The sequence below is a fragment of the Culex pipiens genome, chromosome 2, assembly GCF_016801865.2.
Source record: "Culex pipiens pallens isolate TS chromosome 2, TS_CPP_V2, whole genome shotgun sequence".
Lineage (NCBI taxonomy): Eukaryota > Metazoa > Arthropoda > Insecta > Diptera > Culicidae > Culex > Culex pipiens.
In genome coordinates, this window is record NC_068938.1 from 137,203,611 (window position 1) to 137,275,699 (window position 72,089).

Genomic DNA, 72,089 nt, shown 5'->3' on the forward strand with positions numbered 1-72,089 from the left:
CCTAAACATGCTATGGGGAGGGTGACTTCGGCATTGGAAAAAAAAATGAGGAAAAACGTATGAAAAATGACTGAGGCTTGCAAGGAAGCGAAAAAAAGACATCAGTTCGCCGGCAGCATGCACGTGAATAACAATAAAATTTTCTTAGCATACGCCTACTTTGGTAGCGAGTCAATCAATTCATCTAATAGAGTGATGAAACCTTTCCTTATTAAATAAAAGTCGCACTACATCAAATAGCTGATTAAATTTAAAGATTCCTCATGTTTTGGCAAATTTCTTTTTTTAAGCTGATAACTCTTTTGAACCATACATAAAACAACACTTAAAATATAGAGGCATATATTATTGATCGATTTTTGGATTGTGGTAGTTTAATTTTGTTTTAAAAATAAAATTTATGTGAATTCCGACTGATATTGTTAAATTGAATTAAAAAGAGCAGAAAATGTCACCAAAGTGTCAAGGTTCTACATTGAAAATTATTCCAATATTTTCGAAAATATCGTGAATTTAAAAGAGGACAAATATATTTATATCCACAATTGAAACATTAAGGGGAAAAATTAAAAAAATACATGCTATGGTTTAAAATTTGATTGAAAAAAGTTGTTCGCGCGTGTGGTCGGTTCGGGGATTTTGGACCCAGAAAAACACCGTTTTTGCACAATTAAAAACACTTTATTACGCGAACAGAAATTACAGAATTTATTCTAACGTGCAACGGTCGGGTGTAGTCAACGGTTTATTTAAGACTATAATCTAAAGGGGACAGTACATGAGAAGCGAGCCGGGGAGAGATCAAAAAGAGCGAGGATCTCCTCTGCTCACTCTGCTCACTTCAGGGACAGACAGGGACGGAATAACATTTATTTGTGGATCACATTTAGGCTGGTAGAATTGGGAAATTGATCTCTCGCGCGATCAAAAGTTTTGTTTAATGCATTAAAAACAGCAGTCCAGAAGAGTGACAAGAAAAGTTGAAAATTTTGTAAACCTTAAGAGATACCTCCTTGCTCAATTCTGTACGTACACAGAAAAAAATCAATTCCCGTAATCGTGAATTAAGTTCACGAATGTGAGATCCACGAAGGAATTTATTCATGAGTATGGTGCATTTGCACCATAAACGTGAATATATTCCTTCGTGGTTCTCATAATCGTGAACTGACTTCACGGTTTCGAGAATTGATTTTTTTCTGTGTAATAATAAGTAACTGTGCCAATTTTGAACCAAATCGGTTAATTGTTAAGGATCGCTATTGATCGTTGAAGATTGTCTGGAAAAAAACTATGTATGAGGAAAATTAAAAATTTCAAAATTCCAAAAAAAAACGCTTCGTTAAATGTGTCGGATCATTGTCAAACGTGAAATTGTTTTGAAAATTTGATTACAAAAAACTTTGTCCAAGACTGCAAAACGATCCGAGTTAACTCTGACAAGTTGTAAGCGATTTAAAGAAGTTGTTTTAGTATGAAAACATTTTGATTTTATTTATTTTAACGATCATTAGTGGCCCATGATGTTGATTTTTTATTGTTTCAGTAAAGTACACTTCTTTTACAATCCTTAGTTTTCATTAAAAAGTAGGTACCGACCAAAAAAACTTTTTTTTTGCGGAAAAATATCTAATTTTGGTAATTATTTTGGACGATAATTGAATTTGATATCGTTTTTTTAAGATAGTGCATGTCGAAATCCATTGAATTTTTAAAGATTATTGCATTCAAAAACTGTGCCACCTGATTTTTTGAGCCAATCATCGACTTAAAACAAAAAAAAATTGAAACGGCCTGACTTAAAACGGCGAAATTAAAAAAAAGATAAGTCATTTTTGGTTTCAAATTCAGTTCTGCATCTAAAAATTGTTTTGCCTTCCTCACTGAGGTAAGGCTATAATCCTGCTCTGAAAATGAACTTCGTATAAAAACGTCGTAGACCCACCTTCATGTATACATATCGACTCAGAATCGAAAACTGAACAAATGTCTGTATGTGTGTGTGTGTGTGTGTGTGTGTGTGTGTGTGTTTTTTTTTTTTTTTTTTTTTTACAAGGTCGGAATCTGCTATCAGACACCTGAGAATTCATTTCTCAGGTAGTGTGGGGTTGGGAAAACAAAAGAGTTTTCCCGACCCACTAAACCAGTCCTTGAACGCCGTGCCCTTTTCCCCCCGGGACCACCTTTCGGTATAACTTCGGGGGGAGGCGTTGCATTTTCTGCACTAGTCTACTTACAGGATCCATGCCGGGTGCTAGAACCATTTCCTGTTCTACATACATATGAGTCCATGCGAGGGTTTAACCGCGCCCAAGAATCGCGTTGCTTTTGATCGGTTAGTCATATGCAGCCCTCTCCTTGGACCATCGAGACGTGTACCGATTTGGTAGAGCCAACCGTCATAACGTGCTCTCCTTCACAGCCACACTCGTGGGTTCTCAACTCCTGTGACCATCGAGACGTGTACCGATTTGGTAGAGCCGACCATCATAACGTGCTCTCCTTCACAGCCACACTCGTGGGTTTTCGACTAGGCTCCTAGTCGTTCCTCCTCTGGTCGTCTCTCCATTTCCGCTGGAGAGCCGAAGTGATCTGCGTCACCGCTCCGACGACCGCATTCCACTTGGCGATGTCACTGCACATTCTTCGCACCACATTATCCGGCCTGGTGTCTGCTCCGATAATGGCCAGCATTTCGCTTCGCGCTGCCTCGAAGCGAGGGCAGCTGAACACCACGTGCTCCGGTGTTTCCTCGCAATCGACGCAGTCCGGACAGAGAGGGGACTCTGCATGTCCGAACCTGTGCAGGTACTTCCTGAAGCAGCCATGGCCCGACAGGAACTGTGTGAGGTGGAAGGTGACCTCTCCATGCCTTCTGCTCACCCACGTGGATACGGACGGGATAAGCCGATGCGTCCATCTGCCTTTCTCCGTGGTGTCCCACTCACGTTGCCACCTTGCCAGCGATTCGGCTTTCGCAGCTTCCCGGATACCTCTCGTGCCTCTCCGGGTGTAGCGCACGGTGTCCTCCTCCAGTGTGATGCCGATGGGGATCATTCCGGCTATGACGCCAACTGCTTCCGACGAAATGGTCCTGTACGCGCTTGCAACCCGCATGGCCATCAGTCTCTGCGTTCTGTCGAGCAGCGCTCGATTTCGCTTCGTCCCCAGCGCCGTCCACCATACCGGTCCGCCGTACCTAAGTATGGACGTCGCGACACTTGCCAAGAGTCGGCGCCTACTGCTCCTGGGTCCAGCGTTGTTCGGCATAATCCTCGACAGTGCCATGATCGCCTTAGCCGCCTTCTCGCAGGCGTAATCGACGTGGCTGTTGAAGTTCAGCCGGTCATCCACCATCACCCCGAGGTACTTGAGCGCTCTCTTCGAGTGCACGACGTGTTCTCCAACGTGTATCTGGGCCTGCTGCACCTTTTTGTGGTTACTAACCAGTATCATCTCGGTCTTGTGGTGGGCGATCCGCAGCTTCACCTCGAGCATCCAGTTCTCGATCATTGCGATTGCCTCCATAGCCAGCACTTCGACCTCCTCGACATTTTCGCCGGTTACCGTCAGCACTATGTCGTCTGCAAAGCCAACAATCTCTACGCCGTTGGGTAGCCCCAGTGTCAACACTCCGTCATACATTCCGTTCCACAGTGCTGAACCCAGAATGGATCCCTGCGGAACTCCCGCGGTAACAACAACGGTTTTTTGTCCATCGGCAGTGTCGTAAACCAGCACGCGGTTCTCGAAGTAGCTCTTCAAGATCATGCACAAATAGTCAGGCACCTTCATTTTGTGCAGCGCTGCTGCTATGGCCGCCCAGCTCGCACTGTTGAACGCGTTCTTGACGTCAATCGTGACTATTGCGCAGCAGCGGTTCCCCCTGCGTTTTTTCCTCCGCGCTTCGTCGGCTTTCTCGACCACTTTCCGGATGGCGTCCACCGTGGATCTCCTTTTACGGAAGCCGAACTGCCTCGCTGCTAAGCCATGCTCGCTCTCCGTGTACTTGGTCAGCCGGTTAAGGATGATCCGTTCCAGAAGCTTTCCGAGGGTGTCCAGCAAACATATAGGCCTATACGATGATGGGTCCCCCGGTGGTTTGCCTGGCTTCGGCAGCAACACGAGCTTTTGAACCTTCCACGGGTCGGGGAAGTGTCCTTCGTCCAGGCATTTCTGCAGGACTGTTCGAAACCTGTCCGGGAATGCTTGAACCGCCGATTTCAGGGCGAAATTCGGGATTCCATCCGGGCCGGGAGCTTTCTTCACCTTCAATCTCTTCGCTACTGCCACAAGTTCTTCGTTGGTGATCAGATGACCTTCGGCGTTGCTACCCCCTTCGTCGTTGTACGGTGTAGGAGGCCATGTCGTTGGGTCATGTCTTGGGAAGAGCCCTTCCACAATGACCTTCAGCTTGTCGGGACACGTTTCAGCCACCATCGATGGGCCTCTGATCTTCGCCATCGCGACACGATATGCGCTCCCCCAAGGGTTTACATCAGCGTCTTGGCATAACTCCTTGAAGCAGTTTGTCTTGCTGCATTTGATCGCTTTCTTGAGCGCGGCCTTTGCAGACCGGTACTCCTCTCTGCGCTCCTCTCTAGTTGCTTCGGATCTTGCTCTCTGGACTCGTCTTCTGGCGCTGAGGCAACTTGCCCGAAGGGTACCGAGTTCTTCATTCCACCAGTAAGCTGGACGACGACAGTTCCTTGGCTCCAGTCTCCGCGGCATGGTTGTGTCGCATGCTGTCACCAGTTGTGCTGTTAGCACGTCGGCACTCAAGTCTTGGGGACCATCACACCAATGGAGCGCTTCCACGAAGAGACCCTCGTCGAAGTACTGCAGCTTCCATTTCCTTCCGTAGGACCGACTGCTCCTATCTGGTACAGGGGCTCGTCTCCCGATGCTGTACCGGATCGCTTGGTGATCGCTATGGGTATAGTCCTCACTCACCCTCCAGTTCATGTCGGCCGCCAGTCGCGGGCTACAGAACGTAACGTCGATAATGGACTCACGACCGTCTTTGCGGAAGGTACTGCTGGTTCCGCGATTCGCCAGCCTAACGTCTAGCTTTGCCAGAGCTTCCATTAGGCTATGCCCCCTAGCATTGGTGCATCTGCTACCCCACTCGACCGCCCACGCGTTGAAGTCACCTCCGATAACGATCGGGCTTCGTCCGATCAGTTCGTCGGTCAGACAATCCAGCATCTGCTGAAACTGCTCCAAGGTCCATCTTGGGGGAGCATAGCAGCTACAGAAGAAGGTTCCGTTTACTTTGGCGATCACGAATCCTTCAAACGCCCTCGAGACCACCTCCTGTATGGGGTACCGCCCCATCACGTGTATCGCCGCCATTCTTGCTGTATCCGCGGCCCAGTTTCCGTTGTCGTGTGGAACTCGGTACGGTTCTGCAATAATTGCTACGTCACACCCCGTCTCCGCGGTTGACTGCCACAGCAGTTGCTGTGCAGTGTCGCAGTGATTGAGGTTCACCTGGGACACCTCCATTACTTTTTGCCCGAGGCCAGCTTCCTGTACACCGGGCAATTAAAGCCACCCGTCGCATGGCTATTGCCATCGCCTTCTTTACAGAGCACGCACTTCGGCTTATTTTTGCAGTCTCTTGCCATGTGGCCTTCTCTACCACATCTTCTGCAACTTTTGGTTCGATCGGGACCGTCGCAATTTCTCGCCTGGTGGCCGAAGCCCATACAGCGGAAACACCTCGTCATCTGCTGGGTCACTCGAGGAACAGGCGTCAGTGGGCACACCGACCACCCTACTTTGACCTTGCCGACTTCCAGCAGCTTAGACGCCGAAGGCGTCGATAGTCGCATCGACGCAATTTGCGTGCCGCCGTAGGCTTTCCTCAACCGGATTGCCATCGGTGTCGTACGGTCATCCAGAAGAACGATCAGCGCATCTTCCAGCTCTTCCTCCGTCGTGATCTCGTCCAGGTTCCTGCACTCAATCGTTGTCTCCGGCGATAGCGCCCTTACCTTCGACTCGTAGCCTACGGCTTTCTCGACGAGGGACTTAAAAGCTGAACTCTTGACCGCGGGATCATTCTTCAGCTCAAAAAGCATCGCTCCGGTCTGTGTGCGCCTGGTTTTAACCACGTTCTCGCCAAGCTCCTTGAGTTCCGGATCGGTTCGTACTTTCCGGAGGAGGTCTGCGTACGAAACACCTTCCTTCACCTCGACCACCAAAGCCTCGCCTTTGTTACGCTCCCTGCGAAACTTGGGTTTTTGGGTGTCCTCGTTCTGCTTCCCTTTTTTCTTCCGCTTCTTTTTCTTGACCTTCTCCCATTCCTCCTCCTTCCCTGGGTCTGGTTCTGGCTCCTTCGCTGGGTCCGGACTGTCTCCATTCCCCTGCTTCTGCTTCTTTGCGTCCTCCTCCTCTCCAGGCGTTTCCCTGTCCCTTTTTGTGCTTGGGCCGGGCGGCGTTTTCGGTTCTTTCTCCCGTAGCGCTTCCTCCTCCAGTTTTGCGTTCAGCGTTTCTTCTGCTCTTTCAGCTCTGAGCTTCAGTGAATTCCGCGTCACCACCAGCGAGCTATTTTCGCGCTCTGCGGCATTCATGGCTGCCTTGACTCCATTCACCATCTGCTTGATTCTGGTGTGGACGTTGTTTTTGTCCTTGATGAAATCAAAGAGTTCGTTGACCCTCCTTCTGACCTCCTGCAACGCGGTCCTTCCGAGCAGGACTCCGTCCTGAGGGGTACTGCCGGTGAAGTTCAACAAGGATGACTTGGGAGTCTCCTCTCCAATTACTCCTATCTGCTGACTCGAAGCAGCCGCCTGGTTCAACACTGGGGATCTCAACACCTTCCCGCTTCCACGGAACGCGCTCGCCACTCCGCCTGCTGTGTCGCCGCCGTTTGACTCGCCTCCTGCCATTTCGACGTTTGCGTCCTCTTCTACCTCCGTGTTTTCCGATGCTTGGGGCGCATCGGGACCCTTTTGTTGGTTTGTTTCACTTGTCTTCATTTTGAATCCCACGAGTCGCTAGGGAAATACGGTCCGCTGCGCCAGTGCCCTGCCGTGCCGCAGTAAGGGCAAATTACGTGTGGGGTGCGCCCCTGTGCCCCACAGGCTCCGTTATCGACTGGGAATTTGTTGAACCCCCCCAGCCATGCATCCCTCGACACGGGTCGCGTCACATCTTGGATTCGGGGTTTGGTGAGGTTTTGGGCTAAAACACTTATAGCGGCGTTCGATCGCTTGACAGAGGTGTTTACGGACCCATGTGGTTTTTTTCGAAGAAATTAAACAGAGCCCTTGTTCAATTCCGCCACGTCCTAGACATCCTCCCGCTGCTGGTCCGGGGGCGATGCAATGAATGTATGCAATCGCCGACAGCTATCCGCCAACTGCAACCCGCCCGGTAGCTGGCAGCTAAGCTCCGCAGGGACCCTCACCTGTCCCCACGGTTCACGGGCGTGTGTATGTGTGTGTGTATGTGTGTGTGTATGTGTGTGTGTATGTATGTATGTGACCAACAAACTAGCTCATGTTTCTCGGCACTGGCTGAACCGATTTGACCCGAACTTGTTGCATTCGACTTGGTTTAGGGTCCCATAGATCGAGTTTTATACAGATTGAAGTTTCGATAAGTAGTTCAAAAGTTATGTATAAAAATGTGTTTTCACATATATTTGGATCTCACTTAACTGTATGTAAACTATGTCCGGGTCCATCATTCGACCCATCGTTGGTTAGGTTATCAAAAGACCTTTCCAACGAATCCAAAACATTGAAGATCTGGCAACCCTGTCTCGAGATATGGCCACTTAAATGATATTGATATACTTTTTTGAAGCCGGATATCACTTAAATATATGTAAACTATGTCCGGGTCCATCATCCGAGCCATTGTTGGTTAGGTTATCAAAAGACCTTTCCAACGAGTCCAAAACATTGAAGATCTGGCAACCCTGTCTCGAGATATGGCCACTTAAGTGATATTGATATACTTTTTTGAAGCCGGATCTCACTTAAATGTATGTAAACTATGTCCGGGTCCATCATCCGACCCATCGTTGGTTAGGTTATCAAAAGACCTTTCCAACGAGTCTAAAACATTGAAGATCTGGCAACCCTGTCTCATGTTATGACCACTTAAGTGATTTTTATGTACTTTTTTGAAGCCGGATCTCACTTAAATGTATGTTAACTATATCCGGATCCATCATCCGACTCATCGTTGGTTAGGTTATCAAAAGACCTTTCCAATGAGTCCAAAACATTGAAGATTTGGCAACCCTGTCTCGAGATATGACCACTTAAGTTATATTATGTACTTTTTTAAAGCCGGATCTCACTTAAATGTATGTAAACTATGTCCGGATCCATCATCCGACTCATCGTTGGTTAGGTTATCAAAAGACCTTTCCAATGAGTCCAAAACATTGAAGATCTGGCAACCCTGTCTCAAGTTATGACCACTTAAGTGATATTTATGTACTTTTTTGAAGCCGGATCTCACTTAAATGTATGTAAACTATATCCGGATCCATCATCCGACGCATCGTTGGTTAGTTTATCAAAAGACCTTTCCAATGAGTGCAAAACATTGAGGATCTGGCAACCCTGTCTCGAGATATGACCACTTAAGTTATATTTATGTACTTTTTTGAAGCCGGATCTCACTTAAATGTATGTAAACTATGTCCGGATCCATCATCCGATCCATCGTTGGTTAGGTTTGAAGATCTGGCAACGCTCAGTCTCAAGTTATGACCGCTTAAGTGACATTTGTGTATTTCTTTATTGAGAAATAGATGGAATTGGTGTCCAAACCCATCGTATCACCAAATGTTGGTAAAAAGTGAGGAAGGCGCCAACCACATAGGTGGATTAAGTTAGTTTTTTTTTTAAATAATGTTAGACAACTTAACTTCTGTACCAGATATTTTATCCCCTGTACCTTACATAAGGATTGAATGACAAAGTTTTATTCAAATAAAAAAATAATTCTGAAAAATACAGAAACAAGTGAGAGAAAAAAAATGATTACTGCATCTGAATATTTGCCGATTCTATCGGCAAGTTTAAACGGTTGAAAATATATTCAAAATTTGTGGAATCACTCAACTAACTGCGTTTGCAGATATTTTATAATTTAAAAATAATCAAATTGTATTCAAATCGTAACAAAATTTCGATAAAATTCATTTTCACCATTAACGATATGTCCACGAATCATCAAAATATGAAAACTAATAGCTAATTTTGAATACTTATTAAAACCATATTTTGCTACAATGTTATTTTGCAAGGCTGTATTCGATTTCTCAGGAAATTATTTAAGTTTTCCAAAAAATACATTTCTGAGTTGTTTGTTAATGTTGTAAACAAAAAAACAATTCATATCTTTATTGAAATTGGCTATAACCAAAATCTGTGCTTTTATAAGAGATTATTAAAAACATTTTGATTTTTAAATTTTAATGTGATTCCAAATTAATTAAGTATGAAAAATTGCGTGAGAGCAATTCCATGCCAAATAGGGAATCGGTTGTACCCGACCCTCTCCGATTTCAATGAAACTTTGTAGACATGTTATCCTTCGCTAATATAAGCCATTTTTGTGTATATGGAGCCAGTTCCACTCGATAATGACATTTGAGAAGGGCGTAAGTGTTTTAAATATTTTTGTAATTCGGAATTTAAATATTTCTGTATTTCGAAGCCGTTGCATCGTATCAAAAAGTGGTCAAAGACAAACTTGTAGGAAATTTGACGGGCTTTTCGATAAAAATACACTGAAAGAAAAAAACACCCAACTTTTATGAGATTTTTTTATTTTTAAGTTTAAAAGTCAAATTTGAGGGGGAGCCAACGATTTTTTTTCGTTCAAAATTTTTGTGAAGATAGTCTAAGATGTTACAAAAAGACTCACAAAAAATGCAGGATGAAGCAACTCACCTAAAAAAATACAAAAATCATTTACTGAAACTGGTTTTTTGAAAAGTGCTCTAAACGTCAAAATTTTCAAAAACCGAATACGGGAATCGATTCTCCAGACAATTTTACATAAAAGTCTCCATATTGACCATTGTCCTAAGTCCAATCCTTGTGAAGTTACAGCGGTTTCAAAAATAAAAATGTAGAAAAAATAGGTTTTTTGATGGTTTTTGGCAATTTCTATAAGACAGACTTGATTTTTCAGTCTCGTAAATATTTTTACCGGAAAGCTCGTCCAATTCCCCATAAGTTTGTCTTTGACCACATTTCAATTGGATGTATGGGCTTACAGATATAAGCTAATTTACTATCCAGGTTACTATACTACACTGAAAAAATATGATGTTTTCAATTATGAGCAATGTAATTAGCTTATATCTGCAAGCTCCTACATCCAATTTAAATGTTGTCAAAGACAAAATTATGGGAAATTGGACGAGCTTTCCGGTAAAAATATTTACGAGACTGAAAAATCAAGTCTGTCGTATAGAAATTGCCAAAAACCATCAAAAAACCTATTTTTTCAACATTTTTATTTTTAAAACCGCTGTAACTTTACAAGGATCGGACTTAGGACAATGGTCAATATGGAGACTTTATGTAAAATTGTCTGGAGAATCGATTCCCGTATTCGGTTTTTGAAAATTTTGACGTTTAGAGCACTTTTCAAAAAAACCGTTTCAGTAAATGATTTTTGTATTTTTTTAGGTGAGTTGCTTCATCCTGCATTTTTCGTGAGTTTTTTTTAACATCTTAGGCTATCATCACAAAAATTTTGAGCGAAAAAAAATCGTGGGCTCCCCCTCAAATTTGACTTTTAAACTTAAAAATCAAAAAATCTCATAAAAGTTGGGTGTTTTTTTCTTTCAGTGTATTTTTATCGAAAAGCCCGTCAAATTTCCTACAAGTTTGTCTTTGACCACTTTTTGATACGATGCAACGGCTTTGAGATACAGAAATATTTAAGTTCCGAATTACAAAAATATTTAAAACACTTACGCCCTTCTCAAATGTCATTATCGTGTGGAACTGGCTCCATATACACATAAATGGCTTATATAAGCGTAGGATAACATGTCTACAAAGTTTCATTGAAATTGGAGAGGGTCGAGAAAAAAGTACCTGAAAAATTCCTGTTTTGGGCTGGAATTGCTCTGAACAAATAATGTTGTATTTGTTTAAACAGATTGTACTTCTAACATTAAATTATGAAGCTTTAACACAAACTTTAAAAAATATTTCCAGCGGCTTTTTGAAGTTTTGACCCTTTACATTCAAAGATAGTCTTTTTTGGAATCTTTGTGTGACACACTGTACAGAACCGGATGGGGGCCGGATCACTCTGGCTAGTTCCGGAGAGAATTGAAACCGCGGAGCGTAGAGTTAAAAAACACAAACTTTATTCCTCTACTCGTACACAGACCGAACTCCTTCAACGGACACTTTATTGGGATCTGACTATAACAAAAAAAACTACATGTAACATACATGGATCAGATCGGTGCATCTTCGCGCCACCGATCGCAGTAAGCTGGGAGGGTTAATTTTATGAGAGTGGGACCACAGAGAAAATTTAAATTAGAGAGAAAGAGCGACTTCAGAACTGCCACCTAAACAGGCGAGAATTAGTACAGCGCGGGGTAGCACCAGCCGCGCGTACCACAGTACATCATTAGTCTACTCATCTTCCTACCTCTACCAATTCTTTACACACACTAATAATAAAATTAAATAAAATTTAATAAATTTTTTTTTTGAAAAGCTGAAAAATTCTCTATATTTTGCTTTTTTGAACTTTGTTCATACGACCCTTAGGTGCTGAGATATTGCCATGCAAAAGTTTAAAAACAGGAAAATTGATGTTTTCTAAGGCTCACCCTAACAACCCACCATTTTTTAGCGTCGATATCTCAGCAACTAATGGTCCAATTTACATATTTTAACATTTTCACAATTTCTGGATTAGAAACGCAGCACGCCTCTAGTCGAAATCCATCCCCTACCGGTCAGTATTCCCAGTGAGCCGATTTACTCTTTTAAGGGTTTTGACTTTGCCGAGGAATCAAACTCTTCACCTTCCGCTTACATGGCGAAACCTTACGGCCACGGTAGCTCGACTAAATTAAGCAACTAGTTTACATTTACACAACACACACTAAACTGACTAAACACTTTTTTTTTTTTTGAAAATATACTGCGTCAATCGTTTTGACGACCAATTTTCTTCAAAATTAATCCTGGAAAAACTTCTACCACTTGAATTGCCGAGAAATACGAATTTTGGGTTGGTGTCAAAAGGCGGAAGGTTTTTATGAATGAAAACCGGAATTCTTGCATGTTTTGATAGTATAAACCATAACCAAATATTAGCTTGATCAGATAATGTTGATTTCCATTTGCAATAATTTGTGTACGATTTAGGTGCATTGCATTTTATGTGAAATGTCCATTAAAAATTCATATAATACAATACTATTCTCAACAAATCCAGAACAATCGCAATTCCTCCAAACTAACAGCCAGAGCACTGTGAGCATTCTTACGAGCCTCCTTCAGCCAACAACAGCAGCCGCAAAAAAATGTAGTCATCTTCTCCAAAAAATTGTAATGCGTCTCGGCTAGCCGGGACAGCAAAGAAAAATTTCCCGGGCACGTCTTTAGCCAATTTTATTACACGTCTCCACACTGGGGTGGAGAGCGAACCCACACGTGGAACACGCACTCTGGAGCGAATAAAATTGAATAAAAATTCGCACGGAATTTAGTTGCTGTGAATAAATAAAGTTAGCCAATTTGCGCAAATGTTACCCCGACTTTTTTTTTTTGGGTGGCGCAAGTTTTCGCGCGTAAATAACGCTATTATGGTAACCGAATAAAAAGTCCTCTACTTTTGGGAGCGGGGTGTGCCCGCTAACTGTCACTCTGGAATTGAGGGAACAAGATGCGAAAATTTCGCACGTGATGGCTTTCCGGAATTTCCCGGGCAACGTGGGAGGTGGGAGATGATGTGCCAAAGAGAGTGTATTATTTCGGCGCTCTGCAAAGTTATCACTTGTCTTTTTTTGTCTTAACTAGGGCTTCGTGAACCTGAGTCCTGTTTTATTAAAAAAAAAATCAAAGACTCCAGGACATTCTCTCCCATGACAAGGCTCCGACGCAAATTCCGAGAGATTTAATTTCTTTTTATGTGTCGGAAAGCTAATTCCAATAAATAGCCAAACTTTTCTGCCTAGACATCAATGTCTCCGTTCTCCCTAGCTTGCAGCTTGTCACTCTCATGTTCATTGGTGCAGTTGAACCCCTCTTTCTCTCTTTACCACGTGGTGTACCAGATCGGAGGGTGAGCACTGAACACGTCAATCGGACGACTTTGGTGGGCTAGCTTAATTGGTTAATCACGGAAGATGCTTCTCTCTCTCGGGTTATCAAAGTTGATGAGACAAAGTTCTTATTAGAAAAGTTCGGTAAATTCGGATCCTGCCCCTGTCCAAGCTGGCTGGGGCTGGTTGTTCTGTCGTGTTTTTCATCGATATGGACGTCGTCGTGTACACCACGTCCACTAAACTGACGGAATGACATTCCATTAGCTGCAGATGTTTCTCGGGCCAGAAGATCGGGCGAAGACGTCCGGCAGAGCGATTAGCCGATTATCAACGTGTTGAGGAGGGAATTTTAAAAAGTTCGAACTGGCAGGGCAATTTCCTCGTAAAATCTAACGACTTCAACGCGGGCAGTTGTCAAGTGGATGGTTCCGACGAGGTTTTCGAGCTGTAAAAGAACTTTTACAATCTTTGACCTGTCGTAAAGCCCTAGTGAGCGGTTAAAATGTTATTTTTAGAATGATCCAAGGGGTTTCCAGCATCGAGTCAGACTGGTCACTAATTAGGAAATACCTGGAACTTTATCAAGTAATTCTGTAATTCCAGATTTACTGAGTAATTTCAGAGTAATCCTGGTAATTCTTAATAATCCTAGTAATCCTGGTAATTCCATGATTCTTTTTTGTGAAAACATACTTCGGAAAATAATAAAATAATAGAAAATAACTGTTAAAAAGACAATTTCGACCCTATTTTGATTCTATTTAATGCCTATTAATTTTTATGTAAGAAACCATAGTTATATATCGACGTCGTCGTGCTATCTTGTCGCACCCGCCATTTTGACGTTCCGAGAAAAACGCGTTTTAATGTTTGACCTTGAATATTCAAAAACGAGAGCACGCAATGTAAACAAGAACAAACACGTTTTGTTTGGCTCACCATTCTGTGCATTGTCCCAAAGTTTGGTTGAAGTTGGTTGCTGGAGTCCCGAGTTATAATTACAAATGTTTACGGTAGTCTAGCTTGTACGTGCGACAAACGCATCCTGACTTTCCTGGCCTGAAATCCCTTTGGCCTTTTGTCGCACTTACATCAGTTTTCATGGAGTGACAAGATAGCACGACAAGATTGAAACTACTATCATATGTAAAGTGACAAAAATGCACGGAGTTTTTTCGGTTTTTGTTGAATATCTCAGGATTGAAATCGAATTTTGGGGATCTGTGAAGGTCAAAAGGTGAGGCATTGTGAGCTGCACAAAATGGCGCTCATAACTCAATTTGGCCCAAAATGCACGTACGACAAGTTAGCACGATGGCGACGATATATATAGCTTGTACGGGATCACTCGGATTATGAGTAAGTAATTCAGTAATTCCAGAATTACTTAGCAAATTTGCAGTAATTCCTGTAATTCTGGAATTACCTAGTAATTCCGTAGTAATTCGTGTAATTCCATAGTTACTCAGTAATTCGTGTATTTTTCATCAATTCAACACAGAAAAAAGTTGATTTATAGAATGTTGAAAATTTGGTAGGTTGAATATTACCTCTTTTTTGAGTAATATTACATTAAAAATGTGTAAAAATGTGAATGTTCATTAAACACTGATGAAAATTCATCATTTTCTAAGGTAAATTAATCTTTTTTTTTGACACAAGATCTGTCACCATTTCCTGATGAATATCACCATATTTTTTTCTGTGAAGTGACTACTAGTAATTCTTCAAAGGTAAATCGGCAAAATGCATTTTGCTTTTCCTTGATTCCCTGATTTCCTTTTCGGAACGTCCGTAAGTTCGGATATTCTCTTATTCAAATGTATTCGGATGAAAAAGCACTCAAACGTCAAAATCAGTTGTCAAACTGATTTTGATATTTACCCCATTATTCGATGATTTCCAAGTAGGGTGTCCAATTTTCCCGGGTTTTGAGTTTCCCGGAAAATATTTTTTCTTCCAGGGAATTTTTGGAAAACGTCATAAAATCTATGTTTTCTTTATATTTGTTATGTTTTTCATGCTTAAAAATCATACTATTTGCTCAAAACTATTAATATCAATCTTAACAAAGATAGCACTTTTAGATAGTTTTAAAGATTTTTTTTGTTCTTTGTTGTGCTTTGAATTTTAAATGCACTCAAACGCCAAAATCAGTTGTCAAACTGTTGTTGATGTTTACCCAATTGTTCGATGATTTCCAAGCAGGACGTCAATTTTTTTTCCAGATTTTGAGTCTCCGGGAAAACGGGAAAAATATTTATATATTCCCGGGAAGTTTTTGAAAATGTCATAACATCTATGTTTTCTTTATATTTGCTATGTTTTTCAAGCTTTAAATTTATAGAATTAGCTCAATACTATTAATATCAATGTAAACAAAGACAGCAGTTTTTAGATAACTTAAACATTTTTTTTTTGCTCTCTGTTGTGCTTTGAATTTTATATGCACCAAATTTCTAATTCAAATTAAATGTCTATTTTAATTTTTTTTATTTATTTCTGTATGACATGACTAAAACAGCTTCAAAAATTGGTATAAGATGGCTAAAAAACAAAAATGACAACAAATCAAATGGTACCAATTAATGTTAAATTTTAGAAAAGTTTAAACTTATAATTTGCAATACTAATGTAATTTCCAGGCCGAATAAAAATATTTGTTTGATTCCGGGAATTTCTCGTACAACATACAAAAATCCCGGGAATTTTGTGCCAGGAATTCCCGGGTTGGAGGCACTATTGCCAAGCACGTGGTTTTGTGCGTTTGACAGCTGTCATTCGATCTAATTCCAAAGACTTTTCTCTATATGCTGGAAGCTAGGCAGTAATTCCAAGTTATTTTTATAAATTTGAGCAATTCTGCGTGGTAATTCTGGGAAATCATAGTAATTCGTGACATATTGCCAGTAATCCTGGTAATTCCATTTAGACTGGTCAGTAATCCTTGATGCTGGAAACCCCTTGGGCTGATCTTCAAAAAATCAATTATGAATAATATTGTTTGAAAGACCTTACAAAGGTGAACGGCATGTACTTCCATCGCGCAATCTAATATCCGCATATCAGCGTTAAAACCCATATCAAACCATAAATAGCTCAATGGGTAGTGAACAAGCGAGCTTCTATCAAAACCATTCAAAAAATACGGGAATGGTAAGAATCTGTTTGGAATATTTTTTTGTTTGGTTATTATTTTTAATAATCTTCAAGTTGAAACTTTTAAATGTGTCTGAACTATTTCTTATACAATTTAAGAGTTTATTTTTGCAAAAAAAAACTAGATTATAAAAAACAATACTATTTTCCGTTGATCGAATTTTTAAATGTTGAATTACTAATAATACAAAGTAGCTGCAAACCCAATTAACAAACTGTACCAATATTTTCTTCAACACGTGGCCGGCAATTCCTGTTCACACATCATGCGCATGCCAACCCTCTGGCACCACTGTAAATGGCTAGAACGTTTGACAGTCACCAAAATCTCGAAGAGCCCACGTAGTAGTATTAGTGAAGAGCCCACGTTGTTTATCGTGGGCTCTTCACTAATACTACTGCGTGGGCTCTATGAGTGTAGCAGTATAGGTGGTGTCTGTTTGTTTACACCAAATCTTCAAGAAACATCACTTTTTGTGTGTGCAAATCTGTTACGAAAAAACATGAAAACTGTTGCTTCTGATTGACCGGTAAGATTTGCTGGGTAGTACTGGACCGGGGACTGGCCAAGCGGGAATTGATCTTTCCGAACAACTCGCTGCAATCTCTGGCAGGGAGTAACCGACCAAGTGCAGAAACATCCGTGATTCCGGTGATTGTGGCGGAGCTGGTCTTTCCGAGCATCCTTCGATAACCTTCTCCGAGGACTGGCCCACTCCCGCTGTCGATTCGTACAGGGAATCGAAGGAATCGCGTGCTTGTGTAGAATCCGACCTTTTGTGGACCCACAAGAAGTTCATCGCGAAGTGGTCCGAATAAATATGAACTTTGAACTTGCAGAACCGTCTTCATCGCCACTTCGCGGGGCATTTATCCATAGTCTCTGGCGGATAGGGTTCTTTGGGAACTGGGGTGTTTGGAAACCCGTCCCGTTTTTCATGGAAATCATTTCAACATTATTTACCACGCGGTTTGTTTATTTTCAAATTTTGACAGCAAATGCGTTCTTCATCTTCTTTGTTGTCTTCATGTCCGCTTCGAACATTTAGGTTTCATAAACATGGCCGTCGTGACAGAGGGCTGGCGCATGCGCATCAAATTTCGCAGCATATCTTTGAACGTAGCAGTGCCACCTTGAGTCGACTAGCAGCAACGATGGTTTGGAAAGCGTTCGATGCTGTGAGTTGCAAAGCTTTATGGTGCCAAAAGCTGCAAGCCGGGAGGCGAGAATAACATTATTATAAGGACAAGCAGTTAAGCATTAAAACTACAGAACAACCAAGTTTGAAAAAAACTGAAAATAACATATTAATCTATGTACATAATGCTTTTGATTTTGAAGATGTATAACAGATTTTTTTTAAACTAATTACTGGATAAAATTTTAACAGCAATGGAACGAAAAAATATCAAATACTTCAAAAACTTAACTTTGGTTTGCTTCCCCAACAAATTAAAGTGTTTTACTAAAAAAAATAAAGGAAAAAACTTTTACAATCGATTATAAACTATTTGGTATACATTGAATATCGTTTATTTGGAACACTTTTGTAGTTGAGTTTCTCTGCAGCATTCCAACAAAAATATTGTTTTGAATATGAACTAGTAATGAAAAAATAAACGTAGGGGAAGGTGGAGCAAAACGACTATATGGGGCAAGAGGAACAATCGCTCGTATGCCCGTAACTTTTACAATTTTGATTATTTCCTGTATGAGGAATTGTTGCTAGCAATGCAATTTACTGATTCTACTACCACATAACCGCCAAAACGACGTAAGATTTAATGAAGTTTTTTTCAAAACATTTGTTTTCTAATAATATTTGGAAAGCACAAAATAAGGCTAAGGGCTCGTTTTAATGCTCATTTTATCAAAATGCTTTTTTTCCTAGATCAGTAGTTTCCCTACCAATGACGATTATAAGGTTTGATTTAACTTTTGGTTATTTTTGTTGAGAGCTTTTAAAAAATCTTGTACCATATGGATTTTTAATATGGGAAAAATACGAATTACTCAACAACATATTTTACTGGGAAACAAATACATAAAAGTACTTAAAAACTAATAAACAGTTGTAAAAAAGTCAATGATTAACACTGGAACGCCCAACGCATGTCCAACTTACACGGACGCCCAAGCCTCCCAAAAAAGGTGGAACGGTAACTTCAACTCGCTGGTTCTCGGGCATTACTCAACCAATCGGGACGATTCTTGTTTCCAGTGATTTGTTAGGATGTCTAGATGATTCTAGAACTTTGCAGAATTAAATTTGATCAAATCTGTAATTTTTGCGATCAAAAACATCGTTCCACCTTTTTTAAAACGGCTGCCTCCGCGGAATTTTTGGCGAATTTTTTTTACACGCAAAAAAAAAGTTGGAACGATGTTTTTGATCGCAAAAATTACAGATTTGATCAAATTAAGTTCTGCAAAGTTCTAGAATCATCTAGACATCCTAACAAATCACTGGAAAGAAGAATCATCTAGATTGGTTGAGTTATGCCCGAGAACCATTGAGTTGAAGTTACCGTTCCAACTTCTTTGGAGCCTTAGGCGTTGGAATGTTAATTTAAAAAAAATGTATATCGGTATTGCACTTTGACGATCTATTATGAGAAGCCAGAAAGATCACTTTCACGCGCAGCGTAAAACGCGCTTATGCTTCGACTTGACGACTTGTCGATCTTTTGAGCGAGAACGTGCCAGGACTTCTAATTTGATGTTCAGTATAGGATTCTGCATAAAACCAAAAAAATGAACAGACAAAAAGGGTAAACATAAGACGTAAAACACTAACATGGCTGTGTCTCTGAAAATAACTTTTTGGAAAATCTTCAAATTTTGGGCACAATGGCTTTTTGTTTGAAATTGAATTCTTTGAATTTATAATATTATAAATAAAATAGTCAACAAAATACCTCTATAAATGGCTTTGGCCAAATTTACTGGTCCAAAATTGTGAATCGCAAAACAGAAACTTAAAAATTTGAAATTTAAAAAATGTGGGTTTTACAAGCGGTTTTCTAATGATGGAAGAGCGGATACATACATCGTACAAGTATTTCAGAAAAAAGAGCTCTAAAAAATCAGGCTTTGAGTTCCAAGTTTCGGGGCGAAATTCAATCGAAAGAGCGCATGAAAACCCTAAAAATTAGTTATAGGATTTTTTTTTGGGATAATTCCCGGCCATGCACGAATTTTCAAAGATTTCTGAGAAATGCGTTTTTTCTAAAAGCAAACCTTGAACCTATCTTTTGTTAGAAAAGCAAAAATATGAGTATAAAAGTCACCCTGGAATTCAACATAAAAATTTTCAACACTGCTACACATGATCAATACGATAAAGAACTTTGCCAATATCTCTTTAAAAAAATCCTTTTAAATCTTTACTTTTATTTTGACTAGACATTCGAAGAGTTCAATAACTGAAAATTTTAATACTCCTATTGTCAAAACTCTAACTGTTTGAAAACTTCCTTTAGGGCACTGGTCACTCTAGATTGTGGAAAAAATGTGGCCAATATGCTACCGTCTTGGTCTCTCAGTTAACAACAATAATTGGTACAACATGAATTTTGATGTAATACATAGCCGAAAAAGTAGCTTTTTAAAATCTGTCATCGGTCAAATTATTGTACCTTGATTTTTCCCAAATAAAAACAAATTTCACATTCAATTCAATTCTGTTTAAACCTGTAGTTCATCAACTAAAAAATGTTTATTGTAGGAGAAATACTGAGTTTTGGAGGATCCTTTCAGTTGTGTATAATACTTTTATATCAGTGGATACAGATACAGTACAGTTTGTTGTAGGAGTAAGCGATAAACAGGAAAAGATCTGAAGACCTGATACTATTGCTGGTATAGAAGGTGGATTGTAGGAGAAAAACGGGTTCCTAAAAACTTGGTCACAAATATCACGGCACCAAACTCGATATCAGAGTGTTCTCTGACATCATGCAACTCGTCCAAAACCGCTGTAGCAGTTCGCTGATCCATGTGTCCAGCGATTCCATGTTGTCGCCTTCTCGAGCTCGTCCGTCGGGGAAGTTAAACGGCAAGTCCAACATCATTTTCAGGATCTTGTTTGAGCGCGTCTGCAACTTTCTGCCAGGTTGGAAATCCGTACGTGAGCGTTGGACGGAAGACGAGTTTTTAGAGCAACAGTTTTTTGGCATTGCTCAATCTTGACCTTCGGTTCACCAGCGGCCAGCAGTGTTTCTCAACCGGTGAGGAATTCCCCCCTGGGGGGGAATTTGGCCATTCTAGGGGGGGAATGAGGGTTCAATAGAAATTCAATGTCTTGAATCATTATTTGAATCATTCTTTGCAACTTTCAGTTTCTTTGATTAGTAATAACAACATTTGTTTTTTTCCCAAAAAATAGTTATTAAAGTTTCAATTTCTGTGAATTTTGACATTTCTTGAAACAATAAAATGATTTTTTTTTTAAATATTTCTGAGGTATTTGTATTTTTTTGGACTCAAGCAGATTTTTTGTGACAGATTTGCTGGTTTCTGTGAGATTTTTGTACACTTTTTAACAAGAATGTTTTATTAAATAATTGGCAGTTGACAAAAAGTTTTTCAAATATTATTTAAGTTTGTTTGAATTCTTCACATTTTTTAGAGTAATCTGCCTTTTGCCGCAGATAATTAATAATTTTATTAAATATTTGTACATATTTGTTTTTTTATTGTAATTTAAACAATAAGAAGCGCAGAATAGTGGCTTTTCATTTTTTTTAAATTAAAATAAATTGTTTTCAAATACCTTCTATAGTTTTTTTTTTTGTTATGAAAACTGTAATCTTTTTGCAAACCTAAAAAAAAAATATGTTTGTGCATTGATACCAGTAAATTAAAAATAAGGGGGGGGGGGGGGGAATGAAGTTCTTGCAAATCAGTCAAGGGGGGAATGGATCGCAAAAGGTTGAGAAACACTGGGATAGAGCATCCTTGTCAGCTTATCACATTACTACAAGTGTCGATGCGCTCAAATTTCATATTGAATGCTGTTTTAGTATATCACGAAAATGACGGGAACAGGTTGAAAATCACAGTAAAACCATCTATATTTACAAATGACTGCCAGACTTTGAACACGTTTTATTTCAGATAACAGAGCATCTCAAGCATCCCAAGGCAAGGGGATCCCCCTTTCAAAACTGTCGTTTAAGATTATAGGGGGAGAGGGGGTACACAGAAAAAAAAGTTGAATTTTGGAATGTTGAAAATTTGGTAGGTTGAATATTACCTCTTTTTCTGAGTAATATTACATAAAAAATGTGTAAAAATGTGAACCTGATGAATATTCAACCCCGAGCACGCTTATTACATTAAATTTAATTAAAAATACATTTTTTAATGTTTTTGGACTCATCTATCTATAGAATAATGAAGATTATGGTAAAAACTATATAAACAAACACGTAAGCAATTCTTTACCAAAACCGGAAATGGATTTTATTTGTATTTTTTGATTTGGCTCAAACTTTATGAGGGCCTTCCCTATGACCAAATAAGCTATTTTGTGTGATTGGTTCATCCATAAAAGTCTCCATACAATTTTGGCTGCTGTCCATACAAAAATGGTATGTAAATATTCAAACAGCTGTAACTTTTGAGTGAATTTTCTGATCAATTTGGTGTCTTCGGCAAAGTTGTAGGTATTATTGAGGACTTTTGAAAAAAATAGTTACACGGAAAAAAAATTGCAGATTTTTTAATCAACTTTGTTTTCACTAAAACTCAATTACCCAAAATAAGTATCGAGATTTTTTGATATGTTTTAGGGGACAAAAATCCGCAACTTTTGAGCCATAGAGAAACATGGTCAAAAAATCTGCCGCAGAGTTATGACTTTTTGAAAAAATGGTGATTTTTGGAAAAAATCGAAGTTTAATGTTAAAACAAGTTTGACATTATTTTTTAATGCAAAATTGAATTTGCAATCGAAAAGTACTTTACAGATTTTTTGATAAAGGGCTCCGTTTTCAAGATATAGCCACATAAAGTTTGATTTTAGCGAAATATTTGCAGTTTTTCAATTTTTAAAAATAGTGACCATGAGTGATCGTTTCTAAAACATTTTTTTTTTGGAAAAGTTCAGAAAATTTACTATAAAATTGTCTTAGAGACATTGAAGATTTGACCTCGGGTTGCTGAGATAGAGACGCTTTAAGAAAAAGAAACACGAAAATTGAAGTTTTCTTAATCTCACCAAAACAACCCACCATTTTCTAATGACCATATCTCAGCAACTAATGGTCCGATTTTTTAATGTTAATACATGAAACATTCGTGAAATTTTCCAATCTTTTCAAAAAAAAAATATGTTGATTTTTTTTTAATCAAGACTAGCATTTTAAATGGGCGAAATATGAAATCTCTGGCCCTTTTAAAATGTTAGCCTTGATTTAAAAATTTTCAAAATATTTTCTTCGAAAAGATCGGAAAATTTCACGAAGGTTTCATGTATTAACATTGATAATCGGACCATCAGTTGCTGAGATATGGTCACTAGAAAATTGTGGGTTGTTTTGATGAGACTTAGAAAACTTCAATTTTCGTGCTTCTTTTTCTTACAGCGGCTCTATCTTAGCAACCCCAGGACCAATCATCAATCTTTCTTAGACAATTTTATAGTAAATTTTCTGAACTTCACAAAAAAAATATTTTTAGAAATGGTCACTTATGGTCACTATTTTTAAAAATTGAAAAACTGCAAATATTTCGCTAAAATCAAACTTTCGGTGGCTATATCTTGAAAACGGAGCCCTTCATCAAAAAATCTGTAAAGTACTTTTCAATTGCAAATTTAATTTTGCATTAAAAAATAATATCAAATTTGTTTTTGCATGAAACTTTGATTTTTTCCCAAAATTGCTGTTTTTTTCAAAAATTCATAACTCGGAGGCAGATTTTTTGAATATGTTTCTCTATGGATCAAAAGTTGCAGATTTTTGTCCTCTTAAACATATCAAAAAATCAAGAAAATAAAAAATACGTATTTTGGGGAATTGAGTTTTAGTGAAAAATGGTTGATAAAAAAATCTTCAATTTTTTTTCCATTTACCTATTTTTTCTCAAAAGTCCTCAACAATACCTACAACTTTGCCGAAGACACCAAATTGATCAGAAAATTCACTCAAAAGTTACAGTTGTTTGAATATTTACATACCATTTTTGTATGGACAGCAGCCAAAATTGTATGGAGACTTGTATGGGTGAACCAATGACGCAAAATAGCTTATTTGGTCATAGGGAAGGCCTCCACAAAGTTTGAGCCAAATAAAAAAATACAAATAAAATCCATTTCCGGTTTTGGTAGGGAATGGCTCAGTCTTGCAAATAACCATCCTACCATGCTCAAACTTTTCCAGCATAGTTTTACAATGTTCAGCTTCCAATTTCTATGATTTTTTCTCCGGAAAATTCTTCCTAATATCGAGAAATGCTGGGGGTGCATTTTGCCCCGGAGGTGCATATTACCCCCTCTCCCCCTACACTCTCGTTTTCGGTTGAATATGGTTCAAGTCATTAAGAAATCGATCCGTAATGTTTAATTTAAAAAATATATAACTTGAGCTAAATCGAAACCAATAAGCATTCAAAAATACTTCAATAATCAGTATAAAAAATTCAAGCTACATGAAAATTATTGTAATAATTCGTTGAAAGTACTGGGTAACATCATGTCTGCATTACGAATTATTTCAAAAGATTAAACTAAAATTAAGTTATACTTTCAATATCCCTGAAATCAAATACTTGTTTGCAAAATGATTCAAAACGCCACCGCCGGATACCACGAGATGCAAGATATGCACCCAGATAACAATCAAACGAGGGACAACAACGCCTTCCTACCAGGTTACACCCCACACCACCATCACAACCCGGAAAATTGCGGTAGTCGTGGGGCGAGAGATATGATAAAAACTCAGTATCAACAGCCAAGTCCATGCTGATAGCGCGAGAATAAGTTATCAGGTCGCTTCTGGCGGCGGGTCGGACACTTTCGGAAACGCCAGAAATTTTGCACTGACAATACCACGATGACCGCGGTGCGCGACGGACGACGGTTATCGATAATTCGGAAGTTTACCTGTGCGAAATCGAGGGTAACACGTGTCCGGTCGGGATGAGTGTCGGATATTCGTACTTTATGGAGATGCTGGGGGTGGGAGTGCACCCAGCTGGTGACACAGTGCCGGAAGGTGACCTTGAAGCGCCGAAAAGAGGTTCGTGCGGTGAAGAAGCTAACTTGGGACTGTTTTCGGCAAACTTGTCAATTTTGAACCCCTCTTTTCAGAGGGCAAACATCGGTCCAGTGTGAGGAGGCTAGTGCATCGGTTCGAGGCCCGTGCCAGTGAGCAGTTCGAGCGGGTCAGTGGCCGATTCTCGTCCAGAGTCCGAAGGTTTAAGCACCCTAAAGAGGATGCTGCCACTCAAGGATCTTCGCAGGGCAGCTCTCCGTTACCTTCACCTTCCGAATCGCAGCCGACGACGACGTTGTGGTACCTGGAGGAACGCGATAAGATAACCGACGACGGAGTTGATAACGACGACGACGACGACGATGAACGACGGTAATGGTCAGCCTCAAATGAAAAAGCCCCGTTTCGACGTGGGTTTTAGTGTATCGCTAGCGTTTTGTTATTGATAATGACATTCGATGTTGTGATTTGGGGCGGAATGTGTTTTTGCGTGCAAAAATAGGTGCGAAAGAATCCGTGATTTGGCAAAGGTGTCCAAATTGCTGTAATTTTAGTGCAGTGAGTGCTAGTGGGGTATAAGTATATGTAAGAGCAACAAAGTAAGAGTAGATTCAAATCAATGACGTTGAAAAAAGCGAAAATAGACCATCTTTAAAAAGTGAAAATTGTGACTGGGAAAAGGGAAGAGTGAATAATTACTTGAAAAATGAGATGAAAACTTAAGAAACATGAAACATATGAAAAAGCTATTATTAGCGAGTAAATTGATTAACTTTTAGCTGCCAGTTGAATTAATTTTTTATTTGTCAATTACCTGAAGCCATGGTTTAATAAACTGTTGTAAATTATAATGCTCTTAGACAAAAGTCAAACGATAGGTGTTTTGTCGTGCTGACTTGTTGAATTCAAAAAAATCTAAAAGATTTGGATTTTCATATTCAATTTCAATGATCCTTTAAAAACAGATATTTTTTTAAATTGAAATATACCGCAGTTTAAGTGCAAAAAGTGTTTTATGACCCTTAACCATTTTTTTATGTTGTGGGTAAAATTCTAATGTTATGCTTGGCAAAAAATCGACTGTAAGTTGATTGAACCCCATTTTGATCTTTCCAGGGTTTTGAACATTCTATATATTTTACCTTCAGGCAAAAGTTTAATTGTAAACATGACTGGAGCACTTTGATAAACAACTTTTGAAAGGTTTTATTAATTTTCTTAAAACTTCAAATAAGAAATATATATGACTTAACATTCTCGTCAAGATCAAAAATCCCTTTTTAAAAATAATTCTCTTGAAAAAAAATAGTTATAAATCACTTATTGAAATGTTATGAACAGTTCGTGCTTGCCATTTCATTAGGGCACATAACTTACTTAACCAAGAGTGTGTCCCTTTCACACCTTATGTAAACTGTCATTTGAGTGAAAGGGATACACTATTGTTTACAAAAATAATGTGCCCTTTTGAAATTTTAGGCTCCAGCTAACAATAAAAATTTAAAAAAAAATCAATTACAAACAAGTTGAAGACAAAATTGAGCAATTCCAGCCCAAAACAGGAATTTTTCAGGTACTTTTTTCTCGACCCTCTCCGATTTCAATGAAACTTTGTAGACATGTTATCCTACGCTTATATGAGCCATTTTTATGTATATGGAGCCAGTTCCACACGATAATGACATTTGAGAAGGGCGTAAGTGTTTTAAATATTTTTGTAATTTGGAATATAAATATTTCTGTATCTCTAAGCCGTTGCATCGTATCCAAAAGTGGTCAAAGACAAACTTGTAGGAAATTTGACGGGCTTTTTGCAAAAAATACACTGAAAGAAAAAAACACTCAACTTTTGTGAGATTTTTTGATTTTTAAGTTTAAAAGTCAAATTTGAGGGGGAGCCCACGATTTTTTTTCGTTCAAAATTTTTATAAAAATAGCCTAAGATGTTACATCGCTCATTACTGAAAACATCATATATTTTCAGTGTAGTATAGTAACCTGGATAGTAAATTAGCTTATATCTGTAAGCCCATATATCCAATTGAAATGTGGTCAAAGACAAAATTATGGGAAATTGGACGAGCTTTCCGGTAAAAATATTTACGAGACTGAAAAATCAAGTCTGTCATATAGAAATTGCCAAAAACCATCAAAGAACCTATTTTTAACATTTTTATTTTTAAAACCGCTGTAACTTCACAAGGATTGGACTTAGGACAGTAGTCAGTATGTAGACTTTTATGTAAAATTGTCTGGAGAATCGATTCCCGTATTCGGTTTTGAAAATTTTGACGTTTAGAGCACTTTTCAAGAAAACAGTTTCAGTGAATGATGTTTTTATTTTTTTAGGTGAGATGCTCCATTCTGCATTTTTCGTGAGTCTTTTTGTAACATCTTAGGCTATCTTCACAAAAACTTTGAACGAAAAAAAATCGTGGGCTCCACCTCAAATTTGATTTTTAAACTTAAAAATCAAAAAATCTCATAAAAGTTGAGTGTTTTTTTTCTTTCGGTGTATTTTTATCAAAAAGCCCGTCAAATTTCCTACAAGTTTGTCTTTGACCACTTTTTGATACGATGCAACGGCTTAGAGATACAGAAATATTTATATTCCGAATCACAAAAATATTTAAAACACTTACGCCCTTCTCAAATGTCATTATCGTATGGAACTGGCTCCATATACATAAAAATGGCTCATATAAGCGTAGGATAACATGTCTACAAAGTTTCATTGAAATCGGAGAGGGTCGGGTACAACCGATTCCCTATTTGGCATGGAATTGCTCAATTGCTGAATTTTTCACAGTTTTAATTCATGCACCAACCCCAATCCAAAGGTCGTCAGTTCGAATCCCTGGATGGAAGGTTCCTTAGAGTTAAAAAAGGTTTGGGTGCTCTTCCAGCCTTTGGACTCCTCGGTTCTAGTAAAAACATGCAATAGAGACCACAAAAATCAGTGGGTCGTGAATGGTTTGTTGTTGTTCTATACATAGTTTATACTAAATTTACTAATATTTTCCGATTTTGGAATGCTTCAAAATTACACCAGTTAAAAGTCCATTCAAAAACAAAACCTCAAAAGCAATCAAGTGTTTTTAGAACCCAAATCCTTTGGTTTCTTGGCAATGACAAATCGTCTAAAAAAACTGATTGCATCAATTGTATCATGTGTAATACACAGCATTTCAATGCTTGTTTACAATAGTCGTAAAATTTCCTCAAAATTCCATATTTTGGCAGCATGTCTGTCATACAAATTGAAAATATTGTATTGCTTACTATAAAAAAATCAATTCAAATTATTCGCTCTACATCATTGCCTTGGCGTTCTCGATTGCGAGATTCCTACTCGAAACTATGTGTCCGAAGGCTTGATTGTTGAGGCAATTGCAAACCTCTTTTTACACCTTAGCTTCCATCCACCCCGGGATTCGAACTGACGACCTTTGGATTGTTAGTCCAACTGCCTACCAGCGACTCCACCGAGACAGGACCCAGGGAGGCGACTCCTACACCTGGACTGAGCTATCGACCTAACCCTTTGGGTTAGACCGGGGCCAACATTTACTTTCCCATCCGACGGAAGGCGTGGTCAGACAAATTTCGTATCGAAAAATGCCACCGGGCCGTCTGGGATCGAACCCAACCCGACTGGGTGAGAGGCAACCACGCTTACCCCTGCACCACGTTCCCAGCCGCATTACGAAACAAATTGATTTTTTTTACAAATTGGTTGTGAATTCGTAAATGTTGGCCCCGGTCTAACCCAAAGGGTTAGGTCGATAGCTCAGTCCAGGTGTAGGAGTCGCCTCCCTGGGTCCTGCCTCGGTGGAGTCGCTGGTAGGCAGTTGGACTAACAATCCAAAGGTCGTCAGTTCGAATCCCGGGGTGGATGGAAGCTAAGGTGTAAAAAGAGGTTTGCAATTGCCTCAACAATCAAGCCTTCGGACACTTAGTTTCGAGTAGGAATCTCGCAATCGAGAACGCCAAGGCAATTTTGTTGCAGAGCGAATAATTTGATTTTTTTTGCTCTACCAATTTGTAGAACATTGTTACATTCTAAATAATAACCCTGCAAAGCTAGAAAAAACACGAAATTTTAAAATGAAAAAATGACTCTTCTGGGTCAATGTAGATTCAAAAAGTACATTAAATTTCCCCTGAAATGACTTGTTTAAAAAAAAATAGTATTTTTTTCGATGAAAAATATTTTTTTTTTCGGAATTCTGAGTACGCCAACAAATCGGGCGCTTGGATTCGAGAGCAGGGGCAAAAGTAACTCCTTAGGACAAAGTTTCACTAAAATTTAATACATGAAAATAAGGCCCGTAGCCAGGGGTGTGAGTTTTGGAAGACATATGGGAGAGAGTGAAGAAAAAGAAAAGAAGAAGAAAATTTCTCTTGGGTAGCGATTTTCGTGTTCTTTATTATGTTATAGAAATTATCATTTCATTATAACTGTCAATCAGGAAGTACATTGTTGCATCACAAAGTTATATAAATTTTGATGCAAATTTGATTTGATACACAGTTTTTGCAGTGCCTTCCAAAAAATATAATCTAGACATACTGATTTATTTTGTTGCAGAAATACGACAAATCAAGTTATTTACAAAGTTTTTAAAAGTGATAATGATATTTTTTTATTGTTAATCAAATTCGTTTATTTCAGTTAAAAAGTTATTCAAGATGGGCAGAAAGCGAAAAATTCTAGCAAAATTTGTCACTCTGGCACAGAGAAAGATGAATCTTTATTCTGGATGACACTTTAAAATACTGGCATTCCCAGATTTATCGAAGCCGTTGAGAGTTGGAAAACTCCACCCCCAAATCACCCTAAATTATATTTTTTTTTAAGTCTAATTTGTTTTCGTATGAAATTTCGATTTTTTCCAAAACTCACTATTCTTGCAAAAATTCATAACTCAGCGGCAGATTTTTTGACCATGTTTCTCTATTGCTCAAAAGTTGCGTGTTTTTGTTCCGTAAAACATATCAAAATATCTTAAAAATCTAAAATACGTATTTTGGGAAACTGAGTTTTTGTAAAAAAAAGTTGATTAAAAAATCTCATTTTTTTCCGTGTAACTATTTTTTTCTCAATAGTCCTCATCAATACCTACAACTTTGCCCTTGGTGTCTTGTTCATTCAAAAGTTACAGCTGTTTGAATACATACGTACCATTTTTGTATGGACAGCTGCCAAAACTGTATGGAGACTTGTATGGGTGAACCAATGACACAAAATTACTTTTTTGGTCATAGGGAAGGCCCCCACAAAGTTTGAGCCAAATCAAAATATAAAAAAAAATAAAAATTGTCGAAATCGGCCGATTTCGTAGAGAGCTGCTCCTTTATAAATATGTCTCGCGCTTCAAGTTTCAAAATAAATTATCTCTTGTCGATTTCGAATCGTAAATAATGGGCCTTAATCATTTGTCAAGTCTTCAATATTAAGAATTCTTGAAAGTTACGTTGCGATCAAATATTTAAAATTTCGTCCTTTTCCTCAGCAAAACCACCATGTGCCCCGGTACGCCACTCCCCCTAACGGACGAGCAGCTGGAGCGGATATCGCTGCCCGATTCGGAAACCATCTGCGACTGCTACAACGAGTTCATCTACCTCTGCCTCACCAAGAGTGCCGCCGATCACCTCAACTCGTACGACTCGTAAGTGCCCCGCCAATGCTTGTGCCTTTGACGGTCAATGCTAACCCCTCAGAAATTCTTGCAGCGACTTCGAAGAAGACGACGACACTGACATTCCGGCATCGGCCGAAGCGAGCAACACAACGGTGTCACTGCGACTACCAGGGGATTACATCCACTATATGTTACATGGCCACTATCTAGTGAGGCGGCTTAGCGCAGAGCAAACAACTAACCTAGACAAGGAGGTCAACTGCGCTGGTTGTAGTGGTGGGAGTAGTTTCGATGACAATGATTCAGTATTCTTGGACGCGGAAGAAACTCTGCCAACGACGACGATTTCCTTCGAGGAAACTGATAAGGCTGTGGGAACTTTGGAAACCGATAACGATATTGGGAATGGCAACGAAGACGACGAGCAAGTCAGGTGATTTATTGTTCTTTTTTGGGACGATGACTTCAAAGATTCGCAAGTTCTAAATGGTGCTTTGATTTCAGAAAACTAGCGTACCTGATCGATGAACTGGTTGAAACCGAGCGGAATTATATCAACACCCTCGAACGGGGAATCACCACGTACATCAAGAACGTCTTCCAAAAGACCCCGATCCCGTCCGAGCTGATCAACATGAAGTACCACCTGTTCGGGAACATCGAGTACATCCACCTGTTTCACAAATCCATCCTCCTGCCCAAAATGATCGCTTGCGGCAAAGATTCCGGCCGGATAGCGGACGTGTTCCGGAAGTATCTGGAAAATGACTCCTTCTACGGCTACGTCCTGTACTCGCTGTACCACCCAAAGTCACAGCGACTCTGTGAGCAGTTTAGCCGATTCTTCGAGGACCATCAAAATCACAGTGGAGATAAGCTAGGCGTCAAAAGCTTCATCCTGCAGCCGATCCAGCGACTTCCGAGGTACAACATGATGCTGAACAGTATCGCCAAAGCACTGAGAAAGTCTGCTCAAACCAGCTCAACCTCGATGAACCTCCAGTCGGTGGAGGCTGCCCAGCGAATGATGGAGGCGTTCATCAACAGCATGAACGAGTCGATGGCGGTGAACGATATCGTGGAGTGCGAACGGGCTGAGGATGATGAGGTGGAGATGGGCTTTGGAGTGCCGAAGCCGGCCACCGTGCTGAAGGAGCAAAATAGCGAGAACCAGATCTTGTTTCTGTACCCGCGGGAGTGCGAGAACGCGGAGCGGAATAAACCGGTGAGTTTTGCCGTTACAAATATTTTTCAAAGTTTACGTTTGTTTAAAATTAAACCAACATTTATTGCAATTTCATTCCAGATCAACATCCTGCACCAGGGCAAGTTCAAAAAGGTGTTCCCGCTGTACATCAACGATCTGCGACTGGGCCGCCAGTACCAGGGCAAACTGTTCATATTCGAGCGGTGCGTGATTTTTACCGAACAGACCAAGCAAAAGCCCACGGAGCAGTCGAAGCAGAAGCTCCGTTACCGGGGACACTTTGACGGGCAGGAGGTCGGGTACGACTTCAGCAATCACCAGATATTGAGGGTCGTATCGGAGAAGGAGCGAGAGTACGCCATTGAGGTTAAGATTGATATTCAGAATCCGAACGCGGCCAATTTGGTGGTTGTGGTGGAACTGCTGAGGGCGATCATAAGTAAACGTGAGAAGAAGGAGGGATTTATCATTGAGAGTACTGAGCTGACGATCATCCGGAATGCTATGGTGAATCGGAATAGCAGTAACAGGAGCAGTATCTCTAGTACGGCTAGTAGTTTCAGTTTTTACAACACGTGTGGTCCGGAGATAGTGGAAGAGTCACCGTTGAGTTTCTACCCGAAGCAGGACTTCAACAACAATAGTTCGGCGATCGACACCATGATCAACTTTCATCAGTATTACGAAAAAGCTTTGAGTGATAGTTTGAGTTTCTACATGAACTCGTTGCCGTTTGAAGTACGAGAACAGCTGACTGAACTGAATGAGATCCTCAACGATATGTTGAAGGTTCAAAGAGGTCTTAACTTTCGACTATTTGAAGACGATCTTCGCCAGGGTGCCGAAAGTGACCTGAAGTATCTCTGTGTTATTTTCCATGACAGTCTCAAACAGTCCGAGTTTGAAATATTCCTCAGATATGTGGAACGATCCAAGGCTGCGGAAGCCATCCTGATGAGCTTCGAGCAGTACTTCTCCGGCCAACCAAAGGAAGATGACGCCATCTGCCTGTCGATCGATGCGTTCCTGTTTCTTCCGATCGAGTACGTGAATCGCTGCTACGAGTTCTTCGAATCTGTCTGGAGAGACGTCCACGGATCAACGGGCACGATACAGCTGCGAAACACCGTACTCGACTACAAGATCAACTACGTGCACGATCAGCTCTCTCTGCTGCGCCAACGGGTCAACGAAAACTACTACATCCGGCAGCTGATCATGGACGTTGACTTCCTGAACGAAATCGAACTGGTTCAATACTCGGAAATTGTTAGACTCGAAGGATCGTACGCCAACTACCGGCTGTTCCTTATGAAAACGGGACTGCTCTGCATGAAAATCAAACCAGATCAGGTAACATAATCAACTTTTCAACTTTCAAAAACCTAACCTCAAACCCTTGTCCTCCTCCCCAAACAGCAACCGGACAAACCGGAAGCCTACAGCGGTGTGACGTTCTACTGTCCGTACACCAAGTCGACGCATCGGAGCAGTAAACGGAGCGAAAAACGGTGGATCGTCTACCTGGACGGGAAGAAGACAACGCTGATATTCGCTGGGAAGCAGGCACGGCACATGACCAGCGATCAGTACCAGAAGCTGGCGAATCAGATGCGAGCCAAGGCGAGGGTTAAGAAGCGGTCGTTCTTTAGGGCGAATGATTAGTTTAAAAGGCAGGTTTTCATGCAATTGTGATAGTGAAATATAATTTATTTTCTGCTGGTAATGAATTGTTTTTTTTTCCAAATTACTGCGAAACTTGTTTTACTTAAAATGCCTACAAATCTGATGATTTTTTTAATTCTGTTTCAATAATACTTGAACATTTTAGTTTTGAAACTTATTCTAACTGTTCTAAGGGTTTTTTTTTTCCTTAACTTATTTTTATTAGGTCCTTTTAGGTGCTGTGACCAGGTTGGGACCGAGGATCAGTAAAACAATATATAATAACAAAAAAAAACTCCTTAAATTCCATACTTGGAGATCATGTAACTGACGAGGGTTACTTGGTCCAAGCGGGTCTTGCAGGTCTTGAACCTGCCGATGTACTCGGAGAAAATCCCCCACAGCTCAGCCGATCTGTAGAGTACCTCCCCGGCTTCCTTCTCCGTGGCTCCACCGTCTCGGGGGCCACCTTGGCTGCTTCCTGCGGGACGAGGGCGATCCTTGGATTTTCCGTCCGAAACTGCGCCCGGCAGCGGAGGGAATTCCGCCGGCGTAAACGCCGGAACTGCTGGACTCTGCTTCTCCACCTTCCTTGCCGGCGGTTTCGGTTTCGACGCCTGCTGGCGCTTCCGGTTGAAGTCCGCACGCTTAGGGCAGCTGCGGTCCGTGGCTTCGTGGGCTCCAGAGCAGTTGGCACACCGCTTCGGCTCGGCTTCTTGGACTTTGCACTCGTCCATCTTGTGGGGACACCCACAGTTGTTGCACCTGCCTTTCAGGTGACAGTTCCTGGTTCCATGACCCAGCTGCAAGCAGTTCCTGCACTGGGTCACGTTCGGCCGCTTGTTCCGGTAGGCCTCCCACCGGATGATAGTGCTTGCCACAACTTTCATTGCAGAGAGCTTCTTCAGATTGGTGTATCCCTTGGGGAAGACCACAATGTACGGTGTTTCGTCCACGGTGGACTTTTCCTTCCGCTTGATGATATGCACCTCCAGCGCGTCTAGCTTGAGATCCCTCTTCAGCAGGTACTTGACCTCGTCCGGTTTCAGTTCATCAGGAAAACCACGAAGAACCACCCGATGATTTCGTTCGCTCCGCCGATCGTGGGTGTAGAATTCCACTTTCTTCTTCTTGAAGAGCTCTTGCAACTTGTCAAAATCTTTGACAGAGAAGCAGGTCACCTTGATTCCAAATCGGGTTAGTTTGTAAATCGGTTTGAAACCTAATTTACAACTTTCCACTATCGCCACGAGCTTGTAAAAATCCGTGGTGTTCTTCACCACCAAAGGTGGTTGCTTTTGTTTACCTGCCGACTGGCCGGGTGGTGGATCCGCCGGGGCGTCCCCTCTTCCTGCTGGGCTGGCATTGTTGTTGTTTTTGTTATCCGCTAGCGGGCTGAACTTGTTGTTATTGAGCACATTCTGCTCCACTTTTCCTTCTTCGACGACAGCTCCGGTGATCTCAGGGGTCTTCTTCCGCTTCCGATTTCCGGGGATGAGTTGAAAATCATCCGTCTTGGAGGTCTCTTCCACCTCCATCCGTCAAACAACTCGAGGCACGATGCCTTTAGCGCTCACGTCACACACGTCTACACTCTCGGAGCTGTCAGAGCCAAGTCTGTTCTTAGGGTATGATTGTTCAAAAAATCCGATAATCTAGTTCGCTTCCGATTCGACCAAATTTTCATTGAGACGGGTTAAAGGTATTAAAATAATCTTATAAATAAATGTTTCCATAATATAAAAAAACATGTGAAAACTTCTTCTTGGGGTTCTATGAACCCAGATTTGCGGTTATGATTCGTGCAGTTGGCTCGGGCCCAGTACTTAACTGGAGCACAGAGCTTATGGGAGACATTTACTATAATCCCATACAAAATCATCCAAACTTCAAAAAGTCATAGTGTTTTGGAATCTGGATGATATTTTTGTTTTTTGCTGTATGGGTATCAAATGATCGGGATTTTTTTCAAACATTTTGAAATTTATAACACACATTTTTGAAAAAAGTCAAAATTTTCACAAAACTACGCACTTTTGGATTTTTTGTCCAAATCTCAGTATTTTACAATATCAAATGGGTATCAAACGATCTGAAAGTTTTCATACATTTCGATAGCAATAATTTTTTTTGTGAAATACTCAGAATTTTCACAAAACTACGTATTTTTGAAAAACATGCTAAAAAAATATGTTTTTTTTACAATATGCTTATCAAATGATCGGGATTTTATCTAACTTTTCGAAAGTAATAACAGAAAATGACAATATGAAAAAAAATCACTAAACTACGTATTTTTGAAAAAATACTAAAAAATCAAGTTTTTATAGTATGGGTTTCAAATGATCGGGTATTTTTCATATATTTCATTTTTTGTAAGTGTTTTCTAAAAAAATGTTCACAAAACTAAGTTTAAAAAAACTAGTATTTTAAGTTTTTTTAATCTTTACATAATAACAACTGAAATTTCAAGTATTTTTTCAAAAGTACGTAGTTCTGTGATAGTTTTAGTATTTTCATGAAAATATTAAATCGGAAAGTAATAAAAATTACCAATGATTTTATGCCCATTAATTTAAGTATTTTTTTCAAAAAGACGTAATTTTGTGAATATTCTGAGTATTTCATAAAAAAATATTATGACTATTACTATAAATGTGTTAAACAAATATTTGGTACCCATATGAAAAAGTTTTGAAATGTTTAGTAGTTTTTCCGTAAATACGTTGTTTTGAGAATTTTTTTAGTATTAATAAAAACAATAGGGGAGATGGGGGTAAGACGGCCACCCTGAGGGAAAAGTCTAATAAAATTTACACAACAGATTATTTTGATCTCAAATTGCGTACATATTGTTCTACTACTAGTCCATTATAGAAATGACATAAATTAGTTGGTCTAAAGACCAATTTTCAATACATTTCAGCAATTTTAAAAAATAATTGAAATCGTATATATATGAAATACGCCTGGGTAAGAGGGCCACCCATGTGGGGTAAGACGGCCAATGCTATAAATTAACTTAATAACTTTGCTAAATCCACCCAAACACCTACATTGTTGGTTCAACAGACTTCTCTGAACATCATAACTATTTTGGTTGAAAAAAATCAGGTTTCAAATGTGAAGAAAAATGCTGTTTAAAAAATTTCATATTTTGGCTCAGTGAATTTCATATTATTGCGACCACATTTTATAAAAAAAACTATGAATTTTTACTACAAAACAAACACAATTTGGTACAAAAAAAATTAGTTTGTGTATTTCGATTAGAATAAGTAAATCAAAATTATGTAAACAATTTTAAATTAGCGATTTTTATGAAAAGTTTGATAGGATTTCATAATATTCAATGACTTTTGCTATATCACAGTAAAGAATGTTGTCGAAACGGTAGTTTACAGCATTCTGATTAAAAATGAATAGTTTTATTGAAAATGCTTTACCTTATCTACAAATAGGACCTAATAGTCAAAAAACCGTCAAAATATAACCTATATCAAATAAAATCTACAAATTACGGGTGGCCGTCTTACCCCCGGAGGAGGTGGCCGTCTTGCCTCCAAATAAATTATTTTTTTAAACATTTTTTGCAAACAGTTCATCGCATTTTTTGAACATTTTCGAGGGACATAATCTAGGGAAAACTTCAATTTAATTTAGACAGAAAAACATATTGTTATTTAACAAAAATGCCTAAGTTGTAATTCATGAAAATTACATCCAGTTTCAAGTTCAAAAATTATTTGTTTATTTTGAGCAATTTTTATACAATTTCAAACAATATTTCTGGCAAAGGTAACTCCATATGCATTATTTAGCATGAGGAACAGTATTGCTGAACATTTTAGTAATATTTATTAGTATACTTATTAAAACAGTGGGGTGGCCGTCTTACCCCGCCTGGCCGTCTTACCCCCAGCTCCCCTAAGCCTCGTTTTGAGCATTTTATCGAGAAAATATATCATTTTCAAAATACAGGAAAAATACGTATTTTTGTGAACATTTTCATATAACTATAATTTCAATGGATAGCAGACATCATCCCGATTTACAAAACACTATAATTTTTGAAGTTTGGATTATTTATCATGGGATTAAAGCCATTAAAAAAAAGTTAATTTAAGGTGAAACGGGACGCCCATTCTGGGACAACTTCTGTTCAACTAAATTCAATGGCATCGCCTTAGTCGTCATCCATAAAGTATGTTTTTCGTTGACTTTTATTCGAGCTTAAATATAACCCTTAAACTACGCAAACGTAATTCAGAATGTTTATATCCAAGATGGTGGCGAAAATGGTGGCAATGAAATATTGAACAAAATGCATTTAATTTAATAGATGTTGAAAAGTTTGACTAAAATTGGGTCGCAGAATTTAAGTTTGATGTTAAAAGAAAAAAAATTTAAAAAAAACGAGAAAAAAATGTTTGTGATCATGATATGATTATCCGAAGTCCCATACAAACATTTGGAAAAATAAATTCGCATAACCAAATTTCGGATAATCGAGTTTGGACTGTATATAAAATAGTTGAAATTGCATGATATCAAGAGTTTCGTTCTGAAAATGTTCTATCATTTCCAAGTTATAAAAAAGAAAATTGTTACAAGAAGGTAAAATTTTATGTATTCAATTATTTATTTATTTCTAATTGTTGTCCCAAATAATAATACGAATAAAACAGTTTTTGCAGCAAAACTAGCTTTTAACACCGTTTTATAAATTTGCCTTCTACGCACAATTTCCAACCACTCGGGACACAGCGATCAACACCTTCTCTAGTCGTGCGTCGTGCCTTATCATGATTCGCGCGCGATTAGTGCATTTCGGGGAGGCGGCCACACAAGCTTACTAACATAAACACAGGTAGGTATCAGTGCCTGATACCGGCGATACCGATTTCACCGATACAAACAGGTTATGAGCGTTGTGTGTTGGATACCATTACTATGGTGAGCAGGGCTTTTAAGGTGTTGGATTATTTGCACTGTGATAAATCGATATATTTAGATGCAAATGATTTCGTTGTGAAAACTTCACAAATAACAAATAGCATTGAATTTGTCTTTTTTTCTACATTTTCTCAAAATTTATGACAGTTTAGGATATGTTAGTACCTTCCCCTTCTCGGGTCATTCCACCTGACCAAATGACGAACCGCGCCTGATAATGATGATAGCGTGGCAGCAAGGTTGTATGGGCTGTGTTCAGCTGTGAGTTGTGCACTGTTTTCCGAGCTCGTCGAATCGTCGCAGCACGAGGAGGTCGTTCGCTTACTCAGGTAAACACGACTCCACCAACCTGATACCTGGTTGACGTTCCTCCAAAGTGTTCCTCATATTTTGGTCGCGAATTAGTCATTCCACAGTCGATTTCAACCTTGGTCAGCAGCAGCAACGGTTTCGCGTTCAGCTTTTGAAGGTCTGTTTTTCTCTTCAGAGCCGGAGGTCACCGCGATTTTCGCTCGATTGCAATTCAGCCCGAGCAACAGCTGAGCATAGTTGAAGGTAGAGAGTGGTCACTTGCAGTCGATACACAACGCAGTACATGACGAGGAAGTTTAAAACTAGAGTGGAAAGTTGGAAAGCTGGAAATGTGCTGGTACCTCAGGCCTAGGGCAATTCCGTAAAAACATTTTAAAGTGCACAAAGTGAAAAATGTTGTGTGTTGTGCAACAGTCCGGTCAGCTTGAAGCCGAGGGCCGAGAGTTTGTGTAGTGACAAATCGGGCTCGAGTATGTGAAGAATGATAACGAAATGAACGCCTGATAGCAAGAAAAGAGAAGAGTGCTTCAGCAAGCTAGTCAAAAGTGTGGGAGTCGTTGTCGCAGTTCAGTAGTTACTCTTTTGCTCGAGTTGGCACGTTCGTGTTACGCTACTGAGTTTTGTGCGAAAAAAGTTCGTGATCGCAAGTGGACAAGCGGTTCCTTCTCGTTTTATTCTTTTTTTAAACTGCTTCGTGAAAAGAGGCTCTTGTGTTTTTTTTAGTAGGGTTGTTCAAAGGTTTGAAGCTAACAAAAACGATTAGGTTTGTTTTAATTTTCAGTTATGCGGAAAATTGATACTAAAAATAATCAGTTTGGACACTATAACATTTTCGTCGTAACCGTGCTATTTTTTCACACGTCGATTTTGGGCCATTTTGCATTTTTGTGCAGCTTTCTGTGCCTTACTTCGACCTTCACAGATCCTTAAAATTGATTTCAATCCTGATGTATTCTACAAAAACCAGGAAAACTCCGTGTATTGTTGTCACATGTTAAAAAATTGCTAAACTTGTGACAACTGGCCAAAGGGATTTCAGATCAGAACGCGTTTGACACAGGTACATGCCCGACTATCGTAAGCATTTGTAATTGTAACTCGGGACTTTTCATTTCATTTAAATTCAACCAAATTTCGGGAAAATGCACAGAATGGTCAACCAGACAAAACGAGTATGTTATTGTTAATATTGTGTGCTCTAATTAATGTGTATTCTAGGTCAGCGATTCTCAACCTTCTTCTAGGCCGGTACCCCCTGCCATGTAAATCAAGTAGGCCCGGTACCCCCGTTGAGAATCGCTGTTCTAGGTCAAACATTAAAACGCGCTTTTCTCGATACATGCGACAAGATATCACGACAATGTCGATTTGGAATAGTAGACTTAAGCTTCACAAATACATAGAAGTGACAAAAATGGCTCAGCGATATCAATCCGGGCAGGGTTATCGAATTCTAAGAATTCCGAAATGTCATGAACATTGTGAATCACTTGTGATACAGCGCAAAACATACATTTGATGTTAGGTTTAGCGATGTAAAATATTCTATATGTAAATAACAAACTAAAAACGATCGATATAAAATTACACCCTCCGTTATCATTTACTTCAGTACAATCTTAAAAGATTATCTACAAAATGGTTTTCATTCACGTAGTGGCGTAGTGCGCAATAAAATCATTTCATATTTTAAAATTAAAGTATCTGAAAAACTTGTTAAAATGATTACGAACACAGCTACTTTCCATTTTGAATGCAACAAACAATTGCAAAAGATTAAATAATATTGTGTAATTCTCCGCCAACTCACACAGCAGTTGCCCCGACCCCTCTCCGATTTGCGTGAAACTTTGTCCTGAGGGATAACTTTTGTCTCTGATCACGAATCCGAGGTCCGTTTTTTGATATCTCGTGACGGAGGGGCGGTACGACCCCTTTCATATTTTAACCAGGGATCTGACACGTATGCAGTTTCCTGAAGTCCCCACCAGAGGTGCTGTCAATATTGTTTACGTATGGTTTTTGAAAAGGTCGTATGAAATAAAAACATAACTTTTTTTCTCAAAATATGTTTTTTGGTAGTTTCTACCTCGATTTTTTGCATATATATGCGAGATCGTTACAATCATTACGATATTTTTTACATTTAACATTTATTAGATGAATAAAACAAAGTTCTACTTGGCCATTCAAGAAAAACAACACAACACAACACTCTGAACTGAACTAAAAAATGAATAGCTTCAGTTTCCTTGAAACAAAATAAAATTTGTTTGATATTTCCTGTCCGTTGTATTAAAATGAATTACGCATTCAGAATACTAGCTAAATTTCTGTCGAAAATGCTTTAAACTAGCTGTAACTGAACACCAAAGTGCTGGTATGCCAACAGTAGGTTCTCGATGGAATCATATGCTGTTCCCTTAGTTCAAATTTGAAATTAAACATAAATCTTTCTAAAGAAAAAAAAACGAAAAGAAGTTTTCATTTATGTAATTTATGTCCGATGCGCATACGACCTTTTCAAATGCCACGTGCTAAAACTTGATTCGATCTTGGTTCGATTTTGACTTCACTCGCTTTGTATGTGGATGACAGTCGTGTCGTAAACGTAGTTTTAACATGCAAAAAAAGAAAGGCCTGAAACGGTGATGAGATACAAGTTTACGTCTGACAGCCGGAGACAGCGATTGTTTTTTTCTGCTGTTTTCGTGGCGCGGCACAGTGCTTACGGATGGAGGTGGAAGAATCCTCCGACGGGGACGAGTTTCGTTCCGTAAATGGAACGGGGAAGCGGAGGAAGACCAGCAACGGAGCCGTTGTCGGGGATAGCCCAGAGGAGAATCTTATCAACAACAACAAGTTCAGCCCGCTGTCTGGGAACAACAACAATAACAATGGTATCCCAGCCGGGAAAGGAAGCGTCTCACCGGTTCCAGTGGTTCCAGTGGCCAAGAAACCACCACCTCTGGTGGTAAAGAATACGAGCTACGCTAAGCTGAGGACTGTAATGTCGCCGTGCACAACCAAGCCAAGTTACAAGCTAACTCCGTTTGGGATCAAATTGCTGTTTTCCTCCGAGGAGCGTTTTGAGACCGCGCTGATTGCTAACGAGAAACGAAGCGAGCGGCAACTCCGCGTCGTCGTCCGAGGACTTCCGTCGGCTTCACCTGAATTCGTCAAGAAGAACCTCAAGGAATCGCAAAACCTGGATGCTGTGGAGGTGCACGCCATCAAGAGAAAGGGAGAGTTCGCCTCGTCAGAGGAAACCCCGTACATTGTTACGTTCCCCAAGGGGTACATCAGCCTCAAGCAGCTGAGTGAAATCAAGCGCTTGAGAAGATTTCACATCCGGTGGGAGGCCTACCGGAACAAGCGACCGAACGTGACCCAGTGCAGGAACTGCTTGCAGCTGGGTCATGGAACCAGGAACTGTCACCTCAAGGGCAGGTGCAACAACTGTGGGGGTCCCCACAAGACGGACGAGTGCGAAGTCCAGGAAGCCCAGCCAAAGCGGTGTGCCAATTGCTCTGGTGCCCACGAAGCTACGGACCGCAGCTGCCCCAACCAAAACCGCCGGCAAGGAAGGTAGAGAAGCAGAGTCCAGCAGTTCCGGCGTTCACGCCGGCGGAGTTTCCTCCGCTGCCGGGCGCAGTTCCGGACGGAAAATTGAAGGATCGCCCTCGACCCGCAGGAATCAGCCAAGGTGGGCCCCGAGACGGTAGAGCCACGGAGAAGGAAGCCGGGGAGGTACTCTACAGTTCGGCTGAGCTGTGGGGGATTTTCTCCGAGTACATCGGCAGGTTCAATACCTGCAAGACCCGCTTGAACCAAGTAACCCTCGTCAGTTACATGATCTCCAAGTATGGAATTTAAGGAGTTTTTTTTTTTTTTTTTGTTATTATATATTGTTTTAGTGATCCTCGGTCCCAACCTGGTCACAGCATCAAAAAGGACCTAATAAAAATAAGTTAAGAAAAAAAAAACGGTGACGAGATAGAAATTTGGTGTCAAAGGGACTTTTATGTAAAATTAGACGCCCGATTTGATGGCATACTCAAAATTCCGAAGAAAAAAAAAACGTAAAACGAAAGATTCAAAAAGTACATTAAATTTTGAATTAAATGACATGCTCCTTTTTTATACAGTTAACAGTCTGGACCCGAAGCCTGATTTTTCTGTTACATTCTTATTGGAATTCCATATAAACTGTAACGGGAACTGCAGGCACCGGGTCCTGACTATTAAGTAACGAAAAATTACAGAATTTTCGAAACCATTGTTATTTTTTCGAAATTCTGAGTACGCCATCAAATCGGGCTTCTTATTATTATTATAAATGTCCCTTTAACACCGAATTTCCTAATATCACCATTTCAGGCTGCAAATTATTGAAAAACATGTCTTTTTTCGATTATTTAAAAAAAGGAAATTGTCGTACCGTGTCTTCATCACGAGATATCAAAAATGGAGCTTTGATTTGTGATCAGGGACAAAATTTCACGCAAATTGAAGAGGGATCGGGACAACTGCTGTGTGAGTTGGCGGAGAATTCCCTAACATTTATTTGTTTGCTCAGTTTTTTTTTTTTTTTTTTAGGTATATTTCAAGGTGTGCCTACGAGGCCAAATCAAAAAACTTAAGAAGCTTCTCTCCAAAAACTACTCATAATTAATATCAATTATCACTTCTAAGCCCAAACAACCCTACTCAAACCCACACTTTATCGCTGATTGCGACAAAGAAGCAGTTATATTACATAAATCGCAGTGCATCGTTTCGTTCCGCCCTTCCAGAGTTTTGTCGGAATTCTACAGTGCACGCTAGTCCGAGCACATCCCAACTAATTACTACAGTGCAAAACATTACAACTACAACTTAGCAAGTCGTCAGCAAACACAGCACAATAATGAGTAGCAACAGCCGGCCCGCGATCAAGACGAACCGCATCTCCCGGGACAGCGGCATTTGCGTCGAAGACGGCACTCAGAGCAACTCGTCGTCGTCGTCGTTGTCTACATTGCCGTCGATCGCGGGCGTCAAGAAGCGATTTCCGGCCGGCGGAGGTCGCAAAAGATCGTCGTACGTGAGTCGGCTGACGCAGCACTTTGAGAACCTGACCTGCCACGGCACCGGAAGCGACGAAAGTGGCCACTGTTCACCGATTCCGGCGTACCACTCGGAGTGGGATTTGCGGGAAGTTCAGCGGGCGAATCGGGAGGAGCCGGAAGAGCCGGAAGTGGTGCCAGTTGGGGGTATCGTGCGGAGTGTTAGTGTGGGTCAAAGTGAGGAAGGTGAGGGAGGTGGATTAGTGAAGGAGGAAAAGATGGATGACGCCGTCCAGGTGATTGAGAATATCTACGAAGAGATTATGGTGAAAAAGCGAGTTTCGGCCAAACTTGGCGTGAGGAGGGTGAAAACGGCCAAGATTGAGTCGGTGGAGTGCAAGGAAGAAGTCGACGATGGTGGTGGAGGTGATGATCGACACCAGCTTGGCAGTGGGAATCACCTTGATGAGGGTGCAGCTGATAACAAAGAGGCTTGTGATAAGATATCGGAGGATGAGTGTGAGAGGGAGACGGTGCAAAGGTGAGTGAAGGAATCAGTACTGTTTTTAAAGGTATACAAACAATGTTGCTGATTCAAACTATTGCTCTGATTCTGGATATCCTTATTCACATAATTGCTATGACTCGTTTAGATTAAGGTAATTAGACTGTTGCAAATATCTTTCAAAATGTACGTTCATAATAGATATAAAATTTCCCATTAATAGGGTAACAGCATGTAATTCCATCCGGCACCTAATGCTGGCGATGCGTTACGTTTTTCTAATTTGTCGATTTCTCTGTAACGACGCAACACCCAACCGGCGGTCGCATGATTTTGATGCATGGCAGCATGAAAGTATATCAGAATCTGCATGAAAACTGTCCTCATGCATTTTTTGCGATATAGGGGTATGACATTTTTGCCCGTTACCGACAATTATTGACATTACCGATTGCAGATTGATTGTATTGCAGAAAAAAAAACCTTAACAGAACGAGGATTGAACCATCGACATCTAGGTTGCTGATCCGACACGCTACCACCGCGCCATGGACGCTTGATGAATGGTGAGGGACAGAGCGCGAACATAATGTTCTCTCTAGATTGTTGCTCGGGGACGCGCCAGCATTCTATGTGTTAGTGAGAACTGCAGATCGCTGACGTGTTTACACGCGGGCAAAAATGATCTATGGGCTTGCTGCAAAAAATGTAATAAAATATAACATTTTCTGCAGCAAATTCACTGTTGCAGATTTTGAGATATATTTTTCGTTTGGGTGTAGTTTGCAAAATCAGGTATCAAATAGCTTAATGGGAAGTGAGAGAGCAAGTTTTTCTCGAATGTTATGCAAAACAAATCGGCGGATTGAAAGGAATTAGGACCATATACTTAATCTGCCAAACATATGAAATTCTCAATAGCGAACGAATATCGAGGAAGAGAAAGTAGCGCTAAATGAGCATTTTTGCAAGGATACGAAAAAAAACAATTTTTTATTGTACTTTTTCAATTCTGGAAAAAAGTTACACTCATTAAAATTACTAATTTTCTAAAATAACTTTTTATCACAACACTTAATTTTGACTAACTGAGTCGTGTGGTGTTCGTGGAGGAGATTGGTAAACAAATAGACGCGCGAGAAGCCACAAAAAAGTGCTAGAAGATTATGGAATCAATTGCGTCGTGGCCTTGGGATTCGTATTTCGGGCATATTTTTTCAATGATTGGTGTTTTTTGTGCTTTAATTAAGATTACATGGTTTGTTATGTGATTTTAAAAGCCCTTTCTATATCATCGTTGATCAGAAGGCACGGCGTCGGGTAAACTGTGCATGAATTTTTCAAATAATGTATATGTTTAGTAAAGAGAAAATGCTAACTGTTGAGCTAAAGGGCATGACGGACGTTTTGTTTTATGCAATATTGTTTCGGACATTGTACACAAGTGGTCCAGAACGCAAAATCAGTGGAGTTTGCTGATCATGACCGTTCATGGTCACCCGCGACAGACACGGACGACGAAACAAAGAGAAACGCAAAAAGTAACTTTTTCAAAACTTTTTTTTCGTAAAATTCCCTTTGTTTAAATATCAATTTTTTTAATTGTCTGATCTACAACTTTGTTGATCATCGTTACACTCTAAAAAAAACACCCTGCAAAGTTAGAAAAAAAACACGAAATATTAAAATTATTTTTTTTATTTCAAATGAAAAACTACCCTTCTGGGTTAATGTAGAATTGAAAAGTACATTAAATTTTCCTTACAATGCAAAAATAAAACTTGTCTTGTAATCAACGATCCATTCCAGTTTTGTAATTCAAAATCGTTTTCGAGCAATTCTCGCTAGAATCAGGATTTTTTTCTGGTACTTTTGTACCCGACCCTCTCTGATTTCAATGAAATTTTTCAGACATGTTATCCTAGGCCTTTTTTTCTCCTGTCTCGTCAGAGGCGCTGGAGCAGAAATCCCACGTTAGAGGAAGGCCATGCCCCGGGGGGCGTAGTGCCAATAGTTTCGTATCCTAGGCCTATATTAGCCATTTTTGTGTACATGGAGCCAATTGGGTCCTAAAGCCCTATGTCAATTTTTATGTACAATGGTAAAAAACATGATTTAAAACCATTTTTGATCACGTAGTTAACTTTTGAACATTGATTTAAAAATCCATTTTAGATCCTTTGAGGCCGCACAAAAAGTCATAGTACTCAAAGAAATAAGCTTTATCATTAAGAACAATAATATCGAAAATTTTAGCTTAATTTTAGGACCCAATTGTACTCAAAAATAACATTTGGATGGTTTGATTTGATTTCATAATTTAAAAACTGATGCGTCTCGAAGCCAATGCATTGTATCAAAAAGTGGTCAAAGAAAAAACTTGTAGAAAATTGGGGCTTCTGAAAAAATACACCGGAAGAAAAAACTACGCCACTTTAATAAGATTTTTGCCTTCCTCAGCTTACTGAGGCCTGGCTATAAAATCACTCGAAAAATGAACTTCTTAAATACACCTCCTAGATATACCTTCAAGTATACCTTTAGACTCAGAATCAAATTCTGAACAAATGTCTGTGGGGATGTGTGTAGACATGATTTTTTTCCACACGATTGTCTCAGAACTGGCTGAACCGATTTTGGCCGGATCCGCCTAATTTTGTTCCTTTTGGGGTCCCCTAAACCCTATTAAATTTTATTCTGTTTAGTGAAGTACTTATAAAGTTATGTCATGAAAAAGTTTTTTTGTAGCTACTAAAAACCCGATTTAATCCCACCAGGGGTGAGATAGAGCCTTTCCTACTTAAGAATATAACTTCTTTCAATTCACAACATCGACTTGATACAAAAAATCTTATGATGAAAGCAAGGTATTATAATGATATGTTTTCTAAAAGAATTTGAAAACGCAATTTTCACTAATAGAATATAGCTTCGAATGCGCAAGTGATGACACACACCGCGGTTTTGGTGTTCTAGTTTTGGTACGAGCCCAAAAACCGAACAAAGCAGGCGCAAAGCAAACCCGAGTTAACTGCACAGTGGGAAGCTTGCATTGCGAGCATTGAAAACTTTGAAAACGATATAAAGCTTAGAAGCTTAGAAAGCTCCTATTGGAATCCAATGAACTCTGTTAAATAAAACTACACGACAAATGAAGCCTACTTAAAGGCGATTTAAGGAGCACACGGGAAACAAATTGTTTGTACTCGGATGAATGTCCTATGTCAAAAAAGTTTTTGCATAAACATTGGACATTTATGCAAAAACGGACAGATCAAAAGAAACCGAAAAGCTACGATATCTTACATGTTGAAGGAAACATCGGTAGACAAGCTACTACAAACGAGTATAAGTCGAACCAAAACATATGTGCGCCAGCATTCTAGCGCCAGTATTCGAAGCTCAACTTGACAACTTGTCGACATGGCGACATGGCGACATGGCGACATGGCGACGAAGCGTCGAAAATCAATGCAGTGTGAATTTTTGGCGATTTTTCCGATTAATATTCATGCTGTATCGTCTTATTTACGAAGATGAAAATGACGTCCAGCCATAAAGTAAAACCTATACCTTTCTTTAGTAAGAAAGGCAAAAAGGTAATTTTTGCCTAACCTCAAAGGCCGGGTCTTTTTGCTTACGCGCGAGAGTCGCGCAGCATGAGTATCGCCCGATTGCCACATTGCTTTGGTAGTGTCTACGTCTCTTCTAGAAAAAGTCTGTATTAATTATGTTGCTGAATACATCATTTTGTATCGACAAAGATTTACATGAAGTTTTTACTGAAATATACAACTCATAAGACATAGTTTACTAAGAATAGGGGGACAGCATGCAATTGCATCGTGCACCTAATATTGGCATATCAGCACTTTTAAATTCAATTAGAGCCATCCCTTTCTCCTTTATTTTGGAGATGTGGTTAAAAAAAAAAAAAAAAAGGTCCTAAATTAATTTGAAAATACAACCTAAAATACAACATGAATGTGAGGAAGGCCTTAAGGTGGATTAAGAAACGTTTTGATTGTTAAGTTTATAAGTTATATTTAAAGTGATTTCACGAAATTATTAGTTCGAAATATTTGAGGAAATAGCCTAAGATGTTACGAAAAATGCAGGATGGTATGTCTCTCAAAAAAAAAAAAAAAATAAAAAAAATCATTAACTAAAACTGTTTTTTGAAAGAGGTCTAAACCTCAAAATTTGTCATAAACCGATAGTTGGAATCGATTTTCCAGACAGTTTTTCATAAAAATCTCCATATTGAACACTGTCCTTTGTCCAATCCTTGTGAATTCCAATTCTATATGACAGACTTGATTTTTCAGACTCGAAAATATTTTTACCGGAAAGCTCGTCCATTTTTTTTTTATTTGACTCGTTTTAATATTTACGTAAGCTTATTTACTATCCAGGTTTCTGCCAAACTTAGAAAATATACTATTTTCAGTAATGAGCAATGTAATTAAGCTTATATCTGTAAGTCCATGCATCCAATTCAAATGCTGTTAAAGGCAAACTTATGGCAAATTGGACGAGCTTTCCGGTAAAAATATTTTTGAGACTGAAAAATTAAGTCTGTCATATAGAAATGGCCAAAAACCACCTAAAACCTATTTTTTCATCATTTTTATTTTTAAAACCACTGAATTGGACATAGGACGGTGGTCAATATGAAGACTTTTATGTAATGTATGTTTATGATGTAAATGTATGTTTATGATAATTTTGAAGTTTTAGTTAATGATTTTTATATTTTTTTTAGGAGAGACATACCATCCTGCATTTTCCGAGAGTCTTTTTGTAACATCTGAGGCTATTTTCTCAAAAAAAATGAACGAAAAAAAAATCGTGACATCACCCATAAATTTACTTTTAAACATGAAAATCAAAATTCTCATAGAAGTGGCGTGGTTTTTTTTATTTCAGTGTATTTTTTCGGAAAGCTCGTCCAATTTCCAAATTTGTATTTGACCACTGTTTGATGCAATGATTTTTAAATTAGAAAATACAACATTATTAAAATAACTTACGCCCTTTTCGAATATAATTTTTGAGTACAATTGGCTCCATATACACAAAAATGACTTATATAGGCCTTGGATAACATGTTTGAAAAGTTTCATTGAAATCAGAGAGAGTCGGGTAAAAAAGTACCAGAAAAATCCTGATTTGAGCTGGAATAAAAAACGAAGTTGACTTTATAGCTGTCGGCTACCATTGCTAGTACCAACCACTAGTGTCTTCCTTTTAACTACAAGGGCTTCGCCGCCCTGGGCTCCTAAGTGCTTGAGTACGGCACGGAGCGACGGCGCCGGATACCTATCTTTACTCTTAGAATTTTGAGAGCGTCCGCCGCGGGATTCGAACCGGCAACCCCTGGATTGTGAGTCCAGTGCGTGGTCCGATTGATCCACACGGGCGGGACACGAGCTGGAATAACTCTTTCGTAAACCAGGTCATAATCTATAATGAATAAAGTTGAATGTATTTTCAGCAGCCAAAGTTCTGTTTATCACAATTCATGTATTAATAATATGACGATAACATCCAAAACACTTTCACCATACACTAATCACTCCCTAAAACGAACCCAAAACGTGCGCCAAATTCATTATCATTAACTAAACAAAAGCGAGCTGGCGTCAAACAGTATACCGGCATGTACTATTTTTGCAAATCCCACTCACTTGGGATGAATCATCGCATTTCCGAGAAGCGACTCCAGTCTGCTTCGAATCGCACGTTTGCCCCCCTCTGTATGGCGTTCAATTCCCACCCAACTGAACCGCACACAACTCTCTTATCAACGATCCATTCCAGACGTCCAGAGCTCAGCTGCTTTTTTTTCTTCAAGCAGCGATCGAGGATTAGTCACGCTTGTTTGTTTCTTTTATGCAGATGATTGCAAATAAAATATAACAAATTTTCTTCTTTTTCCTTTTAAATTTCAGAAATTTCGAACTAGCAGAAGAAGCTACGGAAGCGCTGGCGACGGTGGCAGAGGCGAGGAATACGTTTGTGGCTCATGAGGAGGTCGGCAGTAGTTATTACGACGATGATGAGTTCGATACCGACACGGATTCGTTTGATTCCACGGACGACGATCACGAAGAAGTTGCTGCCGTCATGAGTGGTTCCAGGCCGGGTTCGGATACGTCGATAAAGTCTGAGTATGTTTCTGTTTTTTCAATATGTAAACCCATAACACCGTTTTTCAAATGTTCAGCAACTATACCCTTCTTTCAGACGCATCACCAACATCATGAAGGAGCTCCTCGACAACGAGGAAAACTACGTAAACACACTGGGCAAAGGCATCGAGGACTACGTCAGCGTGATGCACCAGAAGGACCTGCCGATGGCACTACGCGGCCAGCGGTACCACATCTTCGGCAACATCGAAAAAATCTACCAGTTCCACCGTGAAATATTCCTTCCGAAGCTTCGCGAAAACCGTGCCAGCATCGCCGGAATCGCCGAAACTTTCATCAAGTTCATCGAAAGTGACCGGTTATACTGTTACATTCTATTCGCGCTAAACCGGCCCAAATCGGAGAAGATTTGCAACAAAAACCTGGAGTTCTTCCAGGAGCGCCAACACGCCGTCGAGGACAAACTCGGCCTGAACAGCTTTCTGCTGCAACCGATCCAGAGGCTGCCGCGGTACAAGCTGCTGCTGGCCGAAATCAACAAAGAGGTGCTCAAACTGATCGCCGACAGTCTGCTCGACTCGGTCAAGGACGAGATCGGAATCCTGTGCAAGGCTGAAAAGCGACTCGAGCGGTTCATCGACGTGGTCAACGAAGCCATGAGCATCAACGACATTCAGGAGTGCTACGAGGTGAGGCTTCTTATTAAGTTTAACTTTTTTAAAAGATTAACCCGTGCCCAAAAACAGGACTCGTACTCGATGCAAGCAGACCTGATCAGTTCGTTTTCGATAGCGCTTAGCCCCTTGCTCAGTCCCGTAGTAGATCCCCAACCGGTGTTAATCCTTCGAGCGCGTAGTAACAAGAATCACGAGAAAAATAAACCCGTGAGTGGCAACAGTCTGGGGAAAATATCACGTGGTAACAGTTTAATCTTCATTAAAAATCTTATAAGCCCTTCATTACTAAATTCAACACTGGTGATAGTTACAGTTTTGTCAAATTACCTCAAAGTTTCATGAATCATTCCATGCGTAATCGAACCAAGCCAGGACATTTTGCTAGCCTATTTCTGCTTATTTAGGCAAATACAATTTTTCTGTTCTTATATACTGTACTACATATTAGTATGTAACAAAAATGACCTTTTGGCGGGCATTCAAGGGTTTGTTCCGGTGGGCATACTAAGCCCAAATCCAAAATATGACGTAACAGGAGCTGGCGCTCCGCCCTTCAATTTTAAATGGGATTTAACCCGTAAAAAAAGATTTTTTCAAAAATGTCACTTTTTGAGGCATTTTGGCCATTGAAGCGTTTACCAAAAACATCACTGGCGTGTAGGCCAGATCCTTGCGCATCTTTTGGTATATATAACATTGAAATTTGGAGCACCCTGGAGCTCGGTACAGACCTTCAAAGTTTGGCATTTTTTCGAAAAATCGGTCCCGGCAAAAAAGATATGCGTCGCGCCTCGCGACGCCCTAGACGCCATTTGATTTTGTTGGGACCGATTTTTTGAAAAAATGCCAAACTTTGAAGGTCTGTGCCGAGCTCCAGGGTGCTCCAAATTTCAATGTTATATATACCAAAAGATGCGCAAGGATCTGGCCTACACGCCAGTGATGTTTTTGGTAAACGCTTCAATGGCCAAAATGCTTCAAAAAGTGACATTGTTGAAAAAATCTTTTTTTACGGGTTAAATCCCATTTAAAATTGAAGGGCGAAGCGCCAGCTCCTGTTACGTCCAATCAAGCTCATATTTTGGATTTGGGCTTAGTATGCCCACCGGAACAAACGCTTGAATGCCCGCCAAAAAGTCATTTTTGTTACATCCTACTACATATATTCCAATTCTGCTGAACTTCACTTTTTTACTAGAGCGTTAAATTTCCCGGGATTACAAAATTTACGAAAAACGGTTAGTTTTCAACAAATCCAGGGAAGTCTCGGGAAATTGAAAAAAAAAAATAAAAAAAATCTGATCCTGCTTCTGATTTATTTTTTGCAACAAATTTGTATAGAACAACATTTTTAATGGTCCAAATGAGTATAAGGATCGGTTAATGGTTTGACTTTTTGTAAAAAATCATCCACTTTTAAGAAAATATATAAATTTGCTGTCTTTCAAATCGTACCAATTTAAAAACAAAATATCATTGGTATTAGTTCCTTGAGAAGTACCTATTATTGATTAAATCAAAGTGTATGGACAGTGAGAAAAATCTATGCTCCGTAACCATAAAACCTTTAAATTTGTCTCTGAGACTGATTCCAGCAAATATGATTAAGAAACACATTAACAGATAAGGCTGGTACAAATATTTTTAAAGATTTTGATTGCAAAACAACTGAACTAGTTTAAAATGTATTTTTAAACACTTTTTTATTCAAATGTTGCGACTAAGGCCTAATATTTCAATTTTTTTGACCACTTCCTTTCAACCTTGGTCAGAGCCGCGGGCAAAAACTTTTTTAAATATTTGCATCGACCTAAAGATGAAATGAAAAAAAAACATGCAGAATAGTAGTTTATGCAAGAAGTTGCAAAAAGAGGATTTTTTCTTCACGAGTCGTACATTTATCCAACGAGGTTCACCGAGTTGGATAAATACGAAGAGTGCTGAAAAAATCAAGTTTTGCAACGAGTTCCATACAGCATTTTTTGCAATTCCAAAAAAACACACAATGAGTAAAATTTTATGTCAAATTTTCATGTATTTTGTCAATGAATCGTTTAAATCAAAAAAATGTTGAAAAGTGTAACTTTTCGAAACAAGTGCTGAAAAGTTCAACTTTTCAGCACCCGTTTGAGTGCTTAAAAGTAGAACTTTTCAGCATTTATTTTGAAAAGTGTTGCTAGTCGATTCTGTTATTTTTGGTACAGAAAAGAAGACTATTTCGTCGTTCAAGAATGACAGGAAAAGTAAGTAGTTTCACGACGGAATCGCAAAAAATATATTTTTCATGGCAAACTTTTGCCATAACAAGTCTTACTGATTTCAACTTATGAATAAGGATAAGCATTGATTGTACCTTAAAAATCTGACTTCTAGTGCTTTTTTACTTGAAACACTCTTTAATAAAACCACAACTCAAAGCATTCAAATATTTGATTTCTTTGAGCGCTTTGCATATGACATGAAGTTGTTGCTAAATGATTTTTTTATGATTTCATTCATGGTAGATGGTTGTACTAAGCATAAAGGAATTATCATATTGAAATAAAATGGTTTTCAATAAAAAAACATATTTTTAATACTTAAAAAACTTAAAATACTTAAAATACTTAAAATACTTAAAATACTTAAAATACATAAAATACATAAAATACTTAAAATACTTAAAATACTTAAAATACTTAAAATACTTAAAATACTTAAAATACTTAAAATACTTAAAATACTTAAAATACTTAAAATACTTAAAATACTTAAAATACTTAAAATACTTAAAATACTTAAAATACTTAAAATACTTAAAATACTTAAAATACTTAAAATACTTAAAATACTTAAAATACTTAAAATACTTAAAATACTTAAAATACTCAAAATACTTAAAATACTTTAAATACTTAAGAGCAATTCCAGCCCAAAACAGGATTTTTTCAGGAACTTTTTTCTCGACCCTCTCCGATTTCAATGAAACTTTGTAGACATGTTATCCTACGCTTATATAAGCCATTTCTATGTATATGGAGCCAGTTCCACACGATAATGACATTTGAGAAGGGCGTAAGTGTTTTAAATATTTTTGTAATTCGGAATATAAATATTTCTGTATCTCGAAGTAGTTGCATCGTATCAAAAAGTGGTCAAAGACAAACTTGTAGGAAGTTTGACGGGCTTTTCGATAAAAATACACTGAAAGAAAAAAACATTCAACTTTTATGAGAGTTTTTGATTTTTAAGTTTTTTTTTTTTGACTTTTAAGTCAAATTTGAGGGGGAGCCCACGATTTTTTTTCGTTCAAATTTTTGTGAAGATAGCCTAAGATGTTAAAAAAAGACTCACGAAAAATGTAGGATGGAGCAACTCACCTAAAAATATACAAAAATCATTTACTGAAACTGGTTTTTTGAAAAGTGCTCTAAACGTCAAAATTTTCAAATACCGAATACGGGAATCGATTCTCCAGACAATTTTACATAAAAGTCTCCATATTGACCATTGTCCTAAGTCCAATCCTTGTGAAGTTACAGCGGTTTTAAAAATAAAAATGTTGAAAAAATAGGTTTTTTGATGATTTTTGGCAAATTCTATATGACAGACTTGGTTTTTCAGTCTCGTAAATATTTTTACCGGAAAGCTCGTCCAATTTCCCATAAGTTTGTCTTTGACCACATTTCAATTGGATGTATGGGCTTACTGATATAAGCCTATTTACCTATTGATACTCGGTGATGAAGTTTGTATGGAAAAAAATCGAAAAAATGTATGAAAAATCAAATTTTCTTACCGTTTGGTCTACACGTGGCGTTACTTCCGTCCAAATATTCCCAAAAATTACATTCTCATTGGAAATTTAATGCTCTACAACGTTGTAGAACACACCAAAACTGTAAAACTCGATATTGAAAAGTTATTAGCGATTTAAAAATGTCATTTTTGTATGAAAACCATTTTTTCACTAACTTTAGGCTCGGGTATCAATGGGTTAATATCAACCAATTTCGCTCAAAAATTGCACAGATCTGGAGTTTTTTAAAAAGGTCCTATAAACCAAATTTCCAGTTTTTCCTTTTTGGGTGTTTTTGAAACCGCCTTGAGTCAGGGGTATTAAAAACACCCAAAAAGCAAAAACTAAAAATTTGAGAGATGAATAAAAATCCCAAAAAAACCGTTTTCCGCCTGTGGAGCAGGGGGTCATTTTTTCCGGGCACCCTACTAGTCACCTATCCATCACTTACTATCAATTCAAAATAAAAATGTTCGCATGGTGTAGATGGTCTCATATTTCAGGAATCAATAGCATGGTGGTTACAAGATGGGTTTATTTAACATAATCAATACATATTTTCAAATAACTACAAATACCTTATCTAACATGGGAAGTCTTGTGACCAACACTCAACCAAATAACTAATAAACTCTCCTTCAATTGCAATTTCCAGCTGAACCTCTTCCACCAGGGCAAGTTCCGCAAAATGTTCGAAGTGGACATCTACGACTGGGACCGGCGACGGCGCTACCCGGGCAAGATGTTCTTCTTCGAAAAGTGCATCATCTACACGGAGAAGATCAAGGAGTACCTGGAGTACCGGGGCCACTACGAGGACTCCGAGGTGGGGCTGTACAACGACGGCAAGTCGCGGGTGTGCGTGTTTGCCCGAAAACGAGGCATCCAGGAGGTGGAGATCTCCGGCAGTGACATCGGGTCCGTCCAGAAGCTGGCCGGGTACATCGAGGAGGTGATGAAGAGCTTTGCCATGCAGGAACGCAACCGGGTCAAGACGATCAACAGGAACAAGGACCTGCGGTACGAGCAGAGGGTTCCGAGTGTGATGACCATCAACCGGGGCAGTGTTGCCAGCACCAAGAGTACCTTCTCGGTGGCCAGCAATGGCAGTCGTGAGTGTTTTTGTTAGAGGCGTGGAGGTTGGTCTGTTGACTTAGTGACGTTCTTTTCTTTCAGGTGATAGCTACGAGTCAACCTCTCAAACCACGTGGTACGTTGCGTTGTAGTTTCGTCTACTTCATCGTGCTGCGGCTTGACTGTTTAGATTTAGTATCAAAAGTGTTGTTATTTAAGCGAAAATACATGTGCCTTTCATAAACATCGTGTCTCCTCGTGTTGTAATTCTTACCCTTCATTGCGCTTGATTGGTAATGGGTTTAAGTGTTTGAACGAAGAATATTGCTCTGCAAACGGTAGCTTGTTTCAATTCTAGGGATCCGGACAATCCAGTACAGAGCCTGATCACTGCGCAGAAGCATTTCTGCCAGATATTGTCGGCAAATAGGAAGTATTACTTCAATCAGCTGCCTGATGGATTGGCGGAGAAGATTCGAAACTTTATTGATGTTTACGATCGGATGGTGGAGGTTCATTCCAAGAGGATTTACGAGGACTTTGCCCAGGCTGGCGTAGGAATCGACGAGCTGTGTGAGCTGTTTATTTTGTATTTTCAGGTAGGTTCCATAATGTCTCGATTCACCTCTGATAACGGTTTTCAAAATCTTATAGGGGAAATTCTTGTATGTTTGGCAGGTTAAGCTCTCGCTCCTAACTCCATCCAATTTGCTGATTTTCACTATTTAAACAACAAATTTTGCAAAACTTTTGGTAGAAACTTGCTTGCTCACTTCTTATTGAGCTATTTATCACTCGATTTCAGTTGAAAACGCTTTTAATAAACATTAATTGAATTTCAAAATTCTGACCTGCCAACATTAGAGGCACGCTGGAATTAGATGCTGTTCCCCTAGTTATTATAAATTTTCTTATATTACTTTTGTGCATTCCAGGAAAACCTGTTCGACATCTACAACGACTATTTGAAGCACTTCAAAAAGGCTGCCGGAATCATGAAAAACATTCATCGAGCTTCGGTATGTGAAAAATGACTTTTTCCAAAATCAAAAACTTCAAATCGGTTTCCCCTTCCAGCGCACCTCAATCAGCAGCACCTTGGTGGCTCAAACGACGGACGACTTTACCTTTCTTCCGGTGGAAATGTGGAACAAGTACCAAAACTTCATCCAAACCCAAATCGTGCGCATGTCGGAGCAAATGAACAGTGACTCAAACGCCGGCACCGACAAGGAACTCTTCCGGAAGTTGGCCTTCGTGGAGGTGCAAATCACGACGTTCCGCAAAACGTTGATGCAAAACTATCGCCTGTTCAACCTGGACGAAAGCCTTTCCGTGGCGAGTCACGGGCTGGTGGTTTACTCGGAACGGGTTCGCTTCGGGAACGAAACCATCAGCAACCACCGGATATTGATCTGCGAGCGGGCGGCCATTTGTGTGAGGATTCAGCTGGCGAAGGAAGTCGATCGGCAGGTGGAGAAGTTTAACCGGGTTGTGTTTGTGGACAAGTTTGTGCGGGGAGTTCCGGCGGCGAAGCTGAGTAAAAAGTCCGATATTAGGGTTAACTTCGAGCTTAACGGGAACAAGCATCCGGTTGATTTTGGGACGAAGGCTAGCAAGGATAAGTTTTTCGGGAATTACTGTATGATGTATCAGAAGTTGTATACAGGTTAAATTGTTTGTAAAGTATATTAAATTTACAAATTAGTTTTGATCCGACAAGTATCGACACAAAATACAAAGCAAATGATTATATAAAAATGAAAGCACTTGTAAACAAAAAATGATTTTATCACATTCTTTTTTTTTATCACAACTCCGATTCCAAAACAAAACAGTATATTACCACAATTGATTTATCTAATTAAATTAAATCAATAAAATCAATTTCCCTAAAGTAGCTTTTCACTTGCATGTCGTGATTTTAAGATCAGCTTTTTTTTCGCAAAAAGTTTTAATAAGGCCGATGCAAATATTTAAAAAAGTTTTTGTCCCTCGGCCCTGGCCGAGGTCAAGGGGGGGGGGGCAAAAAAATAAAAAAATATAAAAATTTTAATAACAAGCCATAGTCTTCACATTTAAATGAAAAAAGTGTTTTAAAATGCATTTTACACTAGTTCAGTTGTTTTGCAATCATTAGTTTTCAAAAAATCTAAGATCTGACAAAAACAAAAATTGTATCGAAAAAAAAGATTTTGCATCGAAAATTTTCAAAAAATCTTAAGATTTTTTAATAAATCCAAACATGCTAAAAATGATTTAAAACGCACAAGAATGTATTTTAATTTGATTTCAGCTGGTTGCACTTGAATTTTCATTGAAATTTTGAAGTTTAATGTAAAAATATTTTGAATTTGAATTTTGAAGGGGGGGGGGGTGACAAAAACTTTTATAAATGTTTGTACCAGCCTAATCACTTTTTTTTTAAATTGCTGTTTACAGACAGATTTATAGAGTAAATTCTTACATTTGGAACCTTTTTAAAGCATGTAAATCTAATTTGATTGTAAACTGATATTCCAATTTCAACACAACAATTCTGGAGGTTTTTTTGAAAAGGTCCTATAAACCAAATTTTTATTTTTTGCTTTTTGGGTGTTTTTGAATATCCCTGACTCAAGGCGGTTCTAAAAACATCCAAAAAGCAAAAATTGAAAATTTGGTTTATAGGTCCTTTTCAAAAAAAAACTTCAGAATTGCTAAGTTTCGAGTAACATAGATATCTGGAGTTTTTTTTGAAAAGGTCCTATAAACCAAATTTTCATTTTTTGCTTTTTGGGTGTTTTTGAATACCCCTGACTCAAGGCGGTTCTAAAAACACCCAAAAAGCTAAAATTAAAATTTTGGTTTATTGGACCTTTTCAAAAAAAACTCCAGATATACAGTCCAGTCCTCGATTATTCGAAAATACGGTTATCCAAAGTTTGATTATGTGATCGAATCGAATCAAAACAAAAAAAATCGTATTTTTTTAATTTTCTTCATTTTAACAGCATAATTTGAGTTACGAATTGTTGAAATTTTCTCGATTTTTTATCACCACCATTTTAACTTAAATCCAGTAACAAAACATTCTTAATCAATAAAGATTAGTTTCGAGTTTTTAAAGCACCTTAAAGGAAAATAACATAACTAACAAGAATTATTGGTGTTGTAGTTCCCTTCCACACCGGAATTCGAACTGACGGCTATTGCATTGTGACTTTTTTGTCTGTACCAACTTTAAGGAGTCTCTTACATTTGGAATGACTTAACCACCTGATTTAACAATTGAGGACGAGGCCGACCTTTACTTCACCATCCGACGGAAATCGTGATTAAGGTGAAACTGGACGTCAGCCATTACAATACTTCTATGCGACTCAAATCAACTTTTCAACACGACAGATTGTCTGCTTAGGGAGCGTTCTTTTAATACGTAACAAATCGTAACAGATGAGCAATCTCCCGTACCCCCCTGAAACGCGTAACGCAAGGGTTTTTTTTTCAAATTTTCATGAATTCTTATATGAAAATTTTGCGTTACGTAACAAAATTTATTAGCACATTTCGTAACAGACAAGGCAAGAGGAACAATCACTCGATCGTTATTCTTACAAATTTGATAATTTTATAGTGAGAAATTGTTACTACCAATGCAATTATTTGATTCTACTACCATGTAACCGCCAAAACGACGTAACGGGATAGAAGGTTGAATGGTTTTTTTTTTAATTTTATTTTTTGTTTTCTTATAACATTTGGAAAGCATAAAATAAGGCTTAGGGTTTGTTTTCAAGTTCATATTATCAAAATGCCAATTTTTCTTAATCAATAGTGTCCCCATCAAAGGTATGTTTGGGACTTCGGACAATCAAATCACGAAGAATTTTTTTTCGTATTTTGTTTTTGTTTTCTTACGTAAAACATCAAATTCGAGTTCTGAGACTCCATTTCAATCAAATTTGTATGGTTAAATACCTATAAAATTAAAAAATGCATTTTTTCCAAAAAATAATTACCACCATTTTGGCCACCATTTTGGATTTCAAAAATACTAATTACTTTAGAGTAGTTTATTGGTGATAAGCTCAACAATCAAAAATAAAACAACGTTTCGTGATTCGATTATCCAAAGTTTCGATTATCCGAAGTGATAATCTGCAGCCAAGGACTTCAGATAATCGAGTCTGGATTGTATGAATGTTATGATAGTTTACTATTTGTTTTTTTTTTTTCTTAAAAACGATCAAATTATTAGTTAAGTATTGCCTCTTGCCAAAACCGGTTGTTCATCTTGCCCCACTAGTTGAGTAGAACGTATTGAATATCAATAATTTTAAAATCTATTTTCTATTGTACAAAACAAACTGTTAATAACTTGTTCTATCAAAGTCTTAGTTACCATGAATAAGATGATTATTGAAAAATCCGACAGATTTTTGACGTTTTAAATGGGCGAGCATTTTCTTAGCTTGTAACACTTGCCTCACCTTCCGGAAGGAAGCTTCCCCATGTATTATCGCATTTATCAACTTAATTAGATTTCTAAACTCGACAATCCCATCTTTGATATCGGCTTGAAAAATATGGACAAATTGCATGGAAGTAGACGTGCAATCAACAGTTCCTGATTATAATTTTTAGCATGACTGAACCAGTTCGAACAAATAAAGTGTTGTAAAGTGTCGGTGTGCAGTACCACTTTTATTAGACAAAAAGAAATCTTGGAAACTCATGCTTTTTGAAAATATTTCATTGAAATCTATGGCTCGTTATTTCATTCTTATTTTATTTTAGGTAACTATCAGCAATTCCCCACGAAAACAGTATGATTCGAAAAAAAGTTCTCCGATCGGGGTCAAAATTTGGCCAAAATAATAAGACCCGTATTTTTTTTTTTGCATATTAGGGTGACCTACACGGTGTTAGGGTGGTCCAAAAAATTGCAATTTTCATCGATTTTTTCAAAAAATCATATCCCCGTGCCATTGATTCCGATTTTAGCTGTCTCAGACGCAAAAGAAAAGGGATTAGTTGGTTTATTAAGGAAAATTAATTTGAGGACCGAAATAACAAGCCGTGTCTGGACCAAAGAGCCTGTGCATGAATTTATTTTTATCAGATTTCTCGGAAAATTTTAAGTAAAATACTAAAAAACTTGAGGTGTTTATAAACAGGATTCCGAGATATGATTTTTTGAAAATAAAAGTGGGATTTTCGGCGTGCCACGTGAAAAATCAGAAAAATGACAAAAACGGAAAAAATCAACATATTCCACTAAAACTGCGATCACTTAATGATTTCAGCGATGCCTATACATGTTTGGGTACCAAAATTTTCGTAATTAAAAGACTCAACTGGTACCCAAACATGTATAGGTCATCGTTGAAATTTTAAAGTTATCGTAGTTTTGGTGGAAAAAGTCATTTTCATCATTTTCTTGATTTTGCACGTGGCGCGCCGAAAATCCCACTTTTTTTTTCAAAAAGATCATATCACGATATTCTGTTAATGAACACCTACAGTTTTTGAGTATGTTACGTAAAATTTTCCTAGGAATCCGATAAAAATATTTTCAGACATAGGCTCTTTGATCCAGACATGGTCAAATAGTAGTTTATGCAACAAGTTGCAAAAAGAGGATTTTTTCAGCACGAGTCGTACATTTACGTACATTGCAGAAAAAATCAAGTTTTGCAACGAGTTCCATACAACCTTTTTTAATATTCCAAAAAAACACACACTGAGTGAAATTTTATGTCAAATTTTCATGTATTTTGTCAATAAATCGTTTAAATCATAAAAATGTTAAAAAGTGTTACTTTTCAAAACAAGTAGAACTTTTCAGCATTTATTTTGAAAAGTGTTGCTATTCGATTCTGTTATTTTTGGTACAGAAAAGTAGGCTATTTCGTCGTTCTAGAATGAAAAGTATGTAGTTTCACGACGGAATTGCAAAAACGTAATTTTAAATTTTCATACGACTTTTTTTTACTTCCCCGTCCGACGGAAGGCGTGGTCAGACTAATGTCGTCTCGAAAAATGCCACCAGGACGTCTGGGATTGAACCCAAGCCGACTGGGTGAGAGGCAACCACGCTTACCCCTACACCATGGTTCCCGGTAATGTATATCTTGTTTAAATTAGAATTTTGATGATCTTTGATGCTCAGAAAGGGAGTCATGGAGAGCTGCACAAAATGGCGTCCTCAACTCAATTTGGCCCAAAATCGATGTGCGACAAGATAGTTATTGAAAAATCCGTTGAATAAATATTGACAGTGATACGCCTACTTTGAAGATTTTATTGTGCCTTTTTAAAACACATACATACATGTGCAACAAATAAACCCTTCAATATCTGCCCGTCAGCTGGGCTGATAAGAGTTTTATTTTATTCTTTAATCAATTCCACTCTAAACGCAACGCACGATATCAAATCTAATCGAAGGTAAATACCACCAGTCTACTCGAGTCTTCCGGGCGTGATGGTCGTTCGTTTCCAGACTGAACTCTGTGTGAGATTAATCGCGATTCGGTGATAAAGGTGATAACAGAACCGTCAAACATGAAGAAATCCCCACCGCCGGTGCCGCCGAAGCCGAAAAGTGTACTGTTGAAACCTACGAAATCATTCATCGCAATTTTAAGCCAAGCTCAGCTGAGGGACAGTGGAATTTCGGTAGACGCGATTAGTCCCGGGAAAAATGAACCCTCCCCCAAACCGGATCGATCGACGACGAGCAGCGTGAAAAAGTTGGCGGAACAATTTTCACACCTGAATTACGTTATGGGAAGTGGAGTGGAAAAGCCAAAAGTGCCACCGAAGCCCGTGCAGGCTAAAATTGTAACGAAAGAGTGTGAATTAGTGGACGAGAATCTAGATCTTGAAGATTGTGATAATATTTATGATGAAGTGTTTATAAGGTAATAAATTAAATATCAGAAAATTTTATATAACTTCATGAATGAGTCATCAAAACACAATTGAAAATGTTATAAATATATTGTTTACTTTAAATCCCAAGATAAGCATTGAACCAGTGCAATCAAAATCTTATTGACAAACCTCTCAATTCACTATCACTATCACTCGTAAAGTTCTGAAACGATCAGATTCTTCCAGCAGTAGCTAAAACTGTGCAAATCGTGAATCATCCAACGTTTTGGCATTGTGGAATTGAGTGATAGAAATCCTGGTTGTGGGGCTAATCACCCGTATCAGATAAACCCAAACATTGTTTGCGATAAGGAAATTGGATGCAACGCGCCAAATCACAACTTATTGAAATGGCCTGTCAATCGAATCAGAAACGATTAGGGGCAAAATAAAAGTTGCGTTGAATTTTGGAATTGATGGAGTTTGTAAAGTCTATGATCTTATCTAAAGACATTAAATATGCCGCAATACAATATAATTAGCTATAAGTTATAAGATAATTAGGTTAGTTATCGAATCTCATGAGCAAAATTGTTATTTAACCAACTTTATTTTTTACATATTGCAGCGACGACGACGAGGGCTATTACGCGCCAATTCCCGCTGAAGCACCACAAACACCATTACAATGTCCTCCCAGTCCCCGAAATGCCGTCGAAGAATTCCTTCAAAACGAACGAAAGTACGTCACCCGATTGGGAGAATACATCGAACAACTCATCCCTGTGATGTACCAACCGAATCTACCTCAAAGTCTGCGTTTCCAGAAGAACAACATCTTCGCCAACATCGAGGCGATCCACGCGATGCACCGAGATGTGTTACTTCCACGGTTGGAACTGTGCGACGGATGTCCGGGCCGGATTGCTGACCTGGTTACTGAACTCATCGAGAACGATGATTTGTACTGCTACGTTCTGTACGCCATGAACAAGCATCGCTCAGAGCGGATTTGCGATGCCAATGCGGAGTTCTTCCAGGTTTGTTGGTGTAAAGTTTGTGTGGTGAAGTTATTTTAACATTTCAATTTTTAGACCATCTTTCAAGATTTGAGCAAGTTCCTGGTTGAACCAATCCAGCGATTGCCACGGTACAAGCTGCTTCTGATCGAAATCTACAAGGGAACACTACGAGCCGCGGACACCAGCTCAATCCGAAGAGAGGCCGCAGCTTTGTGCAAAGCTGAATCGGCGCTGTCGGACTTGATAGAGCTGGTTGATGCAGCGGTCAGCTTGAGTGACATTCTACCAGATCCAGATGTTGCGTCAGGATCATCTGCGGGACTCCAAACCCTGACCTACCACGAGGATGTTCCACTAGCCCTAGTCCTGCGTCCAGATGCAACCAAAAAGTCTGCTCCAAAGAATCCTATCAACCTCCTCTACCAGGGGAACCTCAAAAAGTTCATGGAACTCCCCGTCTACGACTACGACGAACGCCGCAAGTACACCTCGAAAATCTTCATCTTCGAAAAGCTGCTCCTCTACACGGAGAAAAAGTCCAAACTGGAGTACCGCGGCCACTACTTTGACAGTGAGCTAAACTACCGGACGGAATCTCGCAACAAAGTGCTGCTGTTCAGCAAACATCCGGGTACGCAAGACCTGCAGGTGATGGCGAGCGATCCAGCCCGGCTCAAGTACCTGACCGATTGTGTGCACATTATGCGCGAAAAGCACGTCTACTATCAGGCGGTGGAGTTTATCGCCCACAAGGAGCACGAGCGGCGACACTCGATTGCGTCGCAGCTGATGCTCGAGGAGCTGCAGCAGGAAGAGCAGGTGGACGAAGAAGATGCGGAATGGTGAGTACAAGGGCTTGTTGTTGGTTGCACAATTCTCGTGACTTGTAATCGGCCCTCTTGAGGGTAGGATTTTCACAACATCAACAAAAACAAATCAGCAAGAAGTCATCCATTAACTTGGTAATATTTTTTCACTAGGACGTACGTACCATACAAATCAGCAGCGCACCAGGTACGCGTGCTGTAGCAAGAAGACGCTTCCATCTTTCTCGGTCTTGAACTGCTACTCTCAAATTTCCTAGGTTACAGATCTTCCGGATATTACCATTAACTTGATCTTCCCATCGTGTGCGCGGTTTCCCTGCTCTTCTGTCTGTACACACTAAAAAAATATGAATATTGCATTAAACGGAATTGACAACCTGACGTGATTTTTCATCATGTAAATCAGTTCACGATGTAAAATTACGTGTGTTTTGCTCCAAAATCGCTAAATATCAAAGAAAAACTATGAAGTCGCCAACACACCTAAGAACACCTAATAATAAATCAATATTAACTTAATTTCACATCTAATAAGATGCACATAGCTGGAGCGTGTTTTTTGATGTAATATTCTGTGTAATTTGACTCAATTTCCCGTACTCTTGATGCTTCTCGCTTGACCGTGCAACGCGACGGCCGCCATGTTGATTGTTGTGTTTGCGATCTTTGCAGAATTGTAGGCCGCCGTGTGTCTTAATTTTGTTTGATTTGGCCGGGAATTCCATCATTTTTTAATTGAGCAGACATAATGAACGATAGCAAAGGTAGGTGGGAGTATTGTGTGCGAAATATCCAGGAATATAACAGGTGTTCTTTTTGGTTTCAGGCCATTTTATCAACAAAAAAAAAACTTTGTTGAAAGACCTGCTGGACGGTGAAATGTTCCAGATCAGTACGTGCCACGACCCCTTTTTGAAGCGACGAGAACCGTGGAATCCTACAGGATTTGGCCAAGACCCAAGAGAAGCGGAAGTGGTGCCGCCGTACACATTAAAAGTGGTCCTGATTCCTTCTGAAATGCGTGACAAGCTCGAAGAATCGTGACATGCCCAGGTGGAGAAGCTTCAGGACCACGTAAAGATCCGGAACCAGAAGCAGCATGGGAATAACTTTGTGGCCAAATTGCTTTACTTCGTTTGCTGAAAGATGGCCAGTTTCGGGTTTTGCAAGCCGTCAAGGAAGTGAGTTCATCGAAACCGGAACCGGAGAGCTAGAAGGAACCAGGCCAAGTGATGGCCAAGTGTCGCGAAAATCATGAAAAATGATTATTTGTATTTTGATAATGTGCAAATAAATGATTAAGTTCAGTATTAATGTATTTTCTCTTTCTAATAAGAATAATTTAAATCTAATAGGAATTGTTTCCAACCAAAATGACGTTTAGTGTAATTTTACACGACCATATCGACTGATGGTTGGTTCATGTAATATTCAAATCAGATGTAATTTTCTGTCTTATTCGACGCTCCAGTTATGTGCATCGAAAAGACAGAAAATTACACGATTTTTTCGAAGTGTGTACCGCCAGCTGGCGACATGGCCGGCCCACCTGAGCCTCCCGATCTTCTCCTGAGTGGCAATTTTTGGTTCTTCAAGAAACGCGTGCAGACCGAAGATCGTTCGTAGCACCTTCCGTTCGAAGACTCGAAGGGTACGTTCGTCCTCCTGCCGCATCGTCCAGGTCTCGCGGCCATAAGGTCTTCCGTAATCCTAAGAAAGCACGATTCCAAGCAAAAATACAAGTCCGGTTTTCTTTGCTGGTGCCGTTGTCTGCCGTTTCCACCTCAATTCACCTCCTCCAACTCATTTTGCTGACTTATTTCTTGACTCATTTTGAGACATTTTTAAATATTTTTAAAATATTTGCAGCGATCTATTTTCAGTATGAATAACTAGCTTTTTTTATTTAAAAAAAAGATGGTCACTGAAAAGTTGTTCTGGAAAAATACATTAGTTTTTATTAATTATTTATTTTAAAAAAGAAATTAGAAAACACTTCAATTTTTAGTAAACAAAGTTAAATTTGAAAGAAATTTAAGTATATTGTCTTTTTGTACATTTTTTTCATAACTTTCCCTGTTTTACGAAATTGATACTTTTGTTTTCATGCACGATTTTTCAGTTTGAAAATATCAATTTAGAATTTATAAGAATTAAATTCAAACACGAAGCATGCGCGGAGAAAAAAGATTTTCCAAACGATTTTCAAAATCGTACCATGAGATTTGAACACTTTGTTCGTGGTTCCCATTTTCATGAACGCTTGTTCTCGATTTCGGGAATTCTTTTTTTCTCCGTGTGTTGTTTTAATATGATAAAATTTGATCTCAAGCTTATTTTTCTAATGCAGACAATCAATTTATTTATTTCATATTTTATGAACAGCCCTAATGGCCGGTCATAGAAATATTTTGAAAAACTGTCGCGGGCCGTACGTTGGACAGGCCTGCTCTAAACTATTCAGTAGATTTTTGTTAATATTTTAACAAATCATTTACTTTTGGGATTATTTTTTTAAAAGCATTGAATTATTTGAAATTGCATTTCCAATTCTTAAAAACAAATTTAATACTATTTTTTTGGAAATTCAATAAATTATATTTATGTAAAAAATCATGCCATCTTGAAACGGTTCTTTGAAAAGACCGGAGTTTAAAAAAGAACCGCGGATCTTTTTTTGTGAGCCAGGGTTCTTTCGCTCTTTTCAGTGCACCGGCTCTTTGAGCGGCTCGCTCTTTTTTGATCATCTCTACTCAAAACATTCAGGTAGCGGTAACGCTTGACACCTGATGTTTTGTGTAACCAGTAAGAAAAAAGTCATGCTTATGCTTGAACAGCCTCCTTCTTTGTAGATGTAAACAAAGTGGGGTCATTTGAAAATCACGTTACACATTCTCTCTATTCATCACCCAGGTCTGTGTATGTCTGTGAATTTGTCTGAAATTCAAATATATCAGCTTTCCGGTGATAGAAATCCATCAGAAATTGCGTTTTTAAGCATTTGAAGCTCAACGAAATAAGTTTCGGTTGATATTTTTACAAAATATTAATTTGAAAAAGTTTTTTAAAAGTATGTGCACCCCCAAATATGTCAGGAGCAGAACAAAACAATTAGTATATGGGTAATTCCATCTCAACTGTGCACGAAAAAGTGCAAATTTGAAAATTACCCTCTCCGATCCTGCTCAAATTTGGCAGAGCTATTGATACTATCAAAACATGCAAGAATCCCGAATTTCATCCAAATCGGACCACCCCCTCCATTTTTGTACCTCCCGAAAATCATGAAAAATGATTATTTGTATTTTGATAATGTGCAAATAAATGATTAAGTTCAGTATTAATGTATTTTCTCTTTCTAATAAGAATAATTTAAATCTAATAGGAATTGTTTCCAACCAAAATGACGTTTAGTGTAATTTTACACGACCATATCGACTGATGGTTGGTTCATGTAATATTCAAATCAGATGTAATTTTCTGTCTTATTCGACGCTCCAGTTATGTGCATCGAAAAGACAGAAAATTACACGATTTTTTCGAAGTGTGTACCGCCAGCTGGCGACATGGCCGGCCCACCTGAGCCTCCCGATCTTCTCCTGAGTGGCAATTTTTGGTTCTTCAAGAAACGCGTGCAGACCGAAGATCGTTCGTAGCACCTTCCGTTCGAAGACTCGAAGGGTACGTTCGTCCTTCTGCCGCATCGTCCAGGTCTCGTGGCCATAAGGTCTTCCGTAATCCTAAGAAAGCACGATTCCAAGCAAAAATACAAGTCCGGTTTTCTTTGCTGGTGTCGTTGTCGGCCGTTTCCACCTCAATTCACCTCCTCCAACTCATTTTGCTGACTTATTTCTTGACTCATTTTGAGACATTTTTAAATATTTTTAAAATATTTGCAGCGATCTATTTTCAGTATGAATAACTAGCTTTTTTTGATTTAAAAAAACTTGGTCACTGAAAAGTTGTTCTGGAAAAATACAGAAGGGTTTATTAATTATTTATTTTAAAAAAGAAAATAGAAAACACTTAAATTTTTAGCAAACAAAGTTAAAATTGAAAGAAATTTAAGTATACTGCCTTTTTGTACATTTTTTTTCATAACTTTCACTGTTTTACGAAATTGATACTTCTGTTTTCATGCACGATTTTCAGTTTGAAAATATCAATTTAGAATTTATAAGAATTAAATTCAAACACGAAGCATGCACGGAGAAAAAAGAGTTCTCAAACGATTTTCAAAATCGTACCATGAGATTTGAACACTTTGTTCGTGGTTCCCATTTTCATGAACGCTTGCTCCCGATTTCGGGAACTCTTTTTTTTTCGTGTGTTGTTTTAATATGATATAATTTGATCTCAAGCTTATTTTTCTAATGCAGACAATCAATTAATTTATTTCATATTTTATGAACAGCCCTAATGGCCGGTCATAGAAATATTTTGAAAAACCGTCGCGGGCCGTACGTTGGACAGGACTATTCAGTAGATTTTTGTTAATATTTTAACAAATCATTTACTTTTGGGATTATTTTTTTAAAAGCATTGAATTATTTGAAATTGCATTTCCAATTCTTAAAAACAAATTTAATACTATTTTTTTGGAAATTCAATAAATTATATTTTTGTCAAAAATCATGTCATCTTGAAACGGTTCTTTCAAAAGACCGGAGTTTAAAAAAGAACCGCGGTTCTCTTTTTGTGAGCCACGGTTCTTTCGCTCTTTTCATTGCACCGGCTCTTTGAGCGGCTCGCTCTTTTTTGATCACCTCTACTCAAAACATTCAGGTAGCGGTAACGCCTGATGTTTTGTGTAACCAGTAAGAAAAAAGTCATGCTTATGCTTGAACAGCCTCCTTCTTTGTAGATGTAAACAAAGTGGGGTCATTTGAAAATCACGTTACACATTCTCACTATTCATCACCCAGGTCTGTGTATGTCTGTGAATTTGTCTGAAATTCAAATATATCAATTTCCGGTGATATAAATCCATCAGAAATTGCGTTTTTAAACATTTGAAGCTCAGCAAAATAAGTTTCGGTTAATATTTTTACAAAATATTAATTTAATAAAGTTTTTTAAAAGTATGTGCACCCTCAAATATGTCAGGAGCAGAACAAAACAATTAGTATATCGATCTCCAAATTAATTGCTCTAAAATCTCCAGTAGGGGAGAGTGGGGAGACTTGATCCCCGGGGACACTTAATCCCAATCCTGTATCTCGTCAGCATGTGGGTAAAACAATTAGCTTTGTTCTAGAAAGTTGTGCGAAATTATCTAAAACTCATTGTAGAAAACAAAGAAAAAAAATAAAAAATGTTTGAGTTACACACATTTTTCTAAAACGAGCTGCAAAAAACTTCCAAGAGATCTTTTTTTCTTTTTTTGATATGCATAGAAAACAATAAAAAATTATTCAAAAAAATATTTTTTAATATATGAATTGTTTGATAAATTTATCAACTCCAAAACCCTTACGCATTTGATGTTAAATTTATCGTCTTACTATTTTTACAATCAATTGTTTAAAAAAGTGCGTTAAGGGAGACTTGATCCCTGCATTTTTACAGTCACTGGAATCAGCTTCAAGATTAATTAATTGGGCTGGGTTTTCATACATAGTTTCCTTTAGTATAGTTGTACATAACTTACTGCAGTTTGAACCTTTTTTTCAAAAGTTTTGTAAACAAAAATTTCCAGCTTTTGTAAACATGCTTAATTTTGGTCTAAAAAATAATAATTTCTGTTTTTAAATATTTTACATGCTAAACTTGTTATATTCTGAACACAAACGTACAGGTTTTGTGTGAAATTGCTGTAACTTATAGAAAATTAAAAGTTTGGATGAATAAGAAACATTTTGCATAATATTCTTTAAAATGCTGAAAGGGGGATCAACCCTAACATTTTGAAAATGCCGGTTTAAAATATATATTTTTTTAAACGCTTGGCATGATTCGAAGAGTTCATCTGATGAAATACCCTTATTAGCTAAACATAGATGAATGTTTAAGCTTTCAATTCATGCAAAAAGTTTATAGTTTTGTGAGAAATTGACAGAGTTATGTGCGATACAAAAAAGGGGATCAAGTCTCCCCACTCTCCCCTACCTATTTAGACTGTAGTACCGACTTTCCCAAGTAATGATTTAATTTTTTTTGTTAAATATTTTTTATATAAAACATGAATGTCTTAACTAATCTAAAATTTAACTAGTATAATTTTATATGTTGTCTTTTTATTTGTTATTTTAGTCATTTAAAAAGATTTTTTATGCTTTTCTAGTCATGACATATATAAAAAATGTATTTATAACAAACTTATTCATTTTGAATTACATTGGATAAGATATTTTAAATATCTTTTTAATTTTTTTTTAATTTTTTAATTTCCCGAAACCAAAGCACAACAAAGAACAAAAAAATCTTTCAAGCTATCTAAAAACTGCTATCCTAGTTTAGATTGAAGTGTAGTTTAACACCACTGAATAGTATTGAGCTAATTCTATGATTTTAAGCATGAGCATGAGCATGAGCATGGTTGACTGCCAATGAGCTGCTACTCCGTTATTGACAGATCAGCTGAAGTTAAACAATGAATCAAAAATGATCAGTGGGAGCCAACCATCCGTTCACTGTTTAACCTCTGAAGATCCCTGCTTTATTAGTCAATACCGGCGCCCTCCCAAGAAGCCTGCAGTTCAACGAAAGGGAGGAATGTTAGTCCGATAGTTGAAGTTGCAGACTCATCAAGCACATAGTTTTTCGCTATATACTTGTTGATACCGCTTGAGACCGTTGAATCCACAGCATCTCCTTCAAGCATCACGTGATTATTATTTTTTTGGGTTAGTAGGATAAGGTATTGGCTTTTCGATGCCTCCTGAGCTACGACGCTATGGGGAGGACTTTCATAACAGATCCGTCGGCGAGCCTTCCGAGCAACGATGCTATGGGAAGGTCTTTTTGATTAACACACAAAGTCACTCACACATAATTTTTTCACTCCACTATTAATTAATCCAAAATGTCAGTGCGTCTTTCAATCATTATATAGAAATGGCTTTTTCACCATAAAAAATAAAACCTTATTCAAAAAATTATATACAATTTACCCGACGCCGTGCCTTCCGATCAACGATGATATAGGAAGGGCTTTGAAAACCACAAAACAATTAAGATCACAAAAAAAATCACAAAAAACACCAATTACTCAACGAAAATTACGCTCAAGACACAAATAATTCCATAGGTCATGCTATTATTCAATTACCACAATCACTCACCCCTAACGAACAGTAACACAAATCACACAAAAAAAAAAATTAACCTGAATAATCACGACTTCGCGTCCCCACTTCCAGCGCACCAATGATGCTATTATTCGATTACCACAATCACTCACCCCATACGAATAGCGTCACAAAAGCACACAATAAAATTAACCTGCATAATCACGACTTCGCGTCCCCACTTCCAGCGCACCAATGATGCTATTATTCGATTATAACAATCACTCACCCCATACGAACAGCGACACAAAAGCACACAATAAAATTAACCTGCATAATCACGACTTCGCGTCCCCACTTCCAGCGCACCAATGATGCTATTATTCGATTATAACAATCACTCACCCCATACGAATAGCGACACAAAAGCACACAATAAAATTAACCTGCATAAT

The 72,089-nt window shown here is 38.7% G+C and overlaps 3 protein-coding genes across 8 annotated transcripts in view; all 3 read left to right on the plus strand.

Moving 5' to 3' along the window:
* Positions 1 to 24,396: 24,396 nt before the first annotated feature.
* On the plus strand, positions 24,397 to 33,249 carry LOC120425578 (uncharacterized). Of its 2 annotated transcripts, XM_039590151.2 has the most exons (7): positions 24,397 to 24,694; positions 24,766 to 25,042; positions 30,187 to 30,345; positions 30,410 to 30,751; positions 30,823 to 31,543; positions 31,625 to 32,878; positions 32,945 to 33,249. In XM_039590151.2, the coding sequence occupies exons 1-7, from the start codon at positions 24,595 to 24,597 to the stop codon at positions 33,188 to 33,190; spliced, it is 3,099 nt and encodes a 1,032-aa protein (XP_039446085.1). In that variant the 5' UTR covers positions 24,397 to 24,594; the 3' UTR covers positions 33,191 to 33,249. The 2 variants fall into 2 exon arrangements, with proteins under 2 accessions (XP_039446085.1, XP_052564243.1); XM_052708283.1 differs by lacking the exon at positions 24,397 to 24,694 and having other exon boundaries at positions 24,945 to 25,048.
* A 5,222-nt stretch (positions 33,250 to 38,471) lies between these two features.
* Positions 38,472 to 57,461, plus strand: LOC120425571 (uncharacterized). Of its 5 annotated transcripts, none has more exons than XM_039590137.2 (10): positions 38,472 to 38,615; positions 43,255 to 44,047; positions 49,966 to 50,184; positions 50,261 to 50,855; positions 50,913 to 51,050; positions 55,277 to 55,733; positions 55,798 to 55,831; positions 56,054 to 56,294; positions 56,631 to 56,714; positions 56,773 to 57,461. In XM_039590137.2, exons 2-10 carry the CDS (start codon positions 43,368 to 43,370, stop codon positions 57,367 to 57,369), a joined length of 3,045 nt encoding a protein of 1,014 aa, XP_039446071.1. In that variant the 5' UTR covers positions 38,472 to 38,615; positions 43,255 to 43,367; the 3' UTR covers positions 57,370 to 57,461. The 5 variants fall into 5 exon arrangements, with proteins under 5 accessions (XP_039446071.1, XP_039446072.1, XP_052563567.1 ...); XM_039590138.2 differs by having other exon boundaries at positions 38,511 to 38,701; XM_052707607.1 differs by having other exon boundaries at positions 38,601 to 38,615; positions 43,229 to 44,047.
* Positions 57,462 to 62,127: 4,666 nt separating this feature from the next.
* Positions 62,128 to 72,089, plus strand: part of LOC120425573 (uncharacterized) — an 18,192-nt gene continuing 8,230 nt past the window's right edge. Inside the window, exons 1-3 of the mRNA XM_039590145.2 lie at positions 62,128 to 62,603; positions 63,185 to 63,596; positions 63,651 to 64,420. Coding sequence (XP_039446079.1) covers positions 62,245 to 62,603; positions 63,185 to 63,596; positions 63,651 to 64,420 — 1,541 coding nt within the window. The 5' untranslated portion in view covers positions 62,128 to 62,244. The remainder of the gene's footprint in view (positions 62,604 to 63,184; positions 63,597 to 63,650; positions 64,421 to 72,089) is intronic.

Bases quoted from the DNA above. Each gene is read 5' to 3' on its own strand.
- LOC120425578 (XM_039590151.2), top strand. From the start codon at position 24,595: ATGAGTGTCGGATATTCGTACTTTATGGAGATGCTGGGGGTGGGAGTG. The intron at 24,695-24,765 runs GTTCGTGCGGTG...CCCTCTTTTCAG, and splicing joins CCTTGAAGCGCCGAAAAGAG to AGGGCAAACATCGGTCCAGT. The intron at 32,879-32,944 runs GTAACATAATCA...CTCCCCAAACAG, and splicing joins TGAAAATCAAACCAGATCAG to CAACCGGACAAACCGGAAGC.
- LOC120425571 (XM_039590137.2), top strand. From the start codon at position 43,368: ATGAGTAGCAACAGCCGGCCCGCGATCAAGACGAACCGCATCTCCCGG. The intron at 55,832-56,053 runs GTACGTTGCGTT...TTTCAATTCTAG, and splicing joins TCAACCTCTCAAACCACGTG to GGATCCGGACAATCCAGTAC. The intron at 56,295-56,630 runs GTAGGTTCCATA...TGTGCATTCCAG, and splicing joins TGTTTATTTTGTATTTTCAG to GAAAACCTGTTCGACATCTA.